General features: G+C 43.2%; 1 protein-coding gene and 5 non-coding genes across 7 annotated transcripts; 3 read left to right on the top strand and 3 right to left on the bottom strand.

Annotated features, from left to right (window-relative positions):
* The first annotated feature begins 22,290 nt into the window (after positions 1–22,290).
* trnas-cga lies at positions 22,291–22,373 on the top strand. Its single transcript has one exon. It is a non-coding gene; the product is annotated as a tRNA-Ser (tRNA).
* A 535-nt stretch (positions 22,374–22,908) lies between these two features.
* On the top strand, positions 22,909–22,991 carry trnas-cga. The gene has a single exon. It is a non-coding gene; the product is annotated as a tRNA-Ser (tRNA).
* A 529-nt stretch (positions 22,992–23,520) lies between these two features.
* trnag-ucc lies at positions 23,521–23,592 on the bottom strand. The gene has a single exon. It is a non-coding gene; the product is annotated as a tRNA-Gly (tRNA).
* A 1,395-nt stretch (positions 23,593–24,987) lies between these two features.
* Positions 24,988–25,059, top strand: trnag-ucc. Its single transcript has one exon. It is a non-coding gene; the product is annotated as a tRNA-Gly (tRNA).
* A 1,292-nt stretch (positions 25,060–26,351) lies between these two features.
* On the bottom strand, positions 26,352–26,423 carry trnag-ucc. The gene has a single exon. It is a non-coding gene; the product is annotated as a tRNA-Gly (tRNA).
* A 2,690-nt stretch (positions 26,424–29,113) lies between these two features.
* Positions 29,114–50,249, bottom strand: jcada (junctional cadherin 5 associated a). 2 transcript variants are annotated; one of them, XM_035142777.2, is made up of 5 exons: positions 50,113–50,249; positions 39,947–40,486; positions 36,896–37,825; positions 32,505–36,130; positions 29,114–31,404 (listed from the first exon to the last, which is right to left on the bottom strand). In XM_035142777.2, the coding sequence occupies exons 2-5, from the start codon at positions 40,318–40,320 to the stop codon at positions 31,370–31,372; spliced, it is 4,965 nt and encodes a 1,654-aa protein (XP_034998668.2). In that variant the 5' UTR covers positions 40,321–40,486; positions 50,113–50,249; the 3' UTR covers positions 29,114–31,369. The 2 variants fall into 2 exon arrangements, with proteins under 2 accessions (XP_034998668.2, XP_034998670.2); XM_035142779.2 differs by lacking the exon at positions 50,113–50,249 and adding an exon at positions 49,786–49,979.
* Positions 50,250–72,089: the final 21,840 nt, after the last annotated feature.

The raw sequence follows: 72,089 nt of genomic DNA, 5'->3' as shown, positions 1-72,089 counted from the left end.
AAAAAAAGATTTAAAGATAGAAACGCTTTTTTTTCGATGGCATTATGTTAGAAACGAGAGCTCTCCACTTCTCCGTCCTTTCATAGATAACTTAGAAAGAGCATCCTTTGAGTGCTGAACCGGAGCACTTGAAATCACAACAAGGGGGTGATGTCCTCTCTTCCCAGACGGAAACTCAGCAGTCGCCAACTGGGCACAGCTACATGTCTCTTTTACAACAAACCGCCCGCACAATGGGCACTTTCTTCGGATGAAAGGGCAGGCGGGTCCGGGTGGCGTTGTTTGGAGGAGGAGGGGGGTTGAGAGTTGGGGGTGAGAACAGGACAAGGGGATGACAGTGCAGCTCTGAGTGTGTGTCATTTTTTTTTTTTGCAGAGGAGCGCGAGGGCACCGCTGAGGGACAGAGCAGAGGCCTGTGCGTCCGACACTTTGAATGCAGATTAGGTTACACTGTACACGGCTCCCCCAGAGTTCAGAGGGAGCGGGCTCATTTATTTTGTGGATATTATGAATGTCGGGTTTGTTTTTCAGTATCGAGCAGAACACGGATGTTTTCGCTTATTTCTTCACACAGGGGCTCAGAGGTTTGGGGGCTTTTTTTCCCGTCCTATGGAAACCATGGGATTAATCAGTCTGTAATGTAAAGCTCTCTGCAGTGCAAGTATTTACACGAACGCAGAGAGTTTATGAGAAAAAGTTTCAGCTGCAAAAAACTGGTGCAAGTAAACCCGGGATAATCCAGTACGTGTACCCAGCTAGAGCATGATGTACACAATCTGGAAATTATAGAAGGGTTAAAAGCTTTTTCTCTGCTGGCTAAAGGTCCCAGAGGTCAGCAATAATAACCCAGAGGAGACTTCGCCTGATGAGGGAAGAAGATAAACGCTCACATGGCAAAAGGGAGGCCCGGGCCAACACAACACCAACATTATTGGCTCCTTTCTGCCTCTCTCACTCTCCCTCTGCTAAACAATGTCTTTATTCAGTTTCTTTTTTCTTTTTTTTAAAAGGCAATATCAGTCACATATGAGCGTGGAAAACGCTGAGAGACATTCCATGCGGAGAGGGCATTTCTTTTTCCACGAGAGGCATCGCAGGAAAATCAAAAGCTTTAAAAAAGGATTTATCGGGCAGATATGGTCGCATTCCACAGCGTCTGTGTGTGTGTTGTTTTAAAGCGCGGCCGGTGAGGGAGACTGAGAGGCGGCTTGTTGGTTTTGCGCTGATGGTGCATATTAAATATTTTCAGAGTGACTACTTAGATTTAGCGGGCGACGGAGGGGTTTGATCACTTTAGCGCGGCGGCTATTTTAATAAACCGAGCAAACACCACACGGACAAACCGGCCCTTGTGTGGAAACACAGTGGTTGTGAAAAATGTTCACGTTAATTATTAACTCCCAGGACGGACTGAGAAAAGGAAAAGGGTGTGTGGATTTTGGGTGCGTGTGCTTGTGTGGGAAAGTTATGTCCCCCAAAACGCTCACTGTGTTTTTTACCCTAATCCTTGACATTTGCCTACACTAGGGTTTTTTTTTCCTCCTTTAGTATTATAATCCTATTTTCTACCTCAGTGTGACTTCCTCCCTGAACAGTATTCTTAATTAAATTGGCTCTGAGTCTGGGGGCAACAATAATGGCGGCCATTAACCACATCTTGACACCTTCTCAACAAGTCCTGTCTCGGTCCAAAATGACTCTGAGAGAACGTCGTCGATTTTTTTTCTCCGCACGTTAATAACTTGACCTCTGTTTGCTGAAACTAAGTAAGAGCTCACACCATGACAGACAGGCAGGAATTTGAAAAGGTCATTGCTCTACATGATGGAAGCCTTACATCGAATAAAACAGTGCAAGTTCAACAACCCAGAGCAGCTGGAGAGAAGGGTGTATGTGTAAGGCAATGCAGTGGTTGTAGTTTTTTCACTTTCATACATTAGATTTTAGTATGAATAAAGTTTTGGTTAAACATACTCAAAAAGCATCAGTTTGACAGTGAAACTCTCCTTTGTTTGTGACCCTGACCCCCTCAGGGGCCCCGCTCCCATCACCTTCTGACACCTAGAGAAAGGCCTTATTAAAGAAACTGGGAGGGCCGCGAGAGAAACAGGGGAGATCCCACATGGTAGCTTGGGAAGGCTTTTTTTCCCTTTGAGACGAGCCCAGCTGACTCCATCACTCAGGACCAGTGACTCTCAGAGGGGTTTCAGAGGTGTGTGTGTGTGTGTGTGTGTGTGTGTGTGTGTGTGTGTGTGTGTGTGTGTGTGTGTGTGTGTGTGTGTGTGTGTGTGTGTGTGTGAGGTGGATAAAGAAAGACAGGGAGTGTCTCAAAGCCATATTGAAACAGAGACCCCATCTGGAGGCAGTGGACAGATCTGCTCAGCAGGACTGAGGCCCCTGAAGTCTGGCAGCACACTGGAGGTGCTGGAGGAGAGAGGAGAGGTGGAGGGAGGGGTGCGTCAGGACCTCCATCTTCAAGGGAGTGCAGCAGAACATGGTAGATGGAGTGTTCCAGTAGAGTATATTTACTTTGTACCTTAAACCATAACAATCAAAGTTCAAGACGTCAAACATGACTCACCGATAAGATATGACGATGCAAAAAAAATCCATAGTAACACACACTGTTTTCATTTGATCCAGACGCCTTTTCTTTAAGACATTAGCTGTGTTTCGATTCAGGGGCTGGATCCTTCGGAGGCTGCATCTGAAGACCAATTACGTCAAAGCGGCACGACTAGACTGTCCTAATTTCGAAGGCTCCTCTAAATGTGTACTTCCGCTCCCGAGCATTGGAGGCTCCATCAGGTGGATCCTTGTCTGCCCAAACCTATCCCATGATACATTGCGCTTCGGTGACAAACCATTTTTTCAAAGAGGTAAAGGCAGCAAGCAGCAAGGAAGGCAAAAACACTGGAAGAATATATTTTTAAATGAAAGTACTCAACCGAACAGTTAATGTTACACACGTTAAAGAAAACATCTTTTCAGTGTTTTTAATCAACCAAAGAACGTTCTCATCAGCTCTGTTGCTAGGTGACGGCTGTATGGGCAGGACAAGCTGGTGACGCAATAAGAAGACCGTTTGGCCGATGCAGTCTACACAACCAATGAAGGATGCGGCCAACGCTGGCTGTGTAGCACGGGTCCTCCGAAGCCGGCGGCCCCTGAATTAAAACTTGTAAATTGATTTTATTCTAATTGAATAATATTTTACTCAGCAGTTTCCTCATTTTAGTTTTAGTCCATAGAAATATTTTGTATCACATTAATGGGGAAATCTGCTCCTCTGGTTTTGACTTTCAGGACGACACCTATACAGAAACAGAAACCATGGCCAAATCATACAGCACAAAATGTTTCTTTGTACAGTTTTCATAATAACACATTTTGTTAAAACAAGAGGTGGCTTCGGGTTGTTTTGTTTATATAAGTCTGTAAGTCGTTAAAACAAGAGAATGATAATAAAACAGCCTGAGCAAATGTTGTTCTTTCATCTGAGCAGTGATATGCTGCACGAGTATCCTCAGTCACACAAAACACTTTGTTAACCTGGAGGCAGCTACTGTTGATTTTCTTTTCAATATCTGATTGACTCCACAATCTTTCCAAAACCATTACCTCCTAAATGAAGCTTAATCTTTTGATGCACACTTATAACTATCAGTCCTCTAAACATGCATGATCAAGATCCACGAAATTTATATTCGAGAAAGCAACAAATATGTTGGGAAACGCACGCAATGTTGAAGATGAAATTTAGAAAAAATTCCAGGCCCCTGATCCAGATCTGCACCACACTTTTATGGGTTCTTCCCTGACGCACATCACATCCTTCCTTCAAGTTTCGTGGTAATCCATCTCGCAGTTTTTGCATAATCCTGCTTACTAACAAACAGGCATGAGCAACAAACAATCACAGACGAAACCATAACCTCACAAAATGTCTAATTGCTCTGTCTTAGTTATGTCTGTGGTTTCGTTGGATACCAGAGAGAAAAACTGGAAATTGATGTTATTTCAATATCTTGTGCCTCATTCTCGTGCTCTAAATTCTTTTTGCGAGACAAACTGACATTTTCGAAACAATCTCATTTGATCTCGTTCCAGCGGCTCCACAAGGCTCCTTCACATATTCTCCCTCTTTATGACTTGTCTTTTACGTTTGTCTATTTCTCTTTGAAGCCGTGACATTCTGCATCTGTCACGATGTTTGAGTTACAACCAGGAGAAACCACCCTGAAAAACATGTTTGTCAACTATTTTTATGTTATTTTCGTATGTCACAGAGAAAAATGATTGCTGTCATGACAGGTTTTCTTGGTTGCTTGTTTATATTTACGACCGTGCCTTGCGGGCTGGAGCGAGCTGTCTCGTGGGCCATTCACGGCCCAGAGGTGGAGAGCTTCCCCACCCATTCTCCACGTACAGCATCTCCCACTATTTCTGTCTGAATCTCAGGCATGTCAAACAATCTTTGTGTGCAGTGTAACGTCAGTGAATGAGTGTAACACAACTCCATTCTTTTGGTTTGCTGTTGTCAGAACAGGTCTAGAATATCTGCCCACAGTGTGGCAGCTGAGAACTGAGGGTGGCCCGGCATATCATCCACACATGTGATCCTCGAGAAGCAGAAAATCAACCATGCTCCATGTATAGTTGAACACACACACACACGCACACACAAAGGTACACACACTGCGATTCTCACGGTAACCAAACAGGAGTCTCAGTGTTACAGCCTGCGTAAATCCTGTCTTTTCATCTTGTATTTATCAGCTGTCAGTGAACAGCAACTGGAGGTGCCGGGTCAGGGAAGTCCCTCGGTGTTTTATCCCTTGTCACCAGGCAAATAGACCCTGAGGCCTGTAAGAGCTGAGGCTCCAGAGACTGGACGGATCAAACCGACACGTCAGTATGTTGTTGCAGCCGGGGGTGTTTACAGTGCAATCCATTACTTTCTGTATTACTACCAATAAACACAAGCCTCAAACTTTTACTGAAAACACTCAATCACTGGAATCCAGTGATGACGGGCGGAGGTGTCAGGATATGCCACTGCTGTATTTGCCACTGTTGTATTGGCCACTGTCATCCTGTGTCTGTTTTTTGAAGTTTGTTGTGTTTGTGCCACCAAGAGTTTTCCTTTCAAAGCACACGCTTCCTGCTTATTAGGAGGAAACAGTCTGTACACACTCTAACACAGATGCAATGAATTGAACCGCACTGAGGACGTCTGGATATTAAGAAAACATCTCCCCTCCTGAAAATGGCCACATAAAAAGCAATGTCGCACAGAATATTCAACCCTTTGTCCTAGAAATTGAATTTACATACTACAGGCCCGTACAAAGACCGAAACATCTCCACTGAAGATTTGGGTTCATGTTCGTAGTTTTCTCTTTGCCTAGCAACAAAAGCCCTTTGCTTAAGGCGAAGAGAAGATCGTTGTTTTGATTAAATTTCAATAGTGTAAATATCTCATTTCTCTTGCTTTAAGTGACTTTTGACTTTTCCCACTTTTCTGACCAAGTGCTCTGAGTGCTGAAACTCAAGCATAAAGCAGCTGTGGTGCAGGGGAAAGAGCGTTCTGAGTTCAGTAATGATGATACATGCATCTATGAAGATCTGTGTTTCTACCTCACCATTAAAAGGTAGCAGATTAGCAAATTACTATCAATTACCTGTTAGATCCTGCAGAATATCCTCTGTATGTGATTGTATCACCATTTCATCACACTGCATTTGGGCAATCGGCTTTCTCTGTAGCAGCCACAAATCAATGGAACCCTTCCTGATCATGTGAGGAGCTGCAGCTCTATCAGCACTTTCAAAAACGTGTTTGTGGAGGGACGGTTCATGACCCAAGGAGGAATCCGATACATTTCGGTTCAGATCTGGATCATGGAGTGGATCCAGGATATATTTTTTCTGTTTCTTTAGCGTAATGAGACAGGGTGTTTTGCAACATTTTCATTGATTTTTTTTAGATAATTATTCATGGATCCTGATTAAAGTTGATCAGGCATGTTTAGGGGACTGATATTTATAAGTGTCTACAATTTGGTGAGGATCCAAATAAAAATCCGGACCTTGTGAATTTAAATGTTGTTTCATAAGGAGACCACAAGGCGGAGGTATGACCAGCAAACATCTGTGATGTGCTTTTCTGTGAAGATGTGTGTTGTGTTTCTTTTGTATTCATCTGTGTGTAACTTTGTATGTGCCATGTGTCATTGGTCTGTTCAGACCTGCCAAAGAACCACAGATGTGAAATAGCTTGAAACTATAACCTGGTAAAGTGCATCTGTCTCTAAAAATGTATTATAATACTTTCAGGTCAATGTACTCACCACTCATCAACTGGCACCAACTCCACTTTACATATACAAACTTATGCTTTGTTTATATGGCTGCGTATATTTTTTGAAAGTATATTTTCCCCTCCATTTTACAAAATGCCACCGTCCAGACGAGGAGATAAAAACGACTGCTAATGCTCAATCAAGCATGTCGGACCACTAGGTGGCAATAAAGTCTACATCCGCGGTTCATCAAATACCAGAGAGGGACGCTGTGGTCCAAGTTATACAGTCTCTGGGTCCAAGTTATATTGACCCCTGTGAATGCAAACTTGTCATAAGACCTAGCAGTGCTGCCCAAACGTAGAGATACCGTTAGGCCTATATAGCCACCATTGTTGTTTCTTCTCGATAAAAATATCCATAGTCTGACTGATCGCGAGTTCGAGTTCCTGGTTTAACTCTTGCACACAAAGCAAGGGACATATTAGAGGTTTGTGCAGTGTGTGCTCATGTTGATACTCTGTCTTCTACTGTAACAGGCTTTCTTTGTCTGTTTGGAGACTGAAGGTCAAACCTGACTTGTTTATGCATGTTTTTTTAAGTAACAGGCCCACCACTATGCTAACACTATTTCACTCTATCCTGTACTTATCCCATCCTTTACAGGGGTTGGCTCTTGTGCAACAGGGTGACCTCAACACTTTAAATACCCTGGTTTGTACCTTGCTGAATCAGCGGTGTCCATGATGTCTTACAAACAAAGAGACTTTATCTTCCAGTAGCAACCCACTCTTTGGGGTTTAGACATGTTTCCCGAGAGCTGGAACTAGTTTCCTCTTCAAGATTAAAAATCCATTACTGACCCAAACATCCTCCTTATATCACACACACACATACACACACACAGTTAGAGCTCTGGTGCCCCTTGGTTGAAAGAAAACAGGAAGCGAGGGGACTCTTGGTTGGGATGGTTCCCTTCTCTCTAGCACCTGTTTTGGTTGGACTCTGTTCAGCTCTGGCTATTCTGACCTAAAATAAAATACATTTGCTTTCCTGGACACACCAACCAAGAGGCATCCAAAAATACAGACATCCTCTATTCAGAACACAATGGCCTCATGGCCTTCAGGATGTGAGTGAGTCAGTTGAGTTCCTGGCTTCCATGTTTTTAGTACGGGGAAGCTTCACTTGTTTCTGTGTTTCCCCAAAGACTCTGCCTCCCTTTTTTCATTCCCGCCCCCTCTCTCTCTGATGCCTTTATGAAAGAAACCTCTGCTGTGTTATTGGAATTGACAGCGGTGGAATAAAGCTATACACAAGGCGGTGGTTTACACCTGTGGCCACGCAGATCAGACACGACACAAATTCTGTGTTTTCCCTACATCCCGGCCGTCTCAGCTGATTTTTATCCCAACACCTCAATGAGGCTCGGTCTCTGACCCGGCCCCTCCGCACCCTGTCATAGTTGTGTATGCACAATATATACATTTCTGGCTCTGCATGCCCCAGGATGTGTTCAACAGGTATACCAACGACAAAAACAGGCCCCCTGAGATGGTTCTAACCGGGCTTGGAAACACAGGGGCCGGTTGTGGTCTGACCGCCATAGGAAACACTGCCACCAATGTTCAACCGACCAATGTCACATTTGGTCCAAGGAGTCAAGTTCCTACTGGTATTTCTAAGTTTGATACAGATCCTGTTGATGCTGCCTCCGGGAAATAGCTGCATGCTGCACTCCAAAGTTCGACATGACGAATTTGCTACACACCATCTACTCAGCTTTGATATGACTAAATAACAAACAATCGGAACAGCCTTTGAAAGTGTTACAAACTACCTTAAGCACTGTGTTTAGTTTCCTGTAAGCAGTGCAGTTGTTGACTATATACGGATACTAAAAAAAAACAGATATCCGTCAACTCGACTCGACTTCTGCTTCTGCGGAGACATAAACTCTAAAAAAAGATGGCTGACATCTCCTTGCTTCAATTGTACAAAAGCCAAGCCAAAGTATCACTGATATGGATGCTGCGATTTTAAACTTTTGATGTAATACTGAGTCATGATTGTTGTATTGAGGCCCCACCAATACTTTACCAATCGCTAGTCAGTTTCAGCTGTCAATCAGGACGTTTCACCAAATTTTTTATGGCATCTAATAACTAATTAAAACCAAACTTGAAAACCTTTTAATGTTTCTTTGACTTTTTAATTTGGTCCATGTCCCATTCACTAACATGGAGGAGGTTATAGCCCACTCTGCAGCCAGCAACCAGGGGGCAATCAGGATGTTTTGGTTTAAATTTTTTGCACCATCCAGTGCTTGTTAAATAGAGTGCTGAAAGAATTCTATTTCCCTTGTCCTGAAGTCAATGGGTATATTGAATGGTTTTCCCTAAATCAAGGTCTGTGGTTAACACAAGGTTGTTTATTCTACTACATAGAATAAAGTAGGCCTATCCCACTCTACCTTTTTTAAGCTTTTACATTCAAAATTCAAAACAACTTTATTTGTCCCCGGAGGGCAATTAATTAATTCAAACATTTAACTAACTTTCATCCAAACTTTCGTAGCAGGGGTAAATGCAAGTTTGAATGTTGGTGGTACTGACGTTAAAGTGTGGACAGACACTTCTAGTGGTTGTATTTAGACTTCAGAAATAAGAGAGGTGATGTTCATTTGTGAAAATTATCTTGCCAAACAAAGTTTGTAAAAATCATAAACTTTTGTTTATAACATTTTCTGTAGTCCTCCAAAGCCCAATGGAAATGCTTTCTTTCTCTTCTCTTTTTGTGTATATAAATTATTTATTTTCCATTCCCCATTTTTTTATTCAATTTAGTATTGTATGGATTTCAGAATATGTTGAATTTTTTGTGATTTTAAAATCAGTTATTGATGAATTCCGTGTTTTTTTTTATTTTAATTCTTTGTTCATTGGACATTGTGATGTTGTTTGATGACCCATAACTGAAACATCATATTTTGAATAGTGCTGACCAGTGTGTAAACTAATTTAAGTGCTGAACACTGATTTACCAAGCGTAATATTTCTGGATCCGGTAGCTAGACTGAATGAATGACAGGAAGAGGATCCCTCTGGTTTTTCTTTGGAAAGCACACACTATAAATCCGTCTGGATCATGCACAGCCTCACACAGACCCCAGTTGTTTGCTTTCATAAATGAGACAAACAGCTCTGTGTGTTTTCACATGTGTGCATGTGTGTGTCTCCAAACTGTGTGAATGGAAAGACAGCCTCCTCTGTTGGGGCATTATGACCCTCTTCTCTCCTAAAGAAAAGGGAGAGTACACAGCACTGTCAGTGGGGGTCACAACCCCAGCACAGAGGAGACACACAGTGGTGAATGTGCCACACTGTTCAAGCGAGTAAGAGCCTGACGGAGGAGGGATACGCTGATGAGGAAAAAGAGAAGTGGGGATGGAAGTGGCGGGGAATATCTGTGGCCTCGGTGAGCTGCATGCCAAACCTTATTCCGGATACCAACCCGCCCAGGATGCTGCGTTTCTGTGCTCTCGCTCTTTTTTTTTTTCAGAACAAACAGACCAAACGGAAAAACCAAATGTATTAATTAAAACATGCAGGTGGGCGAGAGGTCGGCCAGAGTTCCTTCAAATTTGAGAAACGCGGATTAGAGGCCAGCTCACTAATGAACCACGGAGCTCATGTTGTGTGGTTAGAAGTAACAAATATAAGATGAGACTCTGAAGGAAAAGGGAGGAACGGCAGAATAAACCCGGCACAATAATGAAGTATCTCCCAACAATGTGACTGAGCTGAGCTCACAGCATTTATTCCTAATGTTTGCACGGCTCCAAATTGAAAATGACAGCGCTGATCCAGCACATTAACTTGAAAGCAGAGTGACTTTCTTATGTAATGTCTCTGCTTCACATGTTTATCATTTCCTCTTGGAAAGTTATTATTCCACAGGACCAACAAAGGCTGGAAAAATACCTTTTTTTTTTCTCTTTTCTTGGTTATTGTCATTGCTGTGGAGGCAGAGGAGGAAGGATGATGCCATTTTCTGTTTCGATTATTTAAAAGCTGCAGTGCTCTCTGTGCTGCGCAGCTTCTCTGTGACTGAGGCCCAAACATGTCATTAAAAGAGATCTGAGCAGTTGTGGTTTTGCTGGGGCAGGGCCGCTGGACACGGGTGGGACTGCATGGGATAGGCCGGAAAACAGAAACATGTTTTTGCAAAATCTTCAGTTTGGAGATTTCATTAAGTCATCTAGTATCTGTGTCTCAGAACCCTGGGTGAAAATGTCGTCTCTCCAGTTTTGTATGCTTGTATTTGGGTTGGGATGTTCTGTCTTTGTTTAATTTGTTATGACTCTTAACTAAAAGAAGCACTGTTGTTTATTTAATTTGACCTTTTGAATGACATGTGCACTGTTTTCTAAGCAACACTTTAGAGTTCTCTGGTTTTAGAGTTTCCTCAGATGATGCAACACTTTTTTTTAAGACAGAATCTTTTATAAGCAATATTGATCTTGTGCTTTTCAGCAACTAGGAAGTGCTCTTTTGTTGTTTTGTCCTTTAACTTACATCAGAAGAGGGATTGACATTATGTGACTGACTGCTGCCTGTTATTACCCAGCAGCTACATTTGAGCAAATATCACGTTTTAATATGAAGTACACCTCTGAAGACTGATGGTTGGAGGGAATTGAGAGTTACATAGAAGCACTAATGAGATCACACAGCACTGGGATCAGCTGGTCATGTTACATGAGCTTATTATTGTGTAACAAGCTACTTAATCCAAATATACTATCAATAAATACATATACATGCATTTTAATTATAAAAATAATAGTTGATAATCAGCTTCCAGACCAGCAAAGTCATCAAAACAATTTGCTTTAGATATCATTTTATACGAAAGGTGCCAGTCAACTTAATAACCATAGAAACAGTTGATCTAATAGTGAGCTAGTTGACTTTTATAGCTAACTTCAAGGTTTATTAGTCGCTTCGAAAACAGAAAGAATGGGGCACATTTACTGGTGCCATGCTTATTGCTTATGATCTGTAAAAAAAAAAAACTATCGCCACACAGCTGTGATTATATAAAATATGTCGATATGTTTATGAATATGAAGTATTAATAAATTGTGCTAATAATTATATATTGGCTTATGTATTTAGAACATTATATTAGAGTATGTTGTATAATCAAATATTAATCTGATCACAACTATGTTACATTGTGTTTAAAGTTCTAATTCTAGAAAAAAATATTTAATTAATAGGTGTATAAAAACTCCTTATATATGTATTCATATCAACATTATATAGCATTATGTATAGTGCATTGAGTCATTAGGAGGTGCCACATGCTGTTCAGATCTTAACTGTGGGGGTCAAACTGTAGCATTATACACTTTGTACGTTAAGAACATGAGGGCATTTCTCCTGCAGCTATTTTAAAGGTGCATAGAAAACATTATAAAACAGAAAATATCTTCCTTCTCACAGAGTGCACCACCCGGTGGTAGCAGACGTCTCCTGGCTCACGTACCACTCCTTACTAAGGTGTTGAGTTCTCTGAAGTGAAAGGGGAGTGCATGGTAAACCAAAGTCCAGCAGCGGTAGCACCAACTTTCACTACTGTTCGTTCTACATCTTCAGGAAAAGAATTAACGCTTATTTTTCCTGCGCTGGAATTTAAAAAATCACATGTTTTCTCCTTGCTTCAAAGTCAAACCTGCACTTCCTGAACAGGCAGAATTAATCCACAACAGCAGGGTGGTGGAAAAGCATCAGCCGTGTTTATACGTTTCAGCTACAGGAATAACATAAATCCCTGAGTAAACCTAATCTGTCGCTGATTGTAAACAGTCTGTCGCAGTAATGGCCTCTAGAACAAATGAGGACCTCATGGCGGGGGCCTCAAGTAAAAGCTCTCACACACCACCCCGCCCCCCCCTCCCCATCCATCCCCGTCTCCTATCTTACCTCTTGCCTTTTAAAATCCTCCAGTGTCTGCAGTGTCCCTGATGGGCTAAATGAGGAAGGAGCTGGTAGGAACTTCCTGCCTTTGCTCTAAACTCTCGGGGAGCTGGATATGAAAAGAGGCTGGCACCACACATCACCTCCCAGCTTTCCAAAATCCCCCCTCTCTGTCTACATCTCCACAGCTTGGGAGCAAGCAGAGGCCTGACACCGAAGCAGGCCGGGCCAGGATCTGTGCACGAGATAAGACAGGCAACAGGAAGGAGACAACCCAGGGCCCTGCTCCCTGACGTGACAGAGCCACTATTCATTTTTCAGGAAGGAGACAAAGAAAAAACAACATCAGCAATATCAGATGCAGCATTGGGAATTCAATGGGGGAATAAAAGATGAGAGTCCGCCAGTGGGCGACTTGACTTCATTAACAAACAACGCCTGTCTCTTCCCAGGAAATCGTTGGCTCGCCAAATGTTGTTTTTAATGGAGACTAAAAACACAGAAAATAACAAATTTTCCTGTAAAATCATCGCATCCTTCGTTTTAAAACACCCACAAGTAATAAATACACAAAAAAGTTTCTGCATTTAGCATTTAGCATTTTGTAAAACTTCCTTCAAATGAACAGACCTGTGGAGTCGGGGCCTCTGGGCTTCAGCTGATCGCCCAGGATAAAGGAGCACATTGGCGCCACTGCAACCAAAACACTTGTTGGTGTCACTACACACATAAATCATTCCTTTCTCTTCATCTCCGCACAGGAGCAGCGAACAATGGCAGGTAAACAGAGCAGACGGTGGAAGAAGAGTCTGTTAGCTCAGCACTGTCCTCTCCCACACACATTCCTAACAGCCTGTGTGTCTAGTTAAGGTGCAGATAAACAGCCGTGGCGGCACCATATGTCAGCACAAAGCAAGCACGCCGGACAGAGACTAGAGCAATGATTAGGATCACACACACATACAAACGCAAACAGTGGTCATGTGTACGGGCGCACAGAAAAACCGCACGGACACATGCGCCTTTCACCAAAGTCAGGAGGAGCACGGAGAAATGACGTGAATCCACTTTTCAGTACTTGACGATGCAAATGTTAAGTTCAGCTTCACTTCTCATTGTCTGTTTTCCATGCATGTCAGACGTGCAATCTACGAGAGCCAAGAAAAGAGCTTCTTTACCATGCAAACAGACATGTGTGAGGGGAATGTGAGTGGCCCCGCAGGACAAACTGACGAGGAGGAGGAGGAGACGACATGTCCGCAGCAGACGCTTCACATATGCAGATGTGTATCAGCTCCCTGGGAGCGTTCCAATAAAATACTACAATGAAAATCTGCCTTTTGAGCATCAACTATTGAGCCACTGCCTGAATGGAAGTTGTTGTCAGCCTGGTTTAACAGGAGTTGTGATCCAATGATAAAAAGTGATGAAAACCTTTTTGTTATGATGTCGTTTCATTTATATTTTTCTCATGAAATGTTAAGAGAAGATAAGAGAAGATTTACTCAGTTTACAGTTTTGAAAGTATTGTTGTTTTACTTTGTGTTTAAATTATGTGGAATATTATTGAAACTATCATTGCACACTAAAAAGACAACCTGTTGTGTTGCTGTTCACATAGCACAGTTTACAGTAACTAACTTTTCAGTAAAAATGTAATTTCTCATATTATCATGACAATACATTTCTGTTCTTCGTTTGACTTCATTTCAGATTAAAGATTTGTTTTATTATATGACTCTCAGATAATAAAGATGTTGAATGACAACAAGTGGAAGAAAGTGGAAGAATATATTCTTGCTGTGTGTAACCTTTACTTAAAGAGGTATAATCTTTAGATTTTGGATTTTTTTCGGCCATAAAAAAAAACAAAAAAACGGACTTTCAAACTGTCTCTGGCCTCCAGACAAATTCAACTCCAATATTTACTTTACTCACAGTTCAGTTTTAGTGTGAACCAACCCCTGAGGGAATATCAATCTATGAGGAATATCTGACTCTTATACTGCTGGAAGATCATGTTCACCAGATAGTCACTGGTTTGTCCAACTGCTGAGAAACAACACAGGGACACAAAAACTCTCCTAGGTTGAGGGAAACTGAAAAGGTTCTCTGTGAATTTGTTCCCATTCACAACAGATGCAGCTTTCAGATCCATTAAATAATGGATTCAAACAGTTTTATATATTTTTGCTACAAACCAGACGTGGCCAGTTTGCTCCTCAGCCTTCCTTTGTTTTCAAGGGGGGAAAATTTAATTAAAATACGAACACAAAACAGACTTTAGAACACACCCAATGAAATGCCCACAAGCTATGACCTTTGAAGTCATGCTTGGCCTGCGTGTCCTGTGAGGGTGGCGGCCTCTGGCTCAGGGAACCAGCGGTTGGTTTGGCCCTCACGCTGGGAACAGAGGACTGCAGGAGGGGAGAGAGAGAGAGAGAGAGACAGATGCATGGCTGGGAGGAAGAGGAGGAGGAGGAGGAGGACTGGATTGACAGCAGCAGGTTGCCCTGAGAACAATGTGGACTCCATAAGTGTTTGGGTCCCTGCTCCATGAGCCTGAGAAGAATGAAACAGCACCACCTTGAAGTCAAGCATCAGTGTAGCTCAGACGAGGAGATGGTGAAAGTGAAGAACTCATTGTCTATGGTCAAGTAATGAGGTCAGAAACCAGCTACCAGTTACACCAGCTGTTGGTGAGGTCAAACTTGAAGTTATTAGGTGGAGATTTACGCATCACTACATCAAAAGTCCAGTGTGTAGGATTTAGTGGCATCTTGTGGTGAGGTTGCAGATTGCAAGTTACTGAATACCCTACGCCTCACCACTCCCTTCCCAAGCGTGTATCTATGGTTGCCTTCAAGTAATGTTAAAAATCGTGAAAGACTTTCTGGAGTGGTTGTTTTGTCTGGGCTATAAACTTGGCATTGAAACATGATGAACTCCCTGGAAACGAATGTACACCAGGGCTCATTCTTTGTTTCTGGTGGTTATACAGCAATGAAAACATAAATAGCATTTTAATCCTAATTCTGCAAGTAAATCCCATAAATCTCCCACACAAAGTAGTTCTTTATACCCAGAATAATCAGACGAGGAAAACAACTTTAGCCTGCCAATATATGATCCATTAAAGGCTGTGCAATATGGTTCCGACACAACACTTAATACAACTCTTGTATGCATGAAACAAACATATTTACCTCTACAAAGAATTAGCAGCTACATTTTTAATCATTTGCCCCTTCATTTTTTTTGTCAACTGCTTTAAAGCATAGCAAACATAATGTTTCGTAATAAACAATATATACACATATGCACATTTGTATCTACAATACTGTATATACACTGACACATTATCTTTTATGTTGATATTTTGAAGCAAACAAAACAAGTTTGCTTATTTACACATCTAGTGTAAGGTGTAAAGTGTTTCTATCCATCTGATGAAGGTGAGTCCAATATTCACTCCCTTATAGCTCTGTTTTTGGTCTCCACCACCTCCTGGAGGTTTTAGCTGTTAAATGATCCACTATCTTCCCCAGCTAATTTCTAAATGTGTTTGTCTGCTGTCTGGTGCCTCTAAGGTTGGGTGTATATTGGTTTTCAGAGCTTCTTCACTGAAAACGCGGCCACAGGCAAAACAGATGCAACGAGAAGAGTGAAGCAAAAACAATAAGTTTACAGACTGGACAGATAAACAGTGAGCTGAAATTCACTCTAAAGCTCTGTAGCTTTAAAAAGAAATCCAACTCACACCCTCTGCTAAAGTCAAATAAGCACACAAAGTAAGCCAGAAGGACTTTTGTTTGCAACGGAGATGTTTTTCCTCTTTTTTTGCTGATATTAAATGATGCTATCACCACCAGTACATACTGATAAATCAGTGAGAAAACATTACAGGTGCGATGTGTTGGCCAGTGGCTGTTTAATGAGCTGTAATGTGCACAGTGTGTTTAGACTCCATATTCAATCCTCCCTAATACTCCTTCTCCATTTGGACCCAGCCGCAGCAGAAGATAAATCTCCACGGGAGCCACAGAATATGCTTCCTTGTTGTTAATTGAGATTTAGTGCTTACATTAACATTCTCGGGGCAGTGTTTGAAAGCTTAGGTGCGTGCCAAGTCCTCTGGAATAAGGATTAAAGTTACAGAGACAGTAAAGTAACTATGGCATGTCCTGTTAAATCCAGCCTGCACACCCTCCACCTCCCCTTCAGACAGATCTCTCATTTCACCTGTATTTACACAGACAAGACTTGCACTTGGGTTCATATGGTGGAGAATAAATAGTGAGTCGGATTGTCGGCTCTGTGGAGTTTCATGGGAAACGAGGGGGGGGGGCTGACTGGTTTGAGTTTCAGAGAGGGAACTCAAAGGAAGTCATAAAGCTAACTATCTTTAATGTGAGACAGTGGATGATTAGAGCTAAATAAACAATGTTTGCCAGCGTGGGGAAGTTGGAGTTTGACTTTTACTGGTTGTGTGGCCAAGTAGGTTCACTGAATCAAATTTATTGATTTTTCAGAATATAATAATGTATAGTACATTTTCTGTTCTCATCAGTGCAGTTTGGATTTGGAATTCATTTTCGTTTTACTTACAACAGTCGACTTAAAAAAAGAGTAATCTAGCTGAATAGATTAATAGATTGCATTAAAAGATTTTCTAGCTAGGTTATGCAAAAATATGATGCCAAATGTAATAAATAATCTAAGTTTCATAATAATATTGCCATTCCCATTATACTGCAAGTAACACTACAGGGCACCTGCATGTCTTAAACAATGAATGTAAATGCAGTCTAAACTGCAGATGCATCAAATTGCACACACTCATAAATATCAGTCCCCTAAATATGCTATTGCTTTGATCAAGATTCATAAATTATTCGCTGGGAAACCGGGTAATGGCCAAAATAACAGGATGGCGAATACAAATTGGCGAAATGAGATTCCTCCTTCAGGTGACTGTGCTCAGCCTTAGAGATAGGGTGAGGGGTGAGGGCATCTAGAAGGATGCCCAAACTCAAGTAGACCCACAGCCCCTTTATGTTTAAAGAGAACAGTTGAGGTGGTTCGTGCATTTGATCATGAAGCCTCCATGTGTGCCTTCCATTGGAGATCTATTGGGTGTGCCCAACTAGGAGGACACTCAGGTGTAGACCCAGAACCTGCTGGAGGGACTACATATCTCATCTGGCCTGGGAACGCCTCAGGATCCCCCAGGAAGAGCTGGAAAGCATGGCTTATGTCTGGAACACCATACTAAATAGTGCATCTTTAATGGTGCTATCAATATGATATTTATGTGATTATAGCCTCTTTCAAATAGTTTTAATGGATTTTCTTTTGCAGGTAAGTAGAGAAAATGACCCATCCATCCATTAGCTATACACCTTATCCTTTGAGGGTTGTGGGGGGAGCTGGAGCCAATCCCAGCTGGCATTGGAAGAGATACAGGTAGAGGTGTATCCCAGGAAAATTAAAATTTACATCATACTTTATGTTGCATTTAGCTCATTCATGTCAATTTCCCCAGTTCAGATAAGGGGGTAGCTGTGTTCATTGTTACACATAGAGGCATTAAGTTAACAACGTGTATAAAGGAACTGATTTCAGATGCACTGTAGATGTTTATTCACATATTATATGATCTTTTGTTGCAAAGGTGACCCACCAGTTTCTATCAGTCAATCACTTCATGTGATTAATCTGTGTCAGCTAAGCTGTGGCTGCTTGTAGGTGCTGTGGGTCTGCCACAATCAGACAGACTAACTGTGAGGCTCCGCAGCAGCTTTCTCTAGTCTTCCTTTTTATCAAGGACTCCATGACAGAACCAGGATGTAGAATGAGCCTTTAAACTCCAGCAGTTATCAGCTTCATGTCAGAATCCGAGCCACTGGGCCCCCACAGTAGCCGGCCGCGATAGTGATCCTGCCTTGTGTTAGCATTTATGCGTGCGCTATCCATCTCCCTGGGTTTCTGCGGGGGTCAGTGGTCGCTGATCGCTTAGAGCTCAGGAGAGTTTGCCGGAGCTCTGTGATGAAACATACACGGAGCAGGAACACCTTCATCGCACAGCAGCAAGGGGTTAGTAATGTGATACAGATGGAATCCGTGCTGGTGGCTTGATGAGAGGTGGCCTGTGATTTCAAGAACCAAATCACTGGTAGACCACAATTAAATATGTTACTGTCAGCCCCCTTCAGATGGGATGTTTGTGGTGATTGGGCAAAGGTACCTGGCAGCCATACTTGAACTCTACTCTACACTAAATATATCTGATGTCGTGTTTATGAAAGATTTCTCGGTAGTCCTGAAGAAATTACACAAGGGTTTGAATGTGAAATCTTCGAAAAATGTTATTACAAAGAAGGGAAAGTGAAAAATGCCATGTTGCAAGGACCACCCATGGTCAGCTTGGTGCATTCTTTGAGGCATTGTATGTAATTTGGGCAAGCTGATGTTTGTGAAACTCCTCTCCGTGCAACAAAGGATTCATTTTCTGATGTTTGTTGACTTAAAAAAGATCCAGATTAGTGGCTTGCCAACATGACGGTCACCCCGGTGTCACTGGATAGGCCCTGTGTTAAGTCTGTGTTGCAGATATTGCCAGTGACAACATACAATCTTCTACATGGTGGCACGCAGAGTGGAAAAATCAGTTAAAACCACAAACGGAGTCGTTAAAGGAGGTTGTGATTCAGCGCAGCTCATGTGTCTTTGTATGTGACACAGAAAAATCCTCTGGTGACAGAGTTTGTTGTTTCTTTTTATTTGAATGTTTGTGTGCTGTTTTATTGTGTTGCTAGAAGTTTTAAGGCCATTGAAATTCTGTTTGAAGGCGCTGCTGCCCCCCCCTTGGGGTGTAAAGTAAAATTTTGAACACAAAGGCCATGTCAGGGCAACACCAACGTTGTTTCATTTGAATACAAGCAGTATTTCTGTGGTAACGCTTTGACATTTTAGGCTGTTTTAGCTCTCCTCGTATTTCCCCCCCTAATATTCCTACTCATCATTCAGTGCGAGCTTGGCAAGACTACCAGCGTATTCTCCTTGGCTGTGATCTTGAATTTGATTTAATTTTCATACATTGCAGATGTTTAACTCACATTTCTTTTTGTGTGCGATGGAGGCAGGAACACACGCGGTTTATTAGGAACAACTTGGGTTCTGCTTCGTTGAAAATTACCAGTCCACCAACCTGTCCTCCAGGGATGTAGCCGCATAACGCCCCTTGACTTCCCCACCGGGCATCCATCCATGCCCAGAGGCCCCAAGCCAGGAGAGCCGGGCAGAGCCAAGGAGTGTGGGGAAAGTCACCTCATAGAATATGTGTCATGTTCTTCTCCCTTATTCATGCGAGTCCCAGCCTGGTGGAGGGTAACACAAACAGGCGAACAGCAGGGGGCCACTGGCGCCAAGACAAACAAAAGGGGTTGTGTATTCGCTACAAAGCTGCACACGCACAAAAATGCAAAAAAATATACTATAATTCCAAGGCATGCATATGATTTTATAACCAAGGTTCCCTCTGAAAAACTCTCGGCGCAAAATGTACACGAGAAAATCCTCCGCCAAACAAACGTAATCGTCACAGTCAACATTGCAAACCAATTTGGTGAGAGGAAATAAACAGAGTGAGTGAGGTAAGCACATAACCACTGACAATGTACACATGAAGGTTTCTTGAGAGAAGCCATGAGCAGGAAAATGAGCCACATAAATGCACACACACACACACACACACACACACACACACACACACCCACACAAGCCAAGTCATCTACATCATCCCAAGGTGCAGCTTCGGGTTTCGTGGAAGGAAAAGTGTCTTCATGGCGGAGCGTCACGTAAACGGCTGTTGAAATGTCAGAGGCTGAATGTGGTGCTGTCATGACACCGCAGTGCCCCACTGGCCTCCATCAGGACGGCACAGATACAGCTTTGTCGTCCTGGCAGAGGAGACCTGCACGGAATCCATATTTGTATGTGATGATGGAGCAACTCAGGCTCAGATAGAAACTGCGACCAGATCTGCTTCACATGGCTTCTTCACTTGTTTATTTTTAGTCAGATACTTGATTTTATTGGTTTAGCTAGCATTGAAATCTTTCACTTAAATAATACAAAAGTAGAGCCATTATAGCAACTAACACAGATTAATGTTTTTGCTTTGTAACAAAGGATCCATAGTTCGTTTAAGGTGAACTGACCAAAGAACAGTCTAAAAATCACTTAATCCTCAAAAGGTTTAAACATGGTTAATCGTGGTTGGCATGCATACAGACAAGCTTATGGTCAAACATGCCGCCACTTAAGCATGTGCTGATCCACACACACACACACACACACACACACACACACACACACACACACACACACACACACACACACACACACACACACACACACATGCAGACAGGGCAGAGTTAGCGCACTGTACTGACTCTGGTCGGTCTGAGGTCTGGAGCAGTTTTCACCTGCTGCCTCTGAACTCAGCACAAAGACCTTATTGTGACCAGTTAGATTCCACTGTTAATCATGGCTGAGATTATAAGACTTTGATACACACACACACACACTCACACATATACTCATGAGTGGGTTTCTTTCCCCCCTCTAACACGCTTTCACACCAGCATGAGCATATACAGTAGACACTTGCATGCTAGAAGTCATGTGGAGGCACTCACACACACACACACACACACACACACACACACACACACACATATATATCACTGCCTCGGGACAGTTCTCTCAACCTGAGCAATGTGAGCAGCTTGTACCGACCTCATTCAAAGTGTGACGGCTGCTCACTTGTCAAAATACACACACACACACACACACACACACACACACTAACCCTAAAAGAAAATCTTAGTGTTTTGAAAGAGGGTCAGAAAGTGAGCACCAGCCAAAATGTCCTGACTGAATGTGTTCTAAGCTCAAAATGGTCCTTACTTCCATTCATTGTGGACTGTCTAACCAAAACCTTAAACCTAACCTTAACCGTGTGCAATTCATGCCTAATCCTAAATTTAACCTAACCACAATTCACGTCTTACCTCTGACCTTAACCAGGAGCTTAGAAACAACGTTTTGGCTCATGGGGAGCAGGCTACTGGTTTTGAAAATGTCAGTGTTGATGCTGGAAAAGGTGCAAAAACAAGTTCAAGCACACACACGCACACACACACACACACACACACACACACACACACACACACAGCAGTGCAGGGTTGTTTTTTTTAAATCATAGTTAAAGCACTCTGTATAATGTATGCCAATATTTTAGTCATAGTTGCCTTAAAGAAGTAAAATGTGATACTTTGCTGAATAACTTCAGAAATGTGTCATGAACCTTTTTTCAAGAAAGGCCATAGGTTGGGATGACCAGCAGGCTTATAGCACCACCTGCTGGAGAAAGCACGAGATTGATTTATCCTTGCATGGATGGATCATGTAACCTCATTACTCATGTTATTAAATACACAGTCAGAGAAGTAGGAAAGCAGCAGTCAGCCCCCAGCAGTGTCCCCCGGTCCTCTCTCAGTATCATGTAGTGCAGTGTATTTGTAATCATGTAAGGATGTCAGTAATGAACGTTTAAAACTGGATCAGGAGCATTTACAAAATATTTCCTCCAGTTTGCTCCTGGCAGTGAAACACTCACACTCACATTTTTTCTGATGGTATGATGGCATCACTGTGACACTTCATGGTTGTGTTACAGTCAGCAGATTTTATGGTCATCTCATTCCATACACAATCTGTGATGTGCACTTTGTGTACATGAAGCAGTGATGAAATTATGTGTGTATATTCTCTCTCTATGTAAAATACTAATAAAAGACTAATAGACTGAAGCCTAAGCAACTCTGGGAAGCTTGTGTTAATATTACCTGATAATTTGTTTATAACTATCCATTGATACAGAATGTTTACAAAGTTTTCATGTGAGTTGTAAATTCATTTGTACCATACATCGAGTTGTTGTGGCCGAGTGGTTAAGGCGATGGACTCGAAATCCATTGGGGTCACCCCTGCGCAGGTTCAAATCCTGTCAACAACGATCAATCAATCCATCAAATATTATTTGTGTAGCCCATCTCATAGATTAACCAGGTGCTACAACATTTACCCTCAACAAGAGTAAGGAACAACTCCTCTGAACAGGGGTAGAACATGTGAAGGAGATCCCTCTCCCAGGACAGACAGAACTGCAATAGATGCCCCGTGGAACTGAGAACATCAACAAAATAACAATGTTTACAACATTAGGAGAAACTGTTTGTATGAATTGAAAGAGTACGATGCTGTTTCCATCTATGACATCATGCTGGAAGGTCAGAGCCCTTTCTCGGAGGATTTGATTACAAGTCAAATGCAACAAAACTTTGAAGAATTCTACATGCACGAGCACTAATTTTATTGTTATCCATAGTTTTACAACAAATTGAAATAGTTTAACCCATTTAAGGGAATTTTCTAATAAAATGGAAGCAGTTCTCTGGCCTTGTTTTTGGAGCAGTAAATATATTGACCTATGATCGAAAAGGCTTCTGAAGTTTCGATGACGGAATCCATTTGGTTTTCTTGGTCGTGAAGTTGTTGTGGCCGAGTGGTCTAAGGCGATGGACTCGAAATCCATTGGGGTCTCCCCGCACAGGTTCAAATCCTGTCAACAACGATGCATTGGACCCTAAGGAAGGTGTTGATATGGTTTCTAAACAACAACACCTGCACATTAGCCACAAACTTGACAGCTCCATGTCAGGCTTTCTGCTTTGTTAACACAACAGCAACACTGTGTTGGAGTGTCTCCTTGAAGACTTTATACAGGGACTCTCTCCTTGCTCAGAGTTTCAGAGTTGCCTTGTTAAAGACCTACGAGCCAGATAGCAGGTGACCAGTTCAAGGTGTTGACTTGAAAGAAAACTATTAAAAAATACATTTATAAGAGCGCAGGAGTCTCAGAGTTTCTTCCGGAGGTTGTTGAGAACCTCTGATAGACTTTCTGCAGATGATCTCAGTGTTCCAGAGGGGACATTGTTCAGTAGAGTGACAGCTGTATAAGTCAGTCTGAACCCATTCAGAAGCTTGTGAAATTATGTGACTGGACATTTTGGGGGTTTATGAGGGACCCACTGAACAGAACAGAATGCTGATGGATTGATTGATAGAATTCAGGTGTTTTGGCAAATTTATAAATATAAATCTGCGATGGCTGGGAATCGAACCCAGGTCAACTGCTTGGAAGGCAGCTATGCTCACCACTATACCACCATCGCCACATCTGCATGAAAAATCCCTCACATTAAAAACAGGACAGGAGAGGAGAGGAGAGGAGAAGAGAAGAGAAGAGAAGAGAAGAGAAGAGAAGAGAAGAGAAGAGAAGAGAAGAGAAGAGAAGAGAAGAGAAGCAAGCATGTAACACTGTGCCTTGTTTTTGGAAAACACCCATTGTCTCTACAAGTTCATGTTTTATTTTTAGAGCTAGCTCACTGTATTACATTTTTTCTGCAGCAGATGTTGCTCTTACTATTACATCACATTACCAGAGGCTGAATATGAATGGTGAGGAATGACATACTTGTTAGAGGTTTTCCTGTGGGACTGTACTGGGAGGGTGGAATGATCGCAGCTCGACCTCTCTCTCCACACCAGAGACAGCAGATTATTGGAGGACGTTTGACTCCCTGATGGCAGTGGCTTCTTCCTGCAGAATTACAGACCTTGTAATAATCCACACTGTAAAAAATGAAGGTGTTGATTTGGTCTCCAAGTTCCTCAGATCCCAAGTTGGTCAATGTTAAAAAGGCCTCGCAATTTAACAGAACTTAAAGGATGTGAAGTAAAAATGTTGGTGTTACTGTAACTAGACAACACTCTGTGAGAGGTCTTAATGATCAATGCAGGAGAGGCATCAAAAAGCACATTTCAAAGAAGATGTTGGTGCAGATCCTTCTTATCAGATGAGCTCAGGTTATTTCACCTCATCGCATCTTTAAAAAAGGACCTCATGTTTTTATTTAGTTCGCCTCAAAAATAAACTAACACTACATGAAATCCAAATATAATATGAACTGATGTTTATTTTGTCCAGTGAGGGAGGCTGATCACCAACTCCACTCCTGCTACTGCAGATGATCAATGGTTCTAGTTAAAATGGCAAGATTGTTTTGACACACGTCCTCAGACTCAGAGTATTGGATCAAAGCGCTATGTTCGAAACAAGACAGAACATAGTGGGTTAGGGTTAGGGTGTCTCTGGTGTGGAGAGAGAGGTCGAGCTGCGATCATTCCACCCTCCCAGTACAGTCCCACAGGAAAACCTCTAACAAGTATGTCATTCCTCACCATTCATATTCAGCCTCTGGTAATGCGATGTAATAGTAAGAGCAACATCTGCTGCAGAAAAAATGTAATACAGTGAGCTAGCTCTAAAAATAAAACATGAACTTGTAGAGACAATGGGTGTTTTACAAAAACAAGGCTCAGTGTTACATGCTCTCTTCTCTTCTCTTCTCTTCTCTTCTCTTCTCTTCTCTTCTCTTCTCTTCTCTTCTCTTCTCTTCTCTTCTCTTCTCTTCTCTTCTCTTCTCTTCTCTTCTCTTCTCTTCTCTTCTCTTCTCTTCTCTTCTCTTCTCCTGTTTTTATTGTGAGGCATTTTTCATACAGATGTGGCGATGGTGGTATAGTGGTGAGCATAGCTGCCTTCCAAGCAGTTGACCTGGGTTCGATTCCCAGCCATCGCAGATTTATGTTTATAGATATGCCAAAACACCTCCTTCTGTTCAGTGGGTCCCTCTTAAACCCCCAAAACGTCCAGTCACATAAATTCACAAGGCTCTAAATGGGTTTGAACTGACTTACATCGCTGACTCTGCAGTTAACCACGTCCCCTCTGGAGCACTGAGATCATCTGCAGAAAGTCTATCAGAGCTGCAACAACATCCGGAAGAAACTCTGAGATTCCGGTGCACTTATATATATATATATTTTTTTTAATCATTGTCTTTCTTTTCGGTTTTTATGCATTTTTTAAATTTCATTTAATTTATTTTTCTTTTCTTTTGAATGTGATTTCATTTTCTCCTTAAAATCTGTCCTCTTCTTATTTTGAATGTCATTTTAGCATGTTTAAAAATTGTCTATATTGTATGTAAAGCACTTTGAGCGACATTTCCTGTATGCATGTAAATAAAGACTATTATTATTATTAAGACATGAGCATTTTTAATAAGTAACTAAGTCACAGGTTGTCAGACCGATTGATTTGTTAATTTCAGGCATCATTTTATTCTGAAAATCCAGTATCTGTTGGACCAACAACAGGGTCATGTCTGCTGAAGACTCATTTCATTTCTGTGCACGGGACGGCTGACCTGATGTGTCCACTGCTACTTCAGTGGACATTCATGAGGATGTTTGACTCCCTGATGGCAGTGGCCTCTTCCTGCAGAATTATATACCTTGTAATAATCCACACTGTAAAAGATGAAGGTGTTGACTTGGTCTCCAAGTTCCTCAGATCCCAACTTGGTCAATGTTAAAAAGGCCTCGCAATTTAACAGAATTTAAAGGATGTGAAGTAAAAATGTTGGTGTTACTGTAACAAGACAACACTCTGTGAGAGGTCTTTATAATAATAATAAACGTTATTTACATGCATACAAGAAAGAAATGCTGCTCAAAGTGCTTTACATACAATATAGATTTAAAAATAACATGCTAAAATGTAATTCAAAATGAGAAGAGGACATTTGAACATTTGAACATGTTAAAATTACATATAAAATATAAAAAGGAAAATAAATTAGATTCAATTTTAAAAAATGCATAAAGAAAGATAATGATTAAGAATATATGTATATAGCGCAGGAGTCTCTGATAGACTTTCTGCATATGATCTCAGTGTTCCAGAGGGGACGTGGTTAACTACAGAGTCAGCGGTGTAAGTCAGTTCAAACCGACTCAACGTTTTGGGGGTTTATGAGGGACCCACTGAACAGAAGGAGGTGTTTTGGCATATTAATACACATAAATCTGCGATGGCTGGGAATCGAACCCAGGTCAACTGCTTGGAAGGCAGCTATGCTCACCACTATACCACCATCGCCACATCTGCATATAAAATCCCTCAAAATAAAAACAGGAGAAGAGAAGAGAAGAGAAGAGAAGAGAAGAGAAGAGAAGAGAAGAGAAGAGAAGAGAAGAGAAGAGAAGAGAAGAGAAGAGAAAAGAGAAGAGAAGAGAAGAGAAGAGAAGAGAAGAGAAGAGAAGAGAAGCAAGCACGTAACACTAAGCCTTGTTTTTCTAAAACACCCATTGTCTCTACAAGTTCATGTTTTATTTTCAGAGCTAGCTCACTGTATAACATTTAAAATGACCTTTTTTCTGCAGCAGATGTTGCTCTTAGTCTTACATCACATTACCAGAGGCTGAATATGAATGGTCAGGATACTTGTTAGAGGTTTTCCTGTGGGACTGTACTGGCATGGTGGAATGATCCTTCTACTTGTGAGCCCACATGTGTAAAAATTCATGGTAAAGAGTAAAACCAGCATGATGACCATAACACTATACTGTCTCTGTGTTCACTTTTCAACAATTCACCTCCTGCAGAACCAAACTGTTTCCTACCACGTGGAAGTGCAAAAGGGAACACATGAAACAAACAACCTGCCTGCTGCAACAGTCCTATTCCTACAAGTACAGAGTGAGATTATGTGCAGTGAAACAGATTGCACATTCACCATGAATTGCACAGGCAGAAATTATTATTGCAGTTAAAAAGGGAAAATTGTGTGTGTGTGGGGTGTGTGTGTGTGTGTGTGTGTGTGTGTGTGTGTGTGTGTGTGTGTGTGTGTGTGTGTGTGTGTGTGCGTGCGTGCAGTCTGTAGTAACATTGGATTGGTGTTCATGTTCAGTGGTCCTCTGTGACAATACTTGAATAAGCCAAAAGGTGGCAGTAGGCTCCTTGTCTATCTATGGCCATTTAAGTTGATTAATATTACCACTATTGCAACTTTTAACCAATTCTGTATTTCACATTATATATTTGATTTCATATAAAATGCCTGACTTACTGCTTGATATGTAAAACACTGGGTTAATATGCAGAAGATGACTGTGCTCTTCTATTCAGGTACTGCATCACTACATCACAAAACGTACTGCAACCATTGTTCAGTACTAGTGCAGCATTTCTGTTGATAACCAGCGGTCAGACAGAGGATTTACTGCAGTGTACATTTGTACTGAACAGAGTGAAAAAGACGGCTTAGGTAAAGTCACTAATCAACGATACATGGACTAGATTGGAATAAAATATAGAGGTAATTGTACTTTAATGTAAATGAAAAGTTAAATTACAGCTCCAGTGAGCGTCAGCATCGAGCCATTCAAAGTAATCCTTAATTTTTTTGATGCACTCAAGTGCTGGGACGCAGCCAGGAGCAGCAGAAAATACAGTCATCCATCTTTAGAAGGCTCCTGTGATTTGAATTATAATTGAATTCATAAAATGTATTATGTATATATATTCATTCATCCTACTACGGTATTTGATGTAAACCACAATAAATTGCAGCTCTTTTCTTGGACGTCACACAGAGCTTGTTTCTTTCCATGGGAATGTTTTACTCATCGATTTAAACTGGGATTTAATGCTCGCTCGCTCAGTTGAATAATCTTCTTTAATCAAATGCTTTCTTTGGGTAGTTATTGTACAGCTTACGTTTATTATAATAGTTGTTCTGTTAAATGCAGCATTGTAGGTTATACATTGGTATATTTCTCTGACTCTGGACTTCATATTGAGACTAGTATACAGTTGCAGCAGGGCAACATGGGCCAGTCACAGAGGTCCCAGAGATTCCAGGTTCACTACACTTCGAAGGGGTTGTATAATTTGATCAAGTAAAAATGTTTTGGGGGAAAAAATTGACTGAGTTCCAGAATAGGTTTCCCTTAAACTAATTTCTTGCAGGGTCTAAAATTAAATGTCAAGCTCGAATCGATTGTTTGAGTTTATATTCTGCTCACATGGGACACATTCTACAGAGTTTTACACACAGCTTGGTGCTCTGTACTTGGTGGCAGTGGTGGGATGTAACAAAGTACATGTACTTTTTTACAGTACTTTAGTAAACTTGTATTTGTACCATGATTTGTACTCTACTTAAGTAGATTTATTTTGGGGTTGTTTTCAGTGTTTACTCCACTACATTTTTACAATGCATTGTATTACATGTTCCCATTTTTTAAAATATTTTAAAACTAAATTAAACCAGCAGCAGCACTCACCTAAAATCCACCACCAACACTTATAATGAAGTAGTCGACTGTTGCATTAGGGATAGATTACACTCAGCAAGTACTTTTACTTTAAATTCTTCAAGTATGTTTTAAAGCAAGTACTTACTTTTACTCAAATGGAGAAGTTGAATGCTGTACTATTACTTAAGTATGTTTTTGTCAAATTATTTGTCTATTTTGAACATTTGTTGTTAAAAGTGTTTTCTTACCTGCATATATTGATATTTTCATTCAAAACATGTTCAAATTAAAAACCTTCCCTTGAAACTTATTTATCTGTATTTTCACTTAAGTAAATGGGAACTCGAAGGTAACAGGACACATCACCCGAACATGTTAACACAACCATGGTTACAAGAAGATTTCCCAACAAAAACAGAATATAGTTGGCCTTTATTTTTACCATTCTTCTTCTTGCATAACAGTCCTTTGTCATTGCATTAAAAAACAAATCATAATAATGAGTGGAAGAAAATCAGAGGCAACATGTTTCATGCAAAGACTTTTATTTATGAATAGTCTGCAGTACTGTACAACAGCACAAACTTGTCTCTATTTACGACCATTTTAATGATCATAGCAAATATAGACAAATGTTGTGCCTTCAAAAACAGTTCCCTTTTCACAATAAATCTAAAAATACCTTGTTCTGTTTAAATATGTAGCTTAACCTTTGAAAATAAAATATACATTATATGAAATATAACACTCGTTTATTGGATAGACTATATAGTACCAAATGCAATTATATGCAAATACACCCTCTCTCTCTCTGTGACGTCTTACGCACTTCATGCACGAAAAAAGAAAATGAAAGATGCCGCGCATACAAAAGAAGCTGTACATACTTCTGTATGAAAATAGAAAATATCAAAGCAAGATGTGCACCAATCGTCTATATTATGTTACAAAGAATTGCAGTACAAAAAAGACCTACGAGCCAGATAACACGCGACCTGGAACACAGAGGTACGGGTACTGGGTGGGTAACAGGACAAAAGACGAAACCTCAGACCGAGCCTCCACTGGTGAAGCCGAGTTCGAGCCACTTCCATGCACGTGTCTACAGCCACATCCGACAGGTTCAACATCATATACAGCTGGATCAGAGAGTGACAGGGTCGAACGAGCAAAACCACTTCCAGTTTACGCTTTGAATGTTGGTATTAAACCCAGTGAATGGTGATGTCCAATGCATAGCACAAAGTTCTGTTTGGTATGTTTTTTTTTAATTACTTGTATTGCTACCCCATAAGTGACGTGAGTGTAAACCAATTGCCATTTATGCCCACAACTTATAAAGCACTGATATGTCAACATTAAATTATTTATCATGTTCAGATACTGTAATATTCCAACAGCTATGTTCTGTACAGCGTCAATACTAAGCACCTTCAGCTTAATATTTATTATTATTGCCTAAACAACTCCAAATGTCTCTTTAGTTGGTGAAAGTTAAATGAATCATCGATGTCCAGTTTAAATTAGGATTTGTAAACGGACAACACATGATGTGTGACACACGGATGAAGTTCTCCACAGAAACAGTGTGTACAAGGCACACTGCGATCAATATAGCTACATCTATCGTTTCCTGCAAGAAAAGCACTTCTGAAACTAAGATATGAACAAAGGAATCCCCACGGTTAAATATAGACTTCTGTAAATGCCACAAAATATAGATTTTTTCTCTTTGAACAGTATGAGGATCAACAAAAATAACACTTAAATCAGACGTTTCTGATACATGTTGAGATCGCTGATGGCACCGCTGAGCGTGCGAGCGCGAATCCCTGCGAGTGTAATCTCCGAGTATTTGAGGAGATTATCAGGTGCTCGCTGGTGACATAAAGCCAATAATCTCAGCAGTGCGAATCTAACACTTGTACCAAAAGGTAGGGCTTCAAAGCAAACCTTTAAATAAGATCAGCTCCTTCAAATGGAGACTTACCTCTCAAATCATGTCACAGACGCCCGAACACAACATCTATATTGCTCTTGAGTGAATCTATTCAACGACCACAGTGTTTCTCATTGCAATCCCGGCTCTCTGAGTACATTCTCTATCACACAAGTATAAGAATAAAGAGCAGGGGGTTTCATTATTAGTAACACACCCAAAGACAACACTTCCAAAAATCTAGTCGTTTCTTAACATAGATAAGAAAATATACATTTCTTCGGCAATTAAATGTCTTAAACTGATTTTTTATATTCTTAATAAAATCTAATAACTCTTTCTTATTTACATTTGGCGTAGGTTAATACTGATTGTAATGCAATACTGTTGCCTTCTTGTTTATTTTCACTGTTACATTTCCTTTGTTTGCAGAGCAGAAGCACTTTTACATTCATATTTCAACACCCGAGCAATCGAAGGAGCCCAAGTGCAGAATGGGAATAATGACACGCATTTTTCCAAAAGCAAAATAAAACAAATTCAAAAGGAGGAAGTCCGCCTGCTTGAGCAAATAAACCTTTTCGGGAGGTGGAGTGAATGGAAGGACGATGATGACAAGGTTGAAAAGGCCTGGAGAATTGGCACCAGTGGTGCCTTTATTTGGCTGTTGAAAAAAATGCTCTCGCAGCACCAGGACAGTCAGTTCCGTGAGAAGTAATGCGTAACAGTATTGGAGGGGTCACAGCAGACAAAGCCATGAGGTGAGATGAAAGCCTTTGTTGTTGGAAAAAGCTGTTAACTTGAGAAAGACAGGTTTCCCCAGTGGTGAAGGGAAGTGTCAGAGGTTACACTCTCTCCACCCGACTGGGGTCGTAGGCGTCTGATGAGAAAATAGAGAAAAGAAAAAAATTAGACAACACCATTAAAGATAAGTCGTAGAGTCAGAGTGTCAGAGCCAAGTTATCTCTCTCTCACTAAGGTGGACCTTGAAGGAAAAGTCCAACATTTACACTGAATGCAGTTATTTGCTTCATATGAAAAAAGCTATGACAATCTGTCTGTGAGTTAGGTAAGGGTAACAGTTACCCAGGCTGTTCTGAAACATGTCTAAAAACACTTCTTAAAGCTCATTAATGTGCAGTGCATGGCTTTACAATACGATATTTACAGTACAGTATAAGATTTTACTCATTTGAAAAAAGGAAACGAAGAAAAGAGAAGTTGGTGCTGTTGGTTCATTATGAAACTGGAGCAGGTCAGCGGATGTAAGCCGAGTAGGTGGTCCTCCATATGTGGCACAGAACCCATTTGCATTCACACAGCTGAAATAATTTGGTCACACAACCACCTCCCAATCTGGTCTCTGATTGGATCTCAAATGCCTCCTCAATGTGTTCACACCTTTACTTAGAGCTTAACACCACTTGTGATGGATCACTCAGAACAGCTGTTAACACCAGATCTGAGAAGGATCTGGTGTCAACATCTGTCCTGAGGGATCCAATCACACAGTTTCACAAATGTATTTGAACTCTTCTCAATGTCCATATGTTTAATTGTTTGTGGCCACCACCACATTATCAACAATGATCACCACATGGCCGATACTTCCATCGGTCAAATCTATCTTCACAGCACATGCAGCTAAACGAGATTCATTCAACCGCTATGACTCCTCTCTCTCTCTTCCCCTTTTTCTTGCTTGCTCGCTCATTCCAACGCACAGAGACATCGGATCTCTCGGGATGGATGTTAATACGAAGCCTCGGATGAAAGGTTAGTGCACTCATGTGTGCATGCAAAGTATAGTAAGCTAAGCAGCTAGCCTAGCTATGAAAAAAATTGCGGAAAAAAAGTATCAAAATCAGTAAAGCTGTTTGCAAATAGTTCAAATAAGTATCATATGTATCATGTATGTCTTGACTTTGAAGTCAAAATAAGCATATCAAATCATTTATCTCCTAATTCTTTGGTACCCACCTGAGACAGGATGCATCTCCTCATCCTCAATGTTCGAGGGGCCACAGATCCCAGAGCTGAAGCTGAGTGGCAGCGTTATCTCTCTCTTGGGAACACTGCGTGGTTTAGGAAGCAGAGGGGGCTTCTGCAGCTTGGTGCGCTGCTTTGGTTTGGGCAACTTTTGCCTCTCTGCGTTTTGTGTCGATTCAGCTTTCCTGACCTCCTCTGCATTCTGTCCGTCTCTCACTTTCTCCAAAGGCTTCTCTATATCCACCTCCACAATTTTCAGCTCCACCTCTCCTTCAGACTCTTCTGTTTTTAATTCAACATCGACTTCTCTACTCCTTTTATTGTCTACTTTCAGTGCAATCTCAACATTGATTTCTCCTCCCTCCTCTTCTTGTCTTTGCTCTTCATTACATATCCTTTCTTTCATTTCCCCTTTAGGCTCACCGACGTCTTCAGGGTCTCCTGACTTGTCACGTGTTTCATGTGCATTTTCATGTTTATCTGAGTTTTCTACCTCCTCCCTTCCTGCTTCCTCCAGTTTTTTTTCCTCCTCTTCTTCTTGCTTCTCCTCAACTTCCTCCTTTGCCTCTTCTTGAACCTCGCTCTCCTCTGTGTCTACCCTTTTCTCCTCCAAAACAATATCTCCTCCAGACTCAGAACCTTTGAGACTGAGGCGTCTTATTCGGGACACTGAGTCCAGCTCTTTCAGGCGTGTCATTCTGTCTGTGGTCGATCTGCTCAGAGATGTAGCAGATGAAGAAGCAGAAGTGTTGAGCTTATCTTGCAGGGATTCGATTAGTTTGCATGCCCCACCTCGCCCCTTCTTCTCCACATTACACATGCTCTGTGCTAGCTTCTCGTTTGGTGTGACAGGCAGGGATAGGGTAAGCTTACTGGGGGGAAACTCAGGCAGGTCCAGAGCTGCGGTTGACTGAGTCTCAGGATCCTGGTTGTGTTCACCACCATCACTGTGGTCATTGCTGTGCTTTTGTTCATTCTCTTCCTCTTGGTCTAACCCTAATCCTGTCTCCTTCACCTCCTCTGTCTCTGCCCCATGAACCATCAGGGACTCCTCTTTGACTTGCTCACACTCTCCTATCACCTGCTTTGCCTCTTCACTTGGACTTAGTGGTTCCTCGGTCACTGTGGCGTCAGTTTCATCCTGGTTGTCCTCAGACTGTTTGTCTGCCACTCCCAAGGCCTCCACTGGAACAGCTATACCCAGGATCCGTGCTGCCCTCTGCTCAATGGACTCATTCTCGGGAATACCTTTTGCACATTTGACCTCATACAGGTTGCTGAGGTCCTCTGCAGGCAAAGAATTGGCCTTCTCCTGAATCAGTAAGTTCTCCAGATGCTTATCGGCTATTGTTGACTCATTCTTATAGGAGATAGGCTCAGAGATGGCGTATCTCTCCGTATTGTCATTGAACACAAAGGAAACCTCCCTGCTCAGCCTTGTGATATGTGAGGAGCATTCTTTCTTGGGTGATCTGCTGCTTTCGCTCCTGCTTCTACAGATTCTTAAATTCACATCACCCCTGCATAGTGGAACACTGTCTGATTTAGCTTTTCTCTGTGTGTCCACTTCAGCTTGATGCTCTTTATTTGAATTGTGCTTGGGGCAATCACCATTTTTAACAAGTGCTACCCTACTGTCCCACAAGAGCTGCACTGTCTGACTAAGCTCCTTGTGATTGAGTGGAGACGGGACTGAGAGAGATCGCTGCATTGGCTCCCCAGGGCCGCCAGGGGTCTCTGTGTATACAGTAAGCCCCACGTCCCTCAGCAAGGACTCTTCAGGGACTGGGATGTCCTGTCTATAGAACGGGGTTGAGTCGTTGTGAAGGGATAGTGAGGACAGGAGGCAGTTGTCTTCTAGGCCTGGGTTGGGGAAAACAGAGAGCTCATTTGTTGGTGGCATGTTGTTGGCCTGTGGCCTGGAGAATGCAGTCCTTATGTCCATGCAGTCTAGATCAGCGGTAGAAGCCAAGGACTTTGATCTGACTTTTAAATTTGTGGGGTTTTCCATGTGCAGTGGTGGAAGACTGATTGCTTCCCTGCCTGGTTCTGGACCAGCAGTGAAATGTGCTCCTGTTTTAAAGGGGTCTAGTCTGTTATTCACCCCATCAAGATAATCAGCGCTCTGACCTACTTGGGGTCTCTTGCTGATTGTGTCTTCCATCTCCTTATTAATGCACTCCAGTTCACCAATTGCATCATACGGTCTTCGGTTCACTGGCTTTAAGAGAAACTGTCCAAAGGCCACTTGCTCTGCACTGTCCGGGGGACAGGAGTTGCTTTTCCTTGGAGAGGATGGCTGCTGGTCTCCCTGATCACGGGCCCTGGATGGGGAGGACGGCTCCTGCTGTAAGGGTTGCTGGGAGAGTTGCATTACTGGTGCTTGTGTTGGGCTGAGACTGGGACGGGAGAAGGCGCTGTTGCTGGAGGGATGAAGGTTTTTTTGGCCCGCCATAGGGTAACCATAAGGGCAACCACTGTCTGTCCCCAAACCACTGTCTGTGGTTGTGTCTGAGGCAGACTGAACAGGCTCTTGTCCCCCAGGCGGACTCTGGGGTTCTGGACTTTTCACCACTGTCAATGGTGAACCAGTCTGTGTTTCCTGATTACGGTACTGATTTCCAGGCCAGGACCCGGCATAGCACAACTCTTTGTCTTCTCTGGCTTGGAGTGCCCAGGCATCTATTATCTCCTTCCTTAAAGGAGCCCTCTTATAGTTCCTCATTGAGGATGTGCTGCTGGTGTGAAAGTGAGAGTAGTGGGATTTGATGGGCATCTCGTTCACAGACTTGCTCCGAACGCTTTGGCTCTCTCTGAGGCCTACAGCAAAGGTTTCTGTTTTAGTGACAGTCAGGCTTGGCATTGTCTCATTGTTGTTCTGATCTGCTGCCAAGTCTTTATTAATGTTTGTTGGTGTGTGAACAGGGACAGACACAAGACAGAAGATGGTCTCACTCACTCTTCTCTTTGTGTTCCTGTTGTTCTCTGTGCCTGAATCTGGGGCTATTTTCTTCACCTGTGTGATGGTTTCTGAAAACACTTGGTCTGAGTTGGACCCCTGGCGGGAAGAAGATCTTGATAATGGGGCCTGGAAGGTTGCAGAGGGAGATAGAGGAGGACGTTGGTTTTTGGGATATCTGTTGTTGCAGTTTTGGTCAGTTGCTGGGAAGTTATCGACAGTATCTTTGTGCAAATCACTGTGCCACCTGGTATTGTCATTGTCAAACCCGCTAGAAGACGTCTGGTTGGCATCATCGGCCAGTTTGGCAGCGATGAAAGGCCCCAACGGTGGGGGCAAAAAGGCACTGTCGTCGGACACAGGCTCCGACACGGTGACGCTGGGAAGCTCATTGCGAATGTGGCGGATCTTGTCAGCGTCCGTCAAGGAGTTGCCGCCCAGGGCTGAGGAAAAATGGCGGATGCGCGGGTCATCAAAGGGGATATACTGGACCCCTCCACCAGGGTGCTCCTGGGAAGTATACACTGGATAAAGCTGCTTCTGGCAGGACAAGCTCCTCTCTCTCTGGGGATCCGGCCAGGAACCTACTGGATGTCTGGTGAGCCAGTGAGATCCATCTGGAGCCACATGTATCTGCTGGTACACATCCCCTCGGTACCTGGAATTGAAAACAACACAGATCCAGTTATATTTCAGCAACACTGACTTCAACAAGACAAAAAGGAATAAAACAAAAGGAAACTATAAAAAACGGTTGTGAAAAGTGATGTTAGCCAACCTAACATTGCTGTATGCTTGGTTGGTGAGTGAGAATGTAGCTTTATTGCACTGGACAGATACATTGATAGCCATCAACAAATATTGTTACCGAACAGACAGCAATTTGAGAAGACTGTAGCTTCTCCAATGTTAATGCAGATTCTAAAACCCATTCAGAGACATAAATCGCAGGACCTAAAATCTAAATAGGTAGTCTTAATAATGCTTTTTCACACTTTTTTACGCTTTTTAGTGCATTAATACAACAAAGATCTTGTGCCATCACTGATCATGAACACTGAGAGATTGTTTTTTGTAATCTTGTAAAGTGCCTATGGGCATTGTTCGAAGCACTATACAAATAAAATGCATTATTATTGTTCATTGTCCAACAAACAACTGTAATTTTAATGTTCATATTCCTTTCACATACAAATGTATTACAAATAATTTAAAACTAATTTCTTGACATATTTGGTAAAAGTGGTAAAAGTAAATTCCTTCATGTATTGCAACTCTCTCCACTATTATTATTACTACAATTTCCAGCCTTCAAAAAATGATTTGTGTTAGTCTATTCATTCAAAAGATAATAGTGTCATGTAAAGTGAAAAGATTTCTTGAATATATAGTTAAAGATAAATCAGAAAAAATGATAATTTACCTGTAGTCAACAGCAATGTCACCATACCCCCGGTGCCCCCCTGCCATTATAGGGGCTCTTTTATAGGATGGCGGAGGGATGTATCCTGGAGGTCCAGAGTCCTGTGCAAAATAGTCCAGCTGGGGGTCACCTGTCCTTGATATGGGAAGCGGTGTTCTGTCCCTGGACTGGGGAATGACAGAGTCTCTCCCAGACAACACCTCACAGCTTCCCCTGATCTGCTGGTGCATCTCATAGGAGGGTGGTCTGGGGGGTCGAGTGAAGCGGGGCTTTGGTGTCATTGAGAGTTGGTTAGCACTAGCCGGCCTGCCGTTCTCCTGCCAGCGGGGGGTCCTGTAAAGGTCATGGTGTGACACTGGTTGGCCATTGACCCGCCTATACAGTTCCTGGCCAGATGAGGCTATTTCGACATATTGCAGGCTCTCAGGCTGCAACATCCTCGGCAGGGATTGGGATTTGGCTTTGGTCCTGGGGTGGACTACCATGCCTTCCGGAGTCCTGGCATGGAGACGCTGCTGCTCCTGTGCCCAACGCTCACCCTCACTCTGTGACAGCTGGCGGCCAAAGTTCACGGCTGGACGCCACTCATCTGTCCCCAAGCTCTGGCATTTCCTCTCACTCGCTATCTTCCAGTGATGGAGAGCCGCATCCCTCTCTCTACAGCGGGCCTGAGCTTGGGCCTGTGCCTGAACCTGAGCCTGGGCTGCCCAGCGCTGCCTCTCCTGAGCCGCCCTCTGACGCTCCTCTGCAGACATCTCTTGGCCCCTAGCCTGCTGTGGCCCCTCTGGCCTGCTGTAACCCCCCTGTCCTCCTCCGTGGGGATCTCTGAAGTTAGCGTAATCCAACAGCACAGTAAAGTCCTGGCCTCTTCTCCTCCAGTAGGCCACGTCCTTTGCCTGTGGCTGTGGACCTCTGGTGCCATCACAGAACCTGAGAGGAAGCATAAAGTAGATGTAAAGCACTGGTATGTTTCAGTGAATTGTTTGTCAGAGGTTAAACAGCATCTTGATCCCTTTACTCCTACACCTTTTTGAAGTTGAAATAGAGGAGCTGCGTCAAACAATTTCTGTGAATGTCCAAAACCCCCATTCTGAAAAACATGCTGACACTCGACTGGGCTACACACACTCACAATCATTCGAGTGAGGCTATGAGCATTTCTAATTATTCAAACAATAAAATAATTAAAAATATTGACAAGCAGCTGTTCCGGGCCATTAAATACCATCAGGTCGTGATAAAGGGAAAATGAGAAATTGTTTTTGCGCTGTCATTTGGATAGATTAAAACACTGAATTCATATCCCACTAGATGGCGACAGATGACCACGAGTAGCACGCCAGTGCCTGGTAATTGTGATATTCTATGGAGCATAATGAACAGATTACACAATGACACACAGTGGCTGCTAGTCCCAGATGTCCTCCAAGACAGATCAACAATTTAGAGGACGTTTCATTGACAGCCTTTCTATTGCTCTGTTCTTTAGCTTAAGCTCTGAGAAACTAAGTAGCGTCTCACCAAACCAGAGAAAGGAAAGCTCCCGCTACACTATGGTGTGGATGGCAGATGATGTTTGACGGCAGAACTGATGGGCTACAACAAGATGCAATGGTTGATCATTTCAGTCTATTTGTGGAGTGACTGACTGACTGACAACGGAAACAAGACGCAAGCACATGTGTACACACCCGCGAGGCCGAGGCCACTGAACGTCCTTGACATTTCCGTCCATAGTCATCACTGGCCAGAGATGCTTGCTGGGGGAGAGGGGGGGGTAGCCATGCCAAATTTACTAAATCTGAGGGCATCTCATGTAAGATGAGTTACCGTCATTAGTCTAATTGGGTCTAAGTTGCACTTCTCAATCCGAGCTCTACATTAGGCCTGTTTCTTATCAACACTACGGCTGCCGGGCAAACCGGGTTTGGATAAGAGGAGAAAAAAAGGAGGATGAACAAACAACAGACTGAAATTGCAGAACATATGTCTTAGCAATTCCGACATTCCCAACAGAAAGCTCTAATGGCACTGGTGGAGCAGCGACATGAAAAATGAGGATTACTCATCTCAATAGAATAAAACCAAAAAGTGAAAGAATAAAACACTAACACACTATTCAAGGTCATTGGACTATTTTCAGATTCTCTGTCACTGGCTGGTGGCGAAAAGGGATTAGGGGGAAAAAGGAAAGTCGGCCAAACAAAATATAAGGAAAACAGGGGGAAAAAAATATCTGACAAGGCTGCCTAATTGTGTGGACATTGGAACAGCTGTATTGACTTTGTCTCAGTTACAGCACACTAACCCCCAGAATTGGTGCAAATAGGCAAACTAAACAATCCTGGTTTTAGGAAAAAACAGATTGGCTGCAGACAGGCGACATCTCTGGAAATATCATGCGGTCCTTATCCGAGAGGGTTTCAATTACATAACTCCAGACGAAGCTAAATATAGCCTATTCTCCATATTCATATTTAAATAGACCCTACACGGATCTTGTATTATTGATGGTCAATGCATTATATAAGTAGGTGTAAAGCCTTTGAGTGGAAGTGGAAGCCAGCTAGGAATGTGGGTCATGTATGGGGGTAGAATCTGGAAGGGGTTATGCCAACAAACCTGGCAACCTGCATGTGTAAGACTGGGCATGCTCAAATGGGTCACATAGGTTTTTCCTAAAAGCTATTTTAAATACAACTCCAAGGTCCCATGTGGCAGATTAAGACTCCAGCACACATTATCCCCTCTCACTCTTCCCCTCCTCAAGACCTGACTGGGAAAAGGAAGACACACAAGGGGAAAGATAAAAGTGAGGACGAGATGGCGGAAGGGACTGAGCGGCAGTGTTAAGCACTTCAATTAATGTTATGATGTGAAATCCTCATGGAAAACTCCTTGACAAGCTTCATTTTCATTCACGTGCTCCAATTAGGCACCGTAACAATTCAAAACTCTACCAATCAATCAAAGAAGTGTGAGGGCAAGCCATAATCAGGACAGGGCATGCAGACAGGAGTGCATTACTGATCTCAAGGTACTGTGTCTTACCCACTGTCCGAGGTCAGCGATTCTCCCAAAGAGTAGGTGTCAATGTGGCTCCGGCTCTCAGCCTCCCGCCTGGGCTGGCTCCTGTCCCTGGGCTCATTGTTGTTGTTGGTGCAGCCGCTGCTGTACGGTTGGGGCTGCCTGGTTCCACCACCGTTCCCGTAGGGTGCCCCGGGCCCCCTTTCATAGCCGTTCACTGTCCTGGGGCCGGGCCTGTTCTCCAGGATTTCGTGGTGTTTGCTGTAGGACGGCGGTGAGGATGAAGACGCCTGGCGGGACGAGGACGCGGGGGCTGGGGTAGGGGTGGAGGAGGGGGTGGTGGTATGCTTGGGCAGCTTGTATCCATGAGAGATGAGGAGGTCCTCCACGCTGTACATGGTCGCATTTGTTTATGCTGGTGTGGTTATATTTTTTCCCCTCTCTCTCTCTCTTTTTTTTTTCTTTTTTGTGGAGAGGAAGGTAGGTCGGTTGTCAAGGCGTCTCTGCTTCTTCCCTACGTGCAGCGGCAGGATCACCGGCACAGCTGCGCAGCTGAGGCCATTGCTGGGAAAAAAAGAAAAAGGGGGAATGACATGAAGAGACAAGAAGAGAGACAGAAAATAGGAGGTGACGGTAAAACCATTATCCCTTCTACCCGTGTCCAGCTTTTGTCAAGGGTCCCAACCCGTGTGGACAGTTGAGAGGACGAAAACAAAAAGAGATCCCCGGACCCAAATTCTGAGCTGCCATGCACGACAAAACCAAGATCACCCGCCTTCACCAGCAGCCTTTGCCTGCCTCCTCTTCTTCTCCAGTCCTCCTAGCAACAACCTTCTTCCGAACTCACTCGGAGATCACCAGCACCTAAACCCGTCCAGAACTAAGTCGGACTGGGAGGTAGAACATGCACTCTTAAATAACAAACCACGATAACATGATCGTTGGCGGCAGCAAGACTTTCAGAAGGCTGCTGGTGCTGCAGTGAAAGCACAAAATGCCACTGTTTACACTGGGCTCCCTGGAGACTTCCATACAGTGGCTGTTAGCAGCCAACCGCTACTCACATTTTACATCAGTGAGCCAACTAGGGGATTGTATTCCTCTCTGCTCACCTCTGCATTGTCTCTTTTTACATCTCTACTCCTTCAAAAAGGATGTTACGGTTAAAGTCTAAAAGGATGAAGACATTTTTTTTCAGCTGTCCTCTAAATATATCTCTGGGTTGGATTAGGTTAGGTGTATTCACACAGCCCTTTGAAAGTAATAGAACTTAAAATTGATCACAAAGTATGGAATTGTTAAAAGATGCGTATATGATTTCACACGCTCCATGCCTTCCTTTATGGTGTGTTTCCATAAACAATTAGCAAAGTATTCGACTGACAGAAAAACATTCTGACATATTACTCTATTAATTCCATTTTTACTTAAGTTGTCAAGTCATTTTTTTATTAAAATTTCAATTGCTCCTCTTTTTCAAATATGAATATTGGTGATTTTCAAAATGTTAATGACGAGTGCAGTGCCTGTTCTAAACCTGCCTGTGTGGAATTGGCTGTTAGCTTGGCCTGAGGTTACTCTGGTTGCAGCTTTCTTTCTGAAACTGTTAAAGTGACCTGCAGTAATTGAACCGCAGCAAGTGCAGACTGGCTGCTGGATTCAGTCAGTGGCTGCTCCACTGCTGCTGCACAAAGAGCCGCTCACCTGTTTATTCAAGGTTCAGAGAAACTCGCTGATGCCAATATTGTGAATGTGCTGTTGTCATGAATCAATGTTGTAAATATTGTAAGTTTGTTGATGTGTTCTGCTACACGTGGCATCTGCTGCACTTCTGTCCGTCCTGGGAGTGGGATCCGTCACATGTGGCTCTCTCTGAGGTTCCTATGGTTGTTTTTCTGGTAGTTTTTCCTTACTCTTGTTGAGGGTTAAGGACGGAGGATGACGTTCATTGTTAACCCCTATGAGACAAATTGTAATTTGTGAATATGGGCTATACAAATTAAATTTGATTGATTGATTGATGATTGACAAAATCAATTACGCTGTTGACTCCCAGCCGCCGCTGCTACAGAGTGTGAGTCACCTGTTTATTCAGATTTTATTGTTAAACGCGTCATGTTTCCAAATTGCACCAAATTTGACTGCACTTCCCACGGGCCCTTAACAAAACAAATGCCAAATGTCAAGGCGATAAGATGAACAGTTCTTGAGCATTCCACAGACAGACAGACAAATAGACAGTGAATTGAATGTCTTAGTGTTTTTCGACTCTTGTTCAGACGTGACAAGTGATGTGAAGGAGTTATTTTGGGCACTGGGTAAATGTGAGAGGCTATTTTCTGACACTGTGTAGACTACACCGTCTGCACACTAATCGATAACAGATAGCTGTAGCCCTGTCTGTTAAATCCCATTATTTTTAAGTGTTTAAACCGAGCTTGAAAATAGAACAGCTGGAGAGGGACACCACAAACACAAAGCGGGTAATCTGCACAGACTGCAAAGGTTAAAAAGTATTATGACATTTGCTTCCTGCCCCCAAAAAAAGACTACAAGTAGCGTCACGAACCGATGAGGAAGTGAATGATGACACCCAGGGTGCATCTGCTCATGATGTAATGCCCTTGATGAAGTCACGCTTGCTGCCTTGTCAACAGGACAGATGCTGCTGCAGCCCACTCATTCAATACTCTCCAGCGAAACAGACTGCCAACAAACCTGGCTGTCCTTAATAAGAAATGGCATTCAGGAGCAGCAGTGTGGGACTTGTTGCCAGAATCAAACGCTGTTCAGACAGTTTAAAAGCCAATCCCACTATGATTGTTTAATGGCACGAGTCAAATTGCTTTTGTTTTCGGCTCTGGAAAACAGACGGCCGAGACAGAGGGAAATGTATTCAGCAGCAAACAGATTAGCATTTGTTTAGCTTCTTGGCATTTGTTTAGCCATGATAGCGCCATAGAGATGAAAAAAAAAAAAATTCTATAAATGGAGCCCTGACTCAGAGGGCAGCATCACTACCCGTGTCTCCTTCCTCCCTGCTCCCTCCCTTTGCTATAGTCCTCCTTGTACCTGAACCGTAGGATAGCCTACTAGGTGATTAACAGGATCCAAGACCGTGAAATGCCGCTCCCTTTGTATGTCTGGCTCTCTAATACGATTATCTTTTTTAATTTAAAACCTTAAACCTGTTAGTTTTGGAGGATTGACTCTTGGCGCCTGCCCAGTTCATATTTTTGTTGAGTTTAACTCTTTCCATTTGTGTTTTTGCATAATCTCCTCAAGGAGAGGCTTCAGTCCTGAGTCTGGTTGGGACGTTCTTGTCAACAATGTCATTGCGATCCAGAAAAAGGGTTTTCTCTGCTTCATTTTCTTCAAGATGAGCAAAGGAACACAATTCTTCATGAACTTCAGTTGAACTTGTGCTGGGAAACAGGCCAGTGACTATGGTCAATAACTCACACTGTGATTCTGACATACTGTAAATGGCAGCAAAATGCAATCCAATATGGTCGTTTTGTTGCCATTTGACACTTCAGATTATTCACTTAAACTCACATGACCAACATGAACATTTCTCTGAAGTGTAAACATTTTCGTCTGTACTTTAAATTAAGAAGCACCACCAGGTATCCCGTTACAGGAACTCATTTCAAGCTTTGGGATCAGAGAGTGGTATCATACCCTTTCCTTCCTGTAGCTGAGGCTTATCCCTCCAACCAGGCAGAGGCTTAATTAAGTGAGGCTTAGGTAAAGGGTTATTATTTATTAATATGATAATTCCCTTTTGTTATGATATTAGCAGATAACCTGTCTTATCTGAATATCCATATGCTGTCTAATCGAGCTAAATCCTTAATCTCAGTCAGTTGCTCTTGGTGTCATCACCAAATGAGGATTATCTCCATCACCAGTAAAAGTAAGGAGTTACATCCCGTAAAAGTGACCTGCCCTCCCTCAGCAACCCCCCCAACCCTCCCCCAACATAACCCCACTCCCTCCTTCCCATGACAAGCTCCGTTTAAATACTGCTAATGCTGTTACGCAATGGAATTACCCATTTTATTTCAAATAAAACCTCAGATTCAAGCAGTGGTATCAAACAATGGTCGGCTTTCATTCCCCGCAAACACAACAACATTGTGTTTCGTTACAATGCCTTCTTGTGTGAAAAAGACTGGCATTAAAGGCGCTCGAATTTGGCAACCGGGGGGGAAGAAGAAAGAAAAAAGTGCAGATCTGCTCTATTTTTAATGACACTCCGGCTCGCTCAAAGAGAGAAATTAATGATAAAGTTTATGGATAACATATGCTGCAAAGTAAACTAAAAATAAACAGAACCACATGGGGGCTGGCATTTCCCTACAGACGACCCTCACACCAGCCCGCACATTTTCTCTAATAAGTCACTGTACACTGCTACTGTAACATCATCGTTTTTTACATTTAATATGCACTGAAATATGTAAGACCTCAGAGACCACCACTTTTCAGGTCAAGTGAACTCATGTCAAGGCCTCGGCTTGTTTATTAAAACGGATACAAGCATTTTTTGTGAGAGTTGGGGGGGGGGGGGGCGTGCCCTTACACTGGTGGCTACACCAGCGGCAGGCTGCAGGGGCATGACGGCTTGCAGGTTGACAGTTTGGTGTCAGCTCCTTATTCATGACCCAACTGAGATGAGGGCATGGTGGAGAGGTGGGGAGGCGGGAAGGGAAGCAGAGGGACAGCACGGGTGGCAGACAATGCAGGACAGAGACCTTCATCAGGCCTCAGGGAGGACAGAACTGCAGTGTTAGAAAATGGTCCAAACTATATGGGTTACAGGCAGCGGAATAAATCCCACTGCATACGTAACTAAACTTTTTAGACAGTGAAACGTCATTATTGTCCATGAAACTATGACCAGAAGTGAAGAGTTTCTGCACTGTGCTCAAAACAAATTGAGCAACAGTGATGAATGTGTTCCTGAGGAGGACACAGAGATGTGTTAAAATAGCACATCCCTGTTAAAAGTGGAGAACTACAGACAAAAACAATCTGGATTTAACAGGCTCCAGAATAAAGGCACCACTACAAAAGAAATCTCGAACGCCAGCGCCTGGAACCCAAAAGACGATAAGTCTGCTTCCTAAAATATTCCACAAGAGCCGCACCTCCCCACCACATTGTTCCTTGGATCTATAACAACTGACCCGAGTGGGTGTGTACTTGGCTCGTCTCTGGCCTGCATCTGTTTGGACTGTGCACGCACATGGGTTTCTCAGGGATGACAGCCCATCACATTCAGCAAACAGCAACGGGCCGCAGATTGTTTATCTATGTGACATCACTGTGTCCAGCAGAGGGGCCGCCTCTCTTCCTGAGGAAGTGCGTAGCTGTGAGGACGGAGGAGAGCCGACGGTGTCGCAAATGTTTCCAATCAGGCTCTCTGCGAGCTCCTGTTTGTCCTGGGGAAAAGAAGCTGGACGCCTGCTTCTGGCTGAGGCCGGAGGAATAAACAGCCGGGCAACCTCGAGCCATATTTTACCCATGCTGACCTCTAGGAAGCACAATGTTCTGCACATCAGGTAGACTGTAACTCAGCAACATAAAGTGTGGGCATGTTATCTGGGGAGCTTTCTGCCCTCTGGACACTGGCAATCCATCAGGAAAATCCCACTGGACTCAGCAGCCATGCAACTAATTTAGGCCAATTATATCCTGCTGCAACAACCAAAAACAAAGGTTGTAATTTAATTCTAACAGGTGGGCATGTATTTAAATGAAAAGATGTCCCTGTCTAGCACATGACAAGCCCATCACCACGTTGCAACCCATGTGCTTTCTCCAGCATCCACACCCTCCTGCTGGAGAGAGTACATCAACAGGCTAGGCCAATGCATTGTGAGTCAATTAGCTCATGTGGAAAGGTTTAGCCAAAAAAACACCCACTCGCATTATTTTGTTGAGCACATCCCATGGCAACAGTTGTTTTGCTTTTGTGAATGGCAGCTTGCAGACAATAGCATGTGGGCTGCTCAGATATTCCCGCTGCATTGCCACAGTCCAAAACTTATTGCAGTCAGACTCCACTGGCAGCGAAATCAAAGGCAGGATGGGGGTGGGAGTGTGGGAGTGTGGGAGTGTGGGAGGGGGGGCCAGAGGGGCGGGGGTGCTGGTGTTGTTTTTATCCCATCCTATTCTAACACATCACAGTCTGCAGCACTGTGGCGTGGTTTCAGACTCATTTTCAGACTGTCAAAAAAGCTGAGCAGCCCAACGTTCGTTATCAGAGTTTCGTGCAAACATTTCTATGACAAGTGGCGTAGGAGCAGCATAGCTAATGGCTCATTAACGCATGTGGCAAAGCTGTACAGCACACATAAGACACTGCCGACGTGAAGGTAATTACATCAATGGACTCATTTTCTATTGTAAAGAATGCTTAGCTCAGTTTAGCTCAAATGCAGGAATTTGGCGTCATGAGATTTTCTTCAACCGAACGCATCCAACATTCATGCATTATGTGCAGAGGAGATTCAGGGCTGAGCATTTGCTCCACAGATCGTGCCAGCGTTTCAGAATCATCATTTCATGTGAGAGGAAAATAAAACATAAAGGAGGGGGCATATTAAGCGCACTAATCCAACGAGGCACAGTGCTGCTACACAGTAGGCTTCACCTGCACTGAACTATTCCCAGGCCATGCTGCTTCGGAGCCTGCCAAACCTGCTTCATGGTAATTAGTGTCTGTCAAGGTCCGAGCATTGCTTGAGATGACAGTGGCATGGTTTATTAGCCAGGAACACAGTGATCAAAGGGTTAGCAATACTCTGGCTTCCTGCTAATCAGATGTGGACCCAGCATGCCTCTTGCTCCTTATTATAGAAGGAACGGTAATAAACAACCTAACATAGACAAGAGAATATGCTATAACCAGGAAGCTTAAACACATTTAGCGCATGATATTTACAGACAGCTGAAGGGAGGCGGCAACAGCAGTCTGTGATGCAGATTACAGGTGGGGTGAACGGGCTCTTCCACACGATGTAACTGAAGTGTTGTCGTGATGGATGGCCTGACGAATGTGGAAAAAAGGGCTATGTAAACACATGAAAATGAATGGTCAGGGTTATCTCAAGGGCTTAATCACTGCATGGGCATAAAATTGAGAAACATAAAATCACAAAGCAGGCAGCTCAACCATCTGCCAAACATATGGACTTCCACCAGGCTAGCACTCAGGCAGGACATAACAATATATGCACGGGGTGTGCTTTCCACGTCATTTCATGCCTCCGATTCAGTGCTCTGTATTCTCGCTCTGAGAGCCGCACTGGCAGATGTCAATAGCTTTCACACGTTTCTGGCTGGCTTCACCCACCAGACTCCTTCCTCCCGCCTGCGTCACCTCTGCTCTGACATCACATGTGACATCAGGCAGCACCTCCGAGGGGATCCCTGTAGCCGGGCAAACATCAGATGACTTTCAGAGGCTTCAGCTGCTGCTACCCAATGGCAGAAAAACTCATTTTCTTGATGTGACTGGCCTAGAAATACAGCTCAAGACTGACAGACAGGGAGAGAGAGAGAAAGAGAGAGAGAGAGAGAGAGAGAGAGAGAGAGAGAGAGAGAGAGAGAGAGAGAGAGAGGAAAGAGGAAAGAGCTGTCTACCATGAAAGATGTTAGAACAGCTAGTGCACACACACACACACACACACACACACACACACACACACACACACACACACACACACACACACACACACACACACACACACACACACACACACACACACACGCAATAGTGGAAAGGGGAAATCTAGCCCTAGGATAACCAGACTGGCTGCAGCACCAGGAAGTAATCCCAGCCCGTACTTATCGCTCTCTGTTCGGACCACTCCTGAAAGTAAAACTGGTGTGACTCATTTCATAGCTGTGGAGGGCCCCTCCAGTTTCGCTGACCAACCCTTTCCTCGGCTGCTGGAAGGAATTAATGAGCTGCTTCCCTTCCTAATACGCTCCCCGTCCCACCACACTCCGCCCCCCCTCAGGGCATCTAGCAGGGGCCTTGCGTTCACACACCATCTCAATCTCAAGGATGTGTGACAGACCCACCACATAACGCACATGCGCCCACACACACTTAAGATTTCTCTCACTCTTTTCTGCTCAAACTGCATTTTAGCTGCTGCTGATCTGGACTCTTTTTTTGCAGTATGTTTTTTTTCATTTATTCGTCAGCTTCTGGTATCCACAAATCCGGCCCACTCTGTCTAGAAAACGTCCATATGCTGACATTTACTGACAGTATCTGATGTAAGCTCACTGAGCTATGAAAGGTCTTGGCGAGAGGGAACGGCTCACTCCTGGGCAGCGTTAACAGTACTTCCATAAATACAATAAACAACTCTACCTAGAATAATCATACCTGAGGGCATGAGAGAACAGTGCTAATAACAGTGAGTCGGATTACTTCATAGGTGGAGGTTTGTTCGCTGCAACAACATTGTGATAACTCGGTAATAACATTATCTTGAAGCGATCAGCTCTTTGACAGTCTCTCCTCTGGAGGTCCCTAACCGACAAGCGGCAATGTACGTGCAAGATCTCGAATTAAAGCCATTAAGCAACTGAAATCCCTGTGACAAAATGTGAGGTATGAAGAGCAGTGGCAAGTGTTCCATCCATTGAGGGCTGTATGGGCTATAAAATGTAACTACACCATAAAAACCTCTTTAAGGTCAGCATCCAATAGTCCCAACGTAAATCTGAGCACATAACATTTACCAATTTCAGCCGAGTGACAGCAGGAGGATGGCTGCTGTGACAGTGGATCCATGCAAGGTTATAAAACAAGGCGGTGCGTGCAGGAGGCAGCGTGTGGGGGGGGAGAGGAGAAGAGAGGTCAAGCAGCAGCAGCAGCCATCATCGTGCAAACATGCTGCAGGTGTGACAAAGTGACAGCATGCAAACATCACAGCGACCTGAACTTGGCAGACCATTTGCCACAGGCTGTTCGCAGCTCATTTACATTGCCATTTGGCGTTCCCGAGCATCCGTGCAGAATCGAGGGCTACACGCGTCTCTGGACCCGATTCTCATCATCACCATCACCACCATCATCATCATCATCATGTCGGTACGAACTGACTGACAGGCTGGGCATCATGCTCGCCCCGCTGGTTCCCATGCAGGTTGCTGTGGTAGCATTTCTAGCCCGTAGCCCCCGATGCGCGCAGCTCACAGATGCAGGAGGGGGGGAAAGCAAACAGGAATTCCTTTAAACATCTGCCTGTTTAAAGTCTCGCTTCAATGCAATCCAGGTGCGGGGCTGTTTTCACAAGACCTAACACCTTCTATTGATCAACAGAGGTCCTCGGTTAAATTCGGCGTATAAATGACCCACTACAGAGACTGCATTTCAATGACAACACTGTTTTATAACTCTTGCTGCTAAATGTCTCCCATCACAGCTCACCGTGGATGGAACAGCACTCAGGAAAACAATATTCTACAAGTTGAAATTCTATAAGAGTAATTAATAGATGTTTGGAGTAACGCAGAAAGCAAACCGAAAACAAGCTATGACCACAGTATTTCGCTCGAGTGCTTAATTTGTGTTCCTCTCCATCCAGATCCCCTCTCGTCAGCTAGGACGCATAAAACTGCGTGATTTGGACGGAGTTTGGCCTCTCTCTCCCCCGCAGCTCAGACAGCGGCACAGCGGCGCTAACGCTAGCCCGGCTAGCTCCATCAGCAATCTTTAACCTTCAGCTGACAGGAGAGCGCGTCCGCAAAACTGTGGCAGCCGCACACACGCTTCAACTTAGAGAGGGAGGAAAGGTAAATAACAGACCGCCATCCTCCCACGGCTTCACCTTCTGCACGTCGCGTCCGGAAAGTGCCACGGTGCCGTCCTCGATCCTCTGGTCCCGGGCGGAGGAGGCAGGGACGAGCCGGACACGGGAGAGGAGCGCGCGGCGGAGGAGCTGCTGCGGCTCGGCTGAGAGTTGAGTGAGGGAGCCGCTGGAAAATGTTGGAGCGCAAGATCCCAGCCGCTGTCTGCCCCACACGCACACACACACGCGCGCGCGCGCACACACACACACTCACAGCAGCTCGTCTCCTCAGCATGTGTCGTCAAATTAAAAACACTGAAACAACGCGCTGCGTATGGCTCGAGCAGAAGCCACTTTTTTCTTTACCTGTGAAATGCGGGGTTGCGGGGCCGCCTAGTCTCCAGTGGTCCTCCCGGCCGCTGCTGTGGACGGACTGAGCTGAGATCTGCTGAGGGAACAGCCCCTGTGCTCACTCGGCAGTGAGGAGGCTGCCCTCCTCTCCAGCGGGGAGGCAGCTGGATGCTGCTCACACAGAAGGTCACTTCACACTCAGCGTCTCAACGCACTCTGCACACACATGCTGGAGGAACATGGAAACATTTGCCTGTGATTTGTACTTAATCCTAAAATAAGAGTGCGATTCTAACAAATGTGAAACATAGATATCCTCTCTGTCGTTCTCAAGGATTCTTTATAAATACTGTTAACCCTATGTCTCTTGTCCTGTCTATCTATCTATCTATCTATCTATCTATCTATCTATCTATCTATCTATCTATCTATCTATCTATCTATCTATCTATCTATCTATCTATCTATCTATCTATCAACATAGTCTACCCACCTACATTGGGAACCGTTGGGTTTGTCTATAAACTTAAGGTCAAGACCTTAAGTTTATAGATCTGGCTCTTAAATTGGACTGAACAGAATATCTTTTATTACAATCGATTCTTCATTTTGCCATGGACTTTTGTGTGAAACACTTTGTAACCTCGTTGTACCTATTTTAGCTAACTACCTACCTACCGACATAGTCTACCTATCTTTGCTACCTGCCGACCTACCTACCCACCTACCTGCCCACCCACCAACCTACCTAGTCTACCTACCTAGAAGTACTAACTAATGTCAGAAGGTTGATAACTTGCAAATAAGAATGCATGTCACCTTCAGACATCCATGTCTGTATAGGCTATTTATGTTAATATATATATGGAGTAGTATAGGCTTTGTATGTAGGCTTTGAAAGGTGATTATGATTCAATCTCCTTCAACATTGGCACACATGACAATTTGCTTCTTTGCTCATTTCCTTTCTTTCCTCATAAAAACCTGATAGATGATGTCACTTTGGGCTTAATAGAACAATAATGGACATGTTTGTCTCTTTCTTTCTCATGTTTTATAGTTTAATTGACAATGAAAATAAGTAATTTAATTTCTGTAAATATTAACCTATGTACAACTTTGTTATTTAGAGCAGTTGTTTCAAACTTCAAGTCCACTGGTTTTTTAATGTTTTCTCTCCTGTGAGCTTTGCCAAATCCTATCCTTTACGTCTGTCTGGCTCCAAGCCTTCACAGCTGAAAGTTGTACTCTGTTTCCAACTCTTAAAAAGAACAGAGGAGCCTAAAATCTCCATAATATTGACACAGATGTTGCATATAACTGAGTTCCCCTGAAAATAAGGGAGGCTGGTAGGCTTCTGTCCGCCCTGGCTTGTGTATTCCCACAGTGGAAATAATTTCAGTGGACTGCCTAGTGTCTGACCATTGACATGTACATCCTCTAATTTATTTGAAATAAATGTCTGCTTTGGCTGTCCACTTTGCATGATCCCAGCTGTTGATGTGTCCTCTGGTTAATAGCCTCCAAGCAGCGGTGGATGAAGTATTCAGATATTTTACTTACATGAAAGTACAAACACAGCAATGTAAAAATAATACATTACAAGTCCAGCATGAAAAACATATTCCATCTCCTATTTAAAGAAAAGCAGGGAAGTGTCATGATTAAAATGCAGCTAAAATGCTGGTTTGGTCCCTGTGACTGATATATTATAATATATGACATAATTACAGTATTAATACTCAAGCATCAATCACTGTGCGCACGCAGCACGTTACTGCTGCCAGAGGTGGAGCTAGTTAAAACTACAGTTTTACACACAGTTGTATTCACCAGATAAATCTGATGAGTAATGAGATGATTAATGGGAAAAGAAAGATGAAAAAATGATGTTCCGTTTCATCAATCTGTTTTCAGTTTTTCCAATCTTTGATTTTTTTGTGAGATATTGGATCATTGGAACATTTATTGAAATGAAACCATGTGAGTGGAATAGAGAGAAAAATGAATGAATTTTTTAACTCATAGACTGAAATGTGACCCTGATTATGCAAGGTTGTATACCACTGGTTTCCTCTTTAGAAAGGTGTTATTATTTAAAAGTGTGTTATATTATCCATGGTGTAAAACCTTCCCCTCAAAGGTAACTGGTAACTAAAGCAGTCGAATAAATAAAGTTGAGTAGAAAGTCTAGTATTTCCCTCTGATATGTAATGTAGTGGAAGTATAAAGTTACACGACATGATAGTCAAGTAGCCCAAAGTACAAGTCCTATAGTACTTGAGTAAATATACTTAAGTTACTTTCCACCACTGTCTCCAAGCTATCATGTTCATGTTTACATAAAGTCAGCTTAACTCTGAATTACCCACTCGATGACTATCTCTTTTCCTGTAAAGTCAGCCATTGTTCCAGTTGTTGACTTGGTGTGTCCCGTGGACTTAATAAAGTCAGACAGACAGCGATGTTTGAGCTCCCTGTGGCAGCTGAAAACAGTTTGTCTAACATTTCGATGGCAGACAACGGGACTCGTGACACACTGAGACGAGGAGTAACTGAGAGGAACCTGATAAGAACAACAGGAGTGATATGAGATGCTGGAGCTGCTGTGTTACAGTAGGTTGGAAACAGCATATCATTTCATTTGGCCTGTGACTCACTGGCATCTGCTCAGTATCACCGGCGGTCAACACTTCCATTGCTCCCTGCGTTAACACAGTGCACCCCGCCCCCCCCCTCACTGCAAAGCACCCAGCAATCCGGCCGTGTCTGTTTTCCATTGTGCCGTACATATGCAGCTCGTATGCACTGCACTGAAATGTGGTGCAGAGTCGCTGATGTCACCACTCCGGTTGCCAGTTGCGGTTTTGAGGTTGAGTGTTTCTGAGCTTGGTGAGCAGCGCTGCCCGCTGTGGGCTGCCTGCTGTGAGCTGCCTGCTGCCTGATGCAGATGCCTCTCCCCAATTTCCCCATAAGTCTGGTCTAACATCTTGACTCTGTAGGTGGTGGGGGGGGGGGTTATGTTGATAGCTCCCTGCTTCTCTAGTCAGTGAGCAATACCAACTACCCAGAAAACTCTGTCATGAATTCATGAATCCTTTCTCACAGAGCTGAAGTCAGAAAAGCTGAGTTTGAGCAATGTTGTTATCTGTAGCTTTAACATTTTGTATGCATGGGAACTAAACTGAATGTCTGCTCTGCAAAATCTGTATCAGAATTGCTTTGAAATCCTTCTCTGACTCCTGAGAGTGTGTTTGCATGTCCTCCCATATGATTGGTTCAGATTTAATACATATATGCTATAACATTTAGGAAACTCATACATTTTCTCACTCTCTATTGCTACAGCTCCTTTTTTCAGCCTCTGTCTGAAACACTTGGTTGTAGCTCCTGTCTTTGATAAAGCCTAGTCTGCTCTGAATGGCCAGCTGTCCCACTTTGTTGTGATTGGTCGACAAAGCTTTTATGCTTTACCTGGATTTGTTAGACGGCGTGTCAGAATACCTATTAGGCGTGGATTATGCAAATATATATACAAATAAAAAGACTTTCTACTTATTTGTCAAAAAAGTAAAATGTTTGGTTTAATTCTATTTATATTCACTCATTTGGCAAATGCTTTTATCCAAAGCAACTGTAAACTGAAGGACAACATTAAAGCTACAAGTAAAGCACAGCAGGTGAGCTTGAAGTAAGTACTGGGTGCTAAATCCGATCAATAAGTCAAAGTGCAGGAGATCAGGTAAAGAAGCGCAACCAAACAGTAGCACAATAAGTGCTAGTTAGGCATGTTAGGGTGTGAGAGGTGTTAGTGCTCTTGGAAGAGATGAGTCATCAAGAAGTAAAGAGGGACGCCCCTGCTTTGATAGCGCTGGGTAGCTTGTTCCACCATCTGGGAACCACAAACCAGAACAATCTGGACTCTGCTTTGTGTGCAGGGGTGTGCAGAGATGCCTTGGAGGGAAACAGTTGCAGAGAAGGAGCATAAACCAGCAGGACTTTCAAAGTTAAAGTAGATGGGTGCAGACCCAGATGTCGCTCTGTAGAATCTGGGTAACCAGTGGAGGTCGATAAACAGTAGACACATGGAAGAGCAGATGCAGTGCCACATTGTGGACCATCTGATTTTTACAGTAGCCTTTATTGAAATAGCTCCTCTATTATATTTCCAGCACATCATGTGTCCCTATTTGATGGTCTCAGCTGTTTTCATGGCCTTTTTCCATATTGTAAGGAATAAAATGAAAATACCTGGTTTATGTTATTGGTTATCACCTTTTTTACAGTTTAGAATACAAGTTCCAAATCACTGAAATTCCCAGAATGAAAAAGATCACATTGACGCAACATCCTCGACGGTAGCTACAGAGGATGCCATATAATTATGTCCATTCAGTGCGTATGCTGTATTGTATGAGTTACCTCTGCTGTGAATTATCACATCAAAGGCTGCTGTGGAGAGAGGTTGCTACAGTAGCTTTAAATAGATCAGCAGGTAATGGGCTTTGGAAGGCTGTAATTGTAGCGAGTGAGGCCTCCTTTTAAAGCTTGGCATGGGCCAGACAGATTACCATCAGGGGTCTACGGTGCCACCTGGCAGAAACCACCCTCTCTGTGATTGGGCTAATTTACGGCCACAGGAGCTGGCTCACAGGCTTTTGTCTCAACAATCGTTTTGGGTTGTGCTCTAACAAATAACTGGTGATGATTTAACTTTCTTCTGAACAACAACAAAAAAGAAACCTTTTGAAAGCAGCCGAGGTTGTGAAACCACTTTCAGATGTATTCTTTTTAATGTCACCTTCATGGCTCGCTTTCCGAGACAATGCCAAAGAATGGTTTCATGCAGCTTCTCGCCTGTCTGGCTGGTTTCAAAAGTTACTTTTTCTTACAAAAAGAATGTGCTAAACTTGGCTCAACTGTAATAACTGCGCATTTGTGGGCCTTGCGGACCAAAATTGTCCATTTCCCATCAGAATCCATCTGCAGACCTATAATTAGGATTATTTTAGGAACACTGAGAGTATCCAGTGGTCACTGCATCTTCAGGATCTATCTGGCAGAACCACAGGAGCTGCCCTGAACCCAAACAATTGCACCACAGTGTAACGTAAACACAAAACTGATTCTCTGTTGCATTCCTCTATTCCTCGAATTAAATTGTGACTCAACAGCAGGAAACCATTGTCAACATTCGGGGCATTGTTGGGCAGTAATTGTGAACATGTGCTCCTTGTTTACTGCTCGGTAACACTGTTGTCTTTTGTCTGTAACAAAACGTCTGAAAATATAATTGAGTTGAACCTACCACAAGCTAAGAGAATAGACTGAGAAGGAGTGAGCTCACTACATCGTATCCCAACATTGGTTATCTAATCAACTCAGTGTCTTCCTCCGGAGAGTTTTTATTTGTCTAGGCTGTGGTCCCACAGCAACTGGTCAGCAGCTAGCTGAAACAGCAGAGAGAAAGTTTGGAAAAAGCTGTAATATTCTTGGCAATTACAAACACTAAGGTACAGAATCTTCTCAAATGTGTTTTTTAAGCATTTTCCCACGTAACACAGCCGTGATCAAACCGATTCCAACGAAGCAAATCCCTAAACAGCTGGGTTTTGACAGGGTAAAGTGCCTACCGTAACACAGGACAGATGTGGACGGGGCCCGACTGTATGAGGTCTGAGCCTCCCCAGCAGTATCACACCACCCAGAGGCATCTGCTCAGGAGATCTGAGGGGCCGACCGGGGATTTTTTTTTGTGTTCTGGTCCGGCTGTGGATTGTGGTTATTGTTATAAGGTAAGAGATCTGTGGGGAAGAGGGCACACAGGCCACTCTCAACACATGGGGATCATGTAAAGCCCCCTCACCTCTGAACCGATGGTGTGAACAGCTGCCTAGTATTGATATAGAGATTCACTTTGATCCACCTTGATCCGCATTCAAGCAGACAACTGTGTTCATATCATGTCGGGGAGTTACTTTTGGAAATTGCACACTGTGCATTTACCTATTTTTGTTATCTACCTGTATAAATGAAATATTCTCCCAGCAGGGTCGGATTAAGCCCCTAGTGGGCCATGGGGCAAAAAGTGACCTGTGGGCTGCTACTGAACCCCCACATGTTCTCTGACTAAAATAAAAACAGAAAAAATGTGAGTCAGATCTTTAGTAAATAGGGACGTCATACAGTTGTAAAACTACATGTTCATTCTGATTCTATTTTAAATAACATGATGTTATTTAATAGCTAATTTATCAGTTGTATGTCATAATAACTTATAAACTTATAAAGGTTGTAACATCTTATATCAATGAATCAAAGGACATCATAAAAAAAATGTGATAATGAGAACGAGATCTTTTGTAGCGATGAACCTACCGAGAATTTCCGTTTTCTTTCACAATTCTTTCATGGAGCTTTATAGTGACTTTCAGCTCTTTCAGCTCTTTCAGCTCTTTACCTGCCCGGACCACAAGTTTCCTGTTGTGGTTCACTCTCACCAATCTCTTAAGCTGCTTTCAGACATGAATTCCTCCGTATTTTCTCTGGAGGGGGTGCATGTGTGAACACAAATTTCTGCGGACTTTCCTCGCCTGGCCTCCTACTATAATGTCCGTAGAAATCCAGGAGAAGTCTATGTGTGAACACAGCAGGGGATCCCCCGCTGGATCAAGTGGGGGGGGGTTGATAACATGCGACAGACGCAAAAATAAAACAGAACCTCCCGCTGTGTTGTGTATGTGTGAAAGGCAAACTGCGAGAAAACTCCGTAGCCAATTCTCCGGATTTTACCCGCAGGTCATGTCTGAAAACAGCTGCAGTGTTGTACCTGGCCCCAGCGGGCACTGGCAGCTGATTCCTCTAGTCGTTGCATGTTTGAGACCCTGTGCTGCAATCGATTGTGAGGAATAACTAGTAAGCAAGTAAGCAACAAAGTTAAAATCCTGTCTAAAAGTAATCGATAAACCCATTGAAAAAAAATGCAGAATCTGAATCATGTCTTGTATGAATTAAACTGTATCTATATACTCTCTTATATCAATAGTAGTTACAGATGTATTTAAAAGAGCAAACCTAGAACATGAAAGTTGTTGTAAGTGGGGGCTTCATTGTTCTAAACAATGACCTTTATATCTACAGTGAGAAAGTGTAAAACATAGTTCAGAAAAAGCAGATTAAATGTTGTGGCTGCATTTCACTCTGCGGGTGGAGAGAAAGTGTGATCTCATGAATTCAAGGTACTGTACATCAAGGTTTTTTCTCTCATTTTCTTAAGAAATCCTACCAACAGGAATCCTGTCAGAGAGAGGCTGTCCTCGCACGGCTTGGGGGAAAAAGAGACTGCGTTGCACTGAGGAAGCAGTTTGCATCAATACAGTCCTTGCAGTTAATTGATTGTTTCAGTGGTACTCAGATATTTAGCCCAAGACTGCAAAAAACACTGAGCCATCTGGCTGCGGACCTCATCAGCTTCTCCTCATTGCTTTGCTAAGATTTCACTTAATCTGGTTTAAGCTTCTTGTTTAAAAGCAGGGAAATAATTGGTGGGAGTGAAACCATTGAAGTAATGATACAGCCATTCTCTCCTCAGGCTAATTGGTAAATTAAATTAATCCGCTTTCCATTCTGCTGTTGCAAGTCTCACATTTTTTAAAGGAGCCTTCAAGGTCACCGGACCCATTTTTGAGACGACTCCTCAATTTCACTTCAGGACCAGGCCTTTTGCTGACAGAACGTGCAAGTTGATCAACAATTTTGTGTTTTCGCTCAAAGGCGAAACAGGATGGACGCATCAGATCAAACCTGTGACATCCAGAGGTCTGATAAAGCGCAGGGCACTTGCCTGCTGCTCTGTCTGTGACACATCACATTGTTTGAATGCAAAAGTATGTCCTCCGCTATCAGAATTAGATAAGATTTAGATGCTTGGTGCAGGCAGGGCATGAGGTGGCCGCCGGCGAGGTATTTGACCTCTGTTTGGTATATGAGTCATGCAGATAAATGCTTTCATGCAGACATCGTGGCTAATTTGATACGTCCACATCGGGCCTGCTCATGCCAGAGATGACATCAGTACACACTGCGGAGGGGACGATACATGGGAAAAAGTCTGTGTGAGTGATGGCTGTCATCTTCTGTGCTATCACCGATGAAATATCAGGGGTTTGCTGATCCAATCCACATTATCCATCTGCAGGCATGGATCCCCGAATCCCACAGCAGAACACGGCCCTTCTTCAATCATTATGTTTGATTAATTTCACCACACGCATCAGCCTGATGACAGATCTGCTCGGAGCATTTGCGCTGAGATGCATCATTCTGGGAAAAGCGCCTGCCAGACTTCGTGGACTACCCAGTGAATCACTCTGTGTGTGTGTGTCCATTTTGTCATCCCTGTGTCTTGTTTGTACTTCTCCTTACTCTTCTAAGTGTCACTAGGTTGTTATATGGCAAAATGCACAATCCCAGTAACACACACACACACACGCACGCACACACACATGGTCAGAGTAATACAGGCTGTCCGTAGATTCTCATGGGGTCTGAGTGGAGTGCAGCAGACACGCAGCAGACAGCCCCAGTGAGCCAGACGTGGAAAAGAGAGGGAAGGAGGATGGAAGAGCGCCAGGGGGGAAAATACAGGCTTATAGTGTAGACAGTGCAGTGTTTCTAATCTGCAAAAAAGTTCACAGTATTGTGTAATTACCACACAAGTCTATTATTTCAGGGTAAGTGGTGGATGATATGAGGGGGGACTGAAAACTGTCTCACATTATGACAAACACATTTTCTTGCGTAACTGTTCTGGTGTCTATTCGAGCAGAAAACAGATCTTTTTATTTTTTATTTTAATTTAATTGGGAGATTAAATTTGAATTCATTTTAAATGATGAAATGTGTTTTTGAGACCGTGGTGACATCCACACCACTACGTTTGAAAACAAGTCAACTCTGCAATTGATACGCCTGGCGTCCACACTACTACAGAGTTTTAGAGGCCCTAACCCTAAGTCCGGGGCAGAACGGAGATGTTTGGAAACAATCACGTACACACTCACCACCATTTGCTGATTGGCTATTTTCGGGTCAAGACGTAGCCTTCGCTGATTTGTCAGGCACCTAATCACATGACCCCCTTCCGGAAGCAAACAACCGGCTACCAATGTAGAGTTGACATGTTGTGGATAATCAATTTCAAGCGTTGTTGACCCTTCTGTCTTTGCTAACAGCTGTTGTGCAGCTAAATTCGGCATCTCATAATGATACATCTGCTTACATGCGTAGGAGACGAGCTGTACACCATCACACGCATGCCCAGTGTACACGAGTGGTAACATGCATGTTAATATGGACATGGATTAAAACTGACAAGGAGCCAAAATGCTTTTGCGGACATCGCGGATTGTTGCAGTGCCATACGGGTTTCAAATAAAAACATAGTTGTATGTAGCCTGAGTCACATCATATAATCTGCAGAACACACTGAACAGCTCATTAGAACCATTATCTACCAAAGAAGTTGTTTATATTAGATAGTTTGTGTGCTCCCCGACTGCACAGCTAATTGGGCGAGTAGGAGTAGAGAGGCCTTCAGACATGGGAATGGTTACAATTAAATGCTGTAAATTTAGCCTTTTTACAAAGATATTTTAAGAGATTTATTTATTTATTTTGCATTTAGTACATCATTTAATTTCATCTCTGTGTCGGGGAGGAGGCAGAAATCCAAGAGGACAAATGAACATGGACAATCTATTTACATGGAGCAGGTTCCATCAGAGGTGAGTGAAAAACATGATCTATGTGCTGGGAGGATGACGCAACTCCTACACTGACCAGTACCAGGCACCCATCTCTTCCCATCAACCCCCAGTTCACTCTCCTCCTCCCCCTTCTTAGCCCATACACCCCAGCAGGGGGGTGATGATGAGCATGCTGGACCACTGGCAGGTGATGAGATAACTCACATCTGGAGCCACAAACAGGGGTCTCTCCGCTCAGCTTTTCAAGCCCTGATAGGAAAGTGTGGCCATTCGGCAGCCATCTTCTCAACGGCCCCCTGGGGGATGTTGTTTAGGGCTAAAGAGACCAGGACTCCTATGTAAATCGGTGAGGAGATAGCTGGTCACCAGGAAATAAAAATCACCTGGCAAAATTGTTGAAAACTGCTGAAAGGAGAAAAATTACTTTCTTTCCTCGAGTGTGTCCTATATAGGTTTTTTACACATGAAAAAGTTCTGCAAACATAAAAAGTCCAAATTCCGCAGTTACGTAAGCTCCTCCTCCTCACAGAGAACAACTCCTCAGTATTCCAGCCCACACATCTGCACCATCGTGATGTCATATTATATTAATATGACCCACAAACCTAGCAGGTCGTCTGGCACGCCCCCTAACGAAGCCAGGTAAAGTGAGAGCAGAGATTCAGTATATTTATTTGTGTGTGTGTTAAAATGCATCTTTTTTCCCCACAGGTTATGATTAAGATCGTACTTTGCAAAAACACAATTTGCTTGTTTTTACGATTTTTTAATTGCTAAATATCACATCCACAAATGGGTTCTAAACCATTCTTCTTCTGTTTTGAGAAAGAACTAACTGAACACGGGGATGCCATAATACTCTGCAGCTACGAGGCCTGCGCTTGTTGTTTTGTTGTCTTTGGTTTTTCTTTTTTTGTCCCTCTCTCACTGTACCTCTGGGGATAATGTTGTTGTGGTTGACTGTTATACGTCTTTCTGTGTCCTACTTCTCCTGCACTGTACTGTGTTCAATTATGTAAAGAAAAATGTTTTCCATTCGGCTGTTTTAAGGCGGACGACTGGCTTATTAGGGGGAGGGTCGGGATACGTGTCACACAACCGCCGTCCTTGGCCTTATTGACTTTTCCAATCGGGATTCTTTAAGTGGTTTTTTCCCTCTCTCATAACGTCTCTGAGTGGAGTCAATAAGACGCTGGTGAGAGGACAAAAAGCCGTAACTTGAGTCAGCTGTAAATGTTACACTCTCCTTTTAAACTCTCATTCTCCCAACATAAGTCTACTACACTCGGCCGCTGCTTATTCATTGTTCAGTGAGTGAGCAGAGGAGTTAACAAGAGGCAGAGAGGGAACATTGAAACTGACCACAACCACAGGATTGCAGAATGTCTGTAAAGTCTTTCCTACCAAAACTAAAGCGGAATTCCAAAATAGCCGAAGGTGATGTTTATCCAGCTAAAACCTGCTAACTTTTCACGCCGGTTGCCTTTTTTACAAGTTCATGCAAAAGTTATGATTTACTCTCATGTGCATGCCACGGAGGCTCCGTTATCACTCACGCTCACACTTCAGCGTGCAAACCAACGCACGCAATGACATCCGCCCTTCCCTGAAGAGACATTAGCAGAGTGATTCGCTCCGTGGGGGCCAACAGGCGTGAGAGATGGATGAGCGACAATGGTTGATGGGGATGCACACACACACACACACACACACACATGTGGCATACACGTGGTTGGGATTCCTCAGCATGTTCCCTTCCTCTTTTGACATGTTGGTCAGGGATAAGGAACTCTCTTCCTCCACCCTGAGGACTCACAGCGGCCACTGTTAGCTTTTCAACCGAACCCTTCCAGTGACTAATTATAGTGTCAGCCTATCTGCACTGGTTCCTACACCCAGCTGTTCCACATACTGCCTGGCCGAAGATCCAAAGAAAACTTTACTCTTCTTGGATAAGGAGTAAAAAAAATTTTTTTTTAAAACTCATATTTCTTACTTACTTCTTGCTTTTTTTTAATGGATGTGTGCTGTAGAAGTGCAGTGGGAGCCAACGGCATGAAAAGCGCTTTTGATAATGTTACATAAGTCCCACTGCACTTCAAAAAACTGCTTACCTGTGTGTCCTGCTGCAACTGATACCACTTGGACGGCATCCTTGGCAAGTGCTGCCTGATCTGAAATTTGAGAGAAGCTGAGCCAAAGAGAGAAAACCTGAGTTAAGGACAGAGACATAAGCAGAAACACAAGGAGATACAGAGGGGCGAGAGGGAGAGGTGTGTCATGAGGGTGTCAAAATAAATCCCTGAACATTAAATCACTTTGGGGCGAAGGAAATATGACACAGTGTTGTTTCTGCTGAGCTCCAGTGCAAGTGCTCCAGAGAGGTAAGAGACTGAGCGTCGAAGTTGAGCCAAAGGACTGAAAGTGTTTGTTGTTTTTCAGCGTGCTGATCCAGAGTGGAATCTAACCTCTCTGTGCTGTTTTGTTCTGCGCGGCGGTGGAGGTCTGCGGCGAGGAGTCGGGCAAGGATGGAGTTGGAGAGGCTCCATCCGCAACTCTCAAGGGCCCGTCCCAGCCTCATTATTTTTTTGCCTCGGCGCTGCATGTTGTGGGACGGAGGTGGGGACGGTATCATCTGTGTCAGATTTATAATTCATGCGTTTGGCTGACTGCTCGTCTCCAGCAGTTTGAGTGCATGTAAACAATGTGACGGGGGACAGGAGGAAAACCGGGGGAATAAATCTGGATGTGCAGCGAGCCCCGCCCGATTGGGCCTGCTTCCAATCAGCAACATGTAGCTACCGACGCTGCTCGACACGTTCCGCCGACTTCCAGCAACTCATTTGTTAGCATTATCAGCAACTGCCCAGTTCACTGCGAGTCCATTGACGCAGAGTGAAGGCAGCGCACAGGGTCAATCACAGTGCATCACACTGGATCATTCTCCCAGAGTTCACTCGGAGCCATAAGACCGAGGCTCCTGCATGCAGATGTAGCTGTGTGGTGAACCGCTGCCCAAACTTCTCTTGCCTCAAGGTGAACTCCTCACTTTTTTTAAGCAACATGCGGTATAATCTATGCACACACTAACTAGGAGACATGAAATTTGTATTAAAATATGCCTATTCAGCTCGACAGTAAAATGCAGAGGCACTTCAGCCGCCCCCCCCACGCTCACTTTGATAAACATGATGTATTAAAAAGGACCTGCAGAGCCACAGGTCATTAATTGAGCAAATGAACACTTAGCACGTGTGTCCAAGTCAACATACTTGACACAGCCACTTTAATATAAATGAATCTTTACGCATTAAGGGGATGCGGTGCTCTCATTAGTATGCAAATGCATGCATCTAGGTGCTCGAGTAGCTAATCAGTTCATCCGCTCTATAGGGGGAACATGTACTGTCTGTATAAAGCTGTTTCTAATGTAATGTTCTGCAGATGTACAGAGGGGGATAGCACCGTCATTACATAATGTACCGCTGCGGAGGGAAATAATAGAAATGGAGGCTTTGATGACTGACGCAGGGCAAGTGCACAAATGTACTGACATCCATTAAATGCAGCACAGTGTGTGTGTGTATCAGCTGTGAATGTATGTCCAATTTGTATCTAAGTATTCACTGTTAAAGGAACAGCTACTTGCTTGATGTCTATACTATTTCTATTTTTCATGGTTCTATATAAATCCCTGTTATGATTTCCCCATGTAAAACAGTTTTAGTCTTCTGTATGGATTACTGCACCGAATTTACCCAGAAGAAATGTTGTGTTCTCTTGCCTGTTATTTTTATATTGTGTACCAGTTTAAGTCTTCAGTCGATAGTCAAAGTTTAAGATGTTCAATGGTTGCTCTGTAAATATCTCACTGCCTTAATCTGTGAAAACTCTCCAATCATTTGAATGTGAAATTGAGGTGAGACACATTAATATAAAGATGCATTTCTGGTCACAAATTAAAGTAGTTGATAACATCCCACAGTTGTGAAATGTTGTTGTCTGTATTATGAGCGGCTGAGCAGTGTTTTGGTCACTGAAAATCCTTTTAGTTCCTGAGTTACATCAATGTGTTACTCCAGCTCGACTTCCTGGATCATACCTGAAACAACATTAACGCAGAGCACGTATGATAAAATCCACAGAGCATTTGCTGACCTCAAATTGTTTAAATCTCCTCCTCGCTGCAGTGATGTGCAGATGTACACCATGACATCACTTTTTGGCAGTAGCTACACTACATAGTGTGGAGGATAGAACTTTTTACAGCCACCTCATCAAAATATGTCGACGAGTCGGTTGGTTGTTGCATGTTAAGTTGTACGAATCAATATTCCAACAGCTGACAGGCGTTTTGCAGGATTCGGGTCAGATCATGAGAATTTCTGAGCAACCTCTGGCTGCAAGGTATTGAACATGTTGATGAAAACTGGACTCAAAATAGCAAATAGTCAAAAATACTTCTGTTTGCAATTCCTGTTTGCATAGTAACTAAATATATCACAAAGCTATCGAGCAAGACATTCAGGTTCAATTCATTGTCAGGATGTAGTTTTCCGGTTTGTTTGTTATGTCCCCGGTATCATACATATTCTTGTGTCCTTGGGGAGGACAGGGGAGGACTTCTGACTTCAGGACACACAACTCGTATCTTGTCTTCTTCGCACTCAGTAATAATATAAGGATCTGGGAGTCTGTTACCGTTTGTCAAAGACCTTTGTACAGTAACAGTCACAATCTTTAGTAACTTATCGCCATATTTGCGTTTCCGAAAAGTGCATGCAGCTTACATATACATCATCAATGTTTACACACTGTAAAAGTGTCTATCGTTTTTCTACATGAAGGAGAACAGATGTAAAAACTCAGCTCACGCCTGAAGCAAGGTCATATTTGTTCCCTCTAATTAGCGGAACGTAAAAAATGCACCACACCACAAACATATTAAAGATAATATTATCAACAACTGCTTGGTTCTGCAAAACATCCAAAAACAGCTTTATCTTGTTGTTCCCTTCTCTTATTGCGACGCTTTAATTCCAGCCTGCAGAAGACTGCTTTATTGCAACAATGAGTGAAATATATATTCATTGCTTTAAACATCTTGGCCTTTCCATTGAGCTCATTTCAGTTGCCAACCTAATCAAATACAGTGACATGTGTGCTGGTAAGAGCGCAAATGAAGCAGCGCAGGTTTACAGCGCGGTCACGCCACAGGGCAGATCTGGGGCTGCCTGGCGCTGCCTGTTTTGCTCTGAGGTTTGAATGCACACAACCTGTGATCTGGAGCCAGCGACCAACTATCCAACCAGCCACCTCCTCCACCTCCCTCATCCCCTGTAAACAGCAGTAATCTGCACTCCAGCTGCAGCTCAGGGACAGTGGTGGGAGTCAGGGACACGAGGCACCCATGAAGGCCAATGCTATGGGAGATGGGATCATGTCAACTGTGGCTAATAACTCATTGGATTTCTTCTTGTTCTCCATCTTTACAAATTGGTGTTTAATGTCACATACATGCCGTCGTCCAACAGGAGCTGGCAGTAAGAGGCAGCGCCTGCTTTACAGGAGGCTCCAGAGCCATCATTGTTTAACAGAAGAAGAATAGACCCCCCTACACATCAGGGTGCTTCCCCACATGTAATGCATTACAGCATTCCACATGCATTTGCCCCCTTTTGTCGTCCAAGAAAGACCCGAAAGAACTGACTAGACTAGTGCCATAAAATCTGCAGCAGGGAGGACCACCAACGTAGTGAGAACGCGTTTAATGGTCGCTCTCTGCCGCTCCCCCCCCACCCTCCCCCAGTTGGTGGGTAATACAGGGTTTTACCGTCCAGCCGCATCAACCCCGCTGATGTCGGCGGAAATGAGACAAGCTAAAGGACAACTATGAAAATATTGATCCAAGTGGTGCGGTGTAAAACTTGGCGGCGGCGAGGTAGATTTTCTGATAACGCTGCTTCCTGGAGAGTAAATTAGATGTTTTTGTTCGTGTGGGGCCGTGATGAATGCTTGTACACCTGCAGGTTAAATAGTGGACCGACCCACCATTACAGATACTTGATGCTGTCGCAAACAGCTGTTGGTTTGGGATTTTATTTTCATTGTCCAGATGTAGATTAATCAGAGGAAAGGATCTTGTAGTCACCTTTTAACACAGATTAGTAACAATAACATGAAACTATCTTTGCCATCACTATTGCTCTGTAGTAATCACACAGTCCTCAAGAGCCTTTTCTTGGAATTTGAGGAGCAATTTACATTCCAAAACTTAAAGCTGCACTGATAAATATTTGTATAATAATAATAATAAAACTGTGCGTTATGTTAAAAGTATACATAATGACAAATCCACAAAGATATATCACCTGTTTTAGCACCTTTCAGCTCATTGTTTTGGTTTTATAGTGTTTAACTTTGCTTTGATGGTAATAATAATCCTGATCTCTATATTAAATGTGGCCTAGACGAAGTAATATTATTCACTGCCTTTGCAGCTGCCCTCAAATTAAGAGATTCTGTGAAAAAGGTAAAACAAACTATATCTGATATTATTTCTATTGCCTGCTCTGCCCCTGGGCATTTGGCCTTGGACTCCCTCCACCTGAGCTAAGACTGTCTGGTGCCAATAAAAAGATCATTTTATTGCTCACTTCAGGCTGAACATTGTGTTGCAGCTGCATGGGAGAGCACTGAGGCACCGACAGTTTGCCATTGGTTTAAAAGTCTCTCTAGCTTTTTAGACAGGGAAAACCTAACTTATGCCACTGAGAGAAAACGTTATTTTTCAAATAGCTCAATAATCACCCATCTGGATGTTTGCTCAGCACTTGACAACATACAATTATATAATGTATCACTACATAAAGATATAAAGATAATAAAGTGTTACCGAGCATATAGTCATGTGGAATAGTGTTTCTAATGAATGGGTTGCTGTGTTTTCAATAAATGCTCCAAAAGTTCTGTTTCAACGGTTGAATTATTTGGGAAATGTGGAAAAATTCACCAGAAAATGTTAGAAAGTGTTTAGTGGGCTCTGCAGGAATGTGATGGTGCTGTGGGTTGGGTGTTGGTCACTGCATGAATTTATCATTGCATTGTGTATTTCGATTTGAGGCTGGAGCGACTGTAACGAAACCCAGTTTCCCTCCGGGGATCGATGAAGTATTTCTGATTCTGATCAATACAAACTGATGTATTGATCTACAGGCTGAATATAATATCATGTAATTCAGTATATTATTTAACAGGATGCTGCTAAAGATTCACTCCTTCCTGGGGTGAGATCTCTCCCTCCCCGGACTTTGTTCCCACACATTCACTCCCCTCATGGGTTCATTCTCCACGTCCAGATGTCAATGCCACCTCTTGATTTGCAGGCGCTACTGTGACTTGAGCAGCGTCCTCGCCCGCTCTGGACAGCGTCTTTAGTTTGGAGACACACCCATCCCGTCTCTGTGAGATCCCAGAGTGGCATTCCACATTCCAGGAGATAACGGCATGGGAAAACTGATAGCATGTCTCAGTGACAGCACTCCAAAACAAACATGATAACACACTATAAATACGAGACTTCAAGACAGCTTCATTCCATCAATGCTCTGTTTCTTGCCTTTGAGCGCTTCACTGACAGCCTCTCTGAAGGAGTACAGTCACAAACGGCATCCTTCATAATTAGAGCACGGGCTTTTTTAACTTTACACCCACATGCTGATTGTTTATAGAGCAGAGACATTCCGTTTGTCATGTCAGTTTAATAGGCTAACATGTAGGTCAGAGGAAGGAGTGTGTTGCTTTGGGCTGATGCAGTAACCACCTTTCTTGGAATACACCTCCACAAATTACTCGCATCCAGAAAAACTTCAAGGAGTTCAAATTAGGAGGCTGGTCCAAGTTGGCAGCAGCAAACACAAGAGGCAGTGGCCGCGTGATGAAAAGAGCATTTCCGCAGATAAAGTACCAGTCCCTGACAGGCCCCTCCCTTTCTCAGTGAGTTGTTGTTGCTCCTTATTTGGGAGGGAAAACCGCCTCAGCTGTGATCTGCAGCTCCACCGAGTTATGAAATGAAGGGAGTTTGTTGTCCTAGAGGTGGAGAGAAAATTACACTAATAAATTGCTCTGGGACAAACAGAATGGAGCCTCGGCTCGAACGCTGCCGCTCGTGCATGCTAGAGTAAACTGTAAAGAGCCTCTCAGCGCACAAATCTGAGGAGCAATCTTTTGTCTAGCCTAAAAACACCCTGAGCATCTGTGTGTCTAACAAGCAGCCGGGGAGTACACACTGTGAATAGGGCTCTGTTGTGTCTCTGTGGGGGTTGGATGAAGGTCAAATGCTAGTGAAGGTAGAGGTCGGGGGTTAATCTCGGAGGAGCGGGCAGTCACTTTCATGGGTCAGCGCTCCGAGGCTCTCCAGGCCACCGGGGTTATGGTGGAGGGGAAGGACTCGGAGGGATCGGGGTCATCGGTTTACGAGTTTGCGCAATAGTGCACTTTACGCTAATCTGGGCATTAGGAAAACAAACAAACGGGAGCTTCTGAGAGAAATCCGCCTTTTGTACATTTTTGTGTTGTACATGGAAATCAAATGAAATTTCTTTCTTAGTGCAGATAAGATAAAAAAATAAGTGGACACAGGTTTCAGGGCCGGACTGGCAGCAGACTACACCAGACTGAAACCTCTCATCATGTATGCAGCTAAACACAAACCACTGTCTGTGGGATGGTATGATTAAAACATGATTACACAGAGCAGGTAGACTAGCCCCTCCCCACTCCTGCAAACACACTGCAGCCCCTGCCTCCACACACATACACACCCACGCCCTCTTTGACTGGTCTGACTCCACAGATTGCTCACACATGCTCCTGGCTCCTGGCTGCCTGCCACCCGCTTCTTACGCTCTTACCCCGGCGCAGGAAGCCCAGCAGGCAGGCGAGTGGAGCGCGGCAGTGACGGTCTGGTGAGACAGCAGAGCACGGATCAGCAGACCCGGTCTGGACTGAACCGGTGAAGTTCATGCTGGGTAACTCTGATCGCCCGACAACAACAACATCGACAGCCTGCTCACGGCAGAGCACTTCTTCAACTTCAGTCCAAGGCCTGAAACGGGTCACGGGTCAGATTCTGGATGGGCGCCACGTGGCGAGATGAATGGTGCGGTTCAGTGAGCTGGGTGCTTAAGACTATATTTCTGATTTGGGGTATGTTAGTTTTAGAAGCGCCTAGAGATGTTTGACTGTTTAAGTCCCTTGTTCCCCAAACAACACGCTTCCATGAAATCCTGCTATTTACTCCTGGGTCGACTCGACCCCTGGTTTCTATCCCTGTGTTTCTATCCCTGTGTTCATTCACTACTATTAAAACACACATTTGACTGTTAAAGGTATAATAAATATATATATATATATATATATATATATATAACACGGAGAATAACGCTTTTACAATCCTTCTTTAATGGCGAGAAGTAAACATACTTATTTATAGTTTTATTTTTTTCAAGCCTTTGTTTAATTTACAAATCAACACACAAGCTATTTCGGAAAATGTCAGCAAACCAGCTAGCTCCAGGCGGACATAAATCATGCAGCAAAATAAACCATTGTGTGGCTGTAGAAAATGACTAATTCTACTTATCTAAGTGTGACAGTTCTATTGATAAATAGTAAGATATGATATGAAAGTATAGGCCAGACTGCAAATAAGTATTAGCTTTAGCTATATCTTATGCAATATACTTACATGGCTTAATGTTTTACATTTACATATTTTATACAAAAATAAAATGCCCTGCATTTAAAGCTGCACAAATTAGAATTTGTAAATTGGATCAAATCAAGTGACAACTGCTGCTGTTTGCCACAAACTTACAGAGAATCCTCCCCAATGCAGCAGTTCATGCTCAAATCCACAAAGGTTTATTTTCCCGTGCATTGTTTTGGTTTTCTAACTTACAACTTAACTGTTTTGCTTCAGTTTCCTATTTTCAGAGGCCTCGATATATTCACTGTAAGTTACCTGCCCAGCACCAAATAGCAGATTGACAAAACTAGCAACTGGCTGGTGAACCAAGTGGAGCTTGAGTCAGATTTTTGGTGGTGAGTTGGTGGAGACCAAAACAAAACTGAAAGAAAGGTGAATATTGGACTTCTAAATGAATGCTAATGTTGCATTGCGTAAAAAAGTATTCTGAACATGTTAATTATGTCAGTACGTATGTATCATAGACTGAATATAAAGATAGACGACATCGAGCTCCCAAAAAGTAAAGCCAAAGTGTCTCAATCATAATAATCATAAACCCTGCCTCCTCCATGTTAGTAAATGGGACATGGACCAAACTAAAAAGTCAAAGTACACGTCAGATTTTTGTAAGTTTGGTTTAATGAGTAATTTAATGCTATCAAAATGTGGTGATACATCATAATTCACTGAGACTGACTCACGATTGGTCGAGCTTGTGTGTTGGCGGGACCTCGATAGCGCAGCTCAATCCCCCGATTGCTACTGCGCAAAACCTAAATTTGTAAGGTGGCAGCGTTTGTATCCGTAATATTTTAGCTCTATATCTGGATAGTGGGAGGAAGTGGAGACACGTCGTCCATCTTTATATACATTGTATGGTATATGTAGAGTTGTGATTACAGCTTATTACACTGCCGACCAACAGGTTTAGGGAACAGAAAGGTTCAAATGCATTTCTATGCCACTATGTCCTATGAGGAAACACTACTCATTTCAGGTTATGGTGAATGTCTTCTACAAGTGACACTTGCATGTACCTGATGCAGGGTAATGGATGGTTTTAGTGTCCATGTTCAGAAGCTTTCACTGAAGTCAACCAGTCTGACCCGACACTTTTAACCTCAAAAATAGAAAACCCAGCACCACATCCAGCATCCACACCATCCTCCTCCAGTGACGTCTAATGTTGTTATTGATGGTGGCGGTTGGGAGGCAGACGGAAGTGTCACCTCTGTGTGTCCGAGTTCAGGGAGAGGACACAGACTCTCAGTGAGCCGCTGGCTGACCCAGACAACCTGCCACACAACTGCTAACCTCTCCTTCCTGAAGAGACTCTATTAAGTCAGCGTCTTCTCTATCCCTCCGTCTACCTGCTGTTTCTGTTCCCAGATTTCTTCAGCCTTTAACTGTTTTCTTCCTCGCTGTCATCTCACATCCCACTCTGTCCCCCGTGATCGTACGTGATGGAAGAAAAAAAAACTGGCTCGTCATCACATTGCTCTGTGGGGGTTTCTTAAATCTCTGGATATCTGGATATTTCAAGGGCAGGAAAAAAAAAACAGACAGCTATTTCTTCCTTCCTTCCTTCCCACTTTCTCCGGCACACACCCTTGTTTTCATTTGCAGCACAGGGCGGAGAGCAGGAGTTGGCCAGACAGCATGGGTGGGTTTCATGTAACTGGAACTGGTGCAAAGGGCTCTGAGTCGCACTCTCTTCAACTCCTGCTAATAGCTCGCTGCAGCAGATTCAAAGGTTTTTTCCCGACAACAGACGACGAGAAGGCGACTGGCTGCCAAAGCCTAGCTGCACCCAGAGGACCCCCTATTTATAATATATACATCAGTCAGCCCTTTTTATAAATCAATTATATCTCAGAGCTTTTCTAAGATTATGACCTGGACAAACAGAAACTGGAGCAGGGCCTGAATGCAGACTGCGTTTCATATGGTGCTGATTTGCACACAGTGAATTCTCTTTTTAACCGTTCAGCTGGCGTCACTGAGAGAAGAAGAATGAGAAGCTGGTCAATAGACTCCATATCAATTAATGCCTGAAAAGGAGGGTTCCTCTCTCTGATTTCGAGAGAACAAAAAGAGCAGCGCATGTCTCTGAAGTCAGTTTGGAACAGATCTTCTCTGAACATCAATGTGGTGATTATTCAAGAGAATGGGAATCTTTCCTCTGTACTACAACAGTGAGAATCGGAGGGTTGAACATGCGCTCACAGAATCCAAAATATCAAAGCATTAGCATAATTACTATTTCAAGTAGAAGGGACCCAACTGTTTCCCCACTCCTCTCTACAGTTTTCTTGCGCAAAAAAACTTCAAAGCCCTTCTGTCGCTGTTCTTTTTATAACCCGACTCTTTCTTCAGCAGTTAGACAAAAGGAGCCGAAACCGAACCGAGGACGTGAGCGCAAAAACAGGCCGGGGCGGTGAAGAAAAAAGGCCGAGCCGTGGGTCTGACATTTC

This window comes from Hippoglossus stenolepis, chromosome 19 (genome assembly GCF_022539355.2).
Source record: "Hippoglossus stenolepis isolate QCI-W04-F060 chromosome 19, HSTE1.2, whole genome shotgun sequence".
NCBI lineage: Eukaryota > Metazoa > Chordata > Actinopteri > Pleuronectiformes > Pleuronectidae > Hippoglossus > Hippoglossus stenolepis.
This window is presented reverse-complemented; position numbering and strand designations above follow the sequence as displayed.

Bases quoted from the DNA above. Each gene is read 5' to 3' on its own strand.
- jcada (XM_035142777.2), bottom strand. From the start codon at position 40,320: ATGTACAGCGTGGAGGACCTCCTCATCTCTCATGGATACAAGCTGCCC. The intron at 37,826-39,946 runs GTAAGACACAGT...GCTTCCTCTCAG, and splicing joins TCGCTGACCTCGGACAGTGG to GTTCTGTGATGGCACCAGAG. The intron at 31,405-32,504 runs GTGGGTACCAAA...TTTTCTCATCAG, and splicing joins GGAGATGCATCCTGTCTCAG to ACGCCTACGACCCCAGTCGG.